General features: G+C 35.6%; 1 protein-coding gene across 1 annotated transcript; it reads right to left on the bottom strand.

Moving 5' to 3' along the window:
• Nucleotides 1–28,743: 28,743 nt before the first annotated feature.
• Nucleotides 28,744–65,370, bottom strand: LOC138713008 (putative odorant receptor 85d). Its single transcript, XM_069844690.1, has 6 exons — nucleotides 65,328–65,370; nucleotides 64,445–64,595; nucleotides 60,038–60,137; nucleotides 52,749–52,847; nucleotides 42,455–42,610; nucleotides 28,744–29,009 (listed from the first exon to the last, which is right to left on the bottom strand). Exons 1-6 carry the CDS (start codon nucleotides 65,368–65,370, stop codon nucleotides 28,953–28,955), a joined length of 606 nt encoding a protein of 201 aa, XP_069700791.1. The 3' UTR covers nucleotides 28,744–28,952.
• Nucleotides 65,371–72,089: the final 6,719 nt, after the last annotated feature.

The raw sequence follows: 72,089 nt of genomic DNA, 5'->3' as shown, positions 1-72,089 counted from the left end.
ATATCTAGGCGCTAAATTAAAACAAACACTAACATTCAATGAAAGCCAAATATTGGAAAAATTAAAGACGCACTTCAAAAAACTAACATCAAGTCATTTTCAGCCACAACAAAAATTGGTCGTCTTAAACCAGTTCATCCGCCCAACTTTAATATATCCATTTCAAACCGCATCTGTGGATCTCATCCCAAAAAAACTCATTAAAGCTGACAACATGATTAAAAGTGCAGTAAAAAAAAATATTACCAAGTGACAATCCTAATAGCATGCTGTAAACAAGTACCAAATATAAATAAGTTTCAGTGATGCGCGCTACATGACAAGTTTATCTGCAGCAATTCAACATCATACCAAGCTAGAAAACCTAAACGACAGCACGTTAATGCTGTACGAGACTACGAAACTATAAGAACCCGTTGCTTGTCGGAATTGCAAGTGAACAGAGATGAGACTACAGGATCCGTGAAGCAATTAAGGCAACATCTTCGGCACCGTGAATTTGAAACCTGGTATGCATACCCCCACAAAGGAAAAGGAGTTGTAATGTTTGAAGAAGTACCTGCAGCCAACCCGTCGATCATCAAGCATAAAGGGTTATTAAGTTCTGATTGGAGAGAAATGTTAAAAATGACTGCGATAGTGGCACCAGTACGTTCTCTTCCTGGTCGCTCTACAGGCACAACCCACTGTAGGCACTACAGTGAGTATGAAACTTTACCACATGTGCTTGAAGTTGCCCACAGGGAGAAGTACTCAGAATAAAACATCACATCATACGTCCTATGATCGGAGATGCACTTTGATCCAAAAATCTAGAAGTTTACAAGGAAGTTCATTGTATTGATGTGGGTGGGAGCAAACGAAGGATCAATATCATATGTATAAATAGAAATAAACAGACAGCAGAAATAACTGATCCTGTGATCAGATTTGAATTTCAACCGTCTGAAGTGAACGAAGAGAAGAAGAAAATCTACAAGTCCACGATTCAGTACGTATCAGCTAACTACAACATTGAAAATATCACAGTTACAGGTCTCTTCTTCGGAGCGAGAGGCACCATTCCGAAAATCTTTCTAACGTGAAGGGAAAAATACAAGCCGAAGAGAGATCTTCAAGCTGCCATCGTCACCACCATCATAAAATTTTTTTGTAGCGATATTTTGCCAGCATTTTTATGGAGTACACTCAATTTAAATTGTACTACGTACTATTTTTATATGTCTTAATCTCTTTTGTTTGAAACCTCCTTACATAATTTTTCATTAAAAATTTTATTGTGAGCTATTCTGTGCCGCAAGGCAAACCCAAAATATTGGATGAGACTAGTAAGTTAAATTAATTGTTGCACCCAATTCAGCAATATTTTTAAGTGTACGATATGTGTAGCTAGTTTTATCAATATAGTAGAAAATAAAATGTCTTAGCTCTAAGAGTTCGTTATTTTATTGCACTTAACACAGAGTGGAGGAAAATGAGCGAACACACATCGCCATCATGCCATTATAAGGCAATATTATAATTTCATATATTAACATATTTCTTACTTTCTTCAGAAATATGGATTTGGAAATGTCGTAGCACTATGACTACACTTTACAGTTGCTAATTTCAGGGTTATAATTCTCCATCTTCTAAATTCGTGACCGCTAATTTTAGACACTCTGTATTATTCTCTTCTTCTTCTTCTTCTCCTCCTCCTCCTGTTGAAGTTATTATTATTATTATTATTATTATTATTATTATTATTATTATTTACTGCTTACTGGTAAAGGAAAGATAATTTGCAGAATTTATTTGTAGTTCTTCAGTCATAATTAAATATTAACACAGTCAAATATTGCAAAGTAATACTTGCAAGAGGAAAGTTAGATATGTCAAATACTGACAAAATTGTGAGAAATATATTCGAGAAGCTGTAATAAACTTGGATATTATTCAAGGAATAAAATGCTCGAATAAGAGAAAAATGAAAAAAATATTGGAATTATAAGAAATAAAGGGAAATATTTCAGTCAGTTATACATAAAATAGATATAATATGAAAGTCGATGACTATGGAACCAGATTATAATAGCCATTCCATTCTTCAGAAATAATGGTCTCTCTTCAAAGCTATGCCCATCAAACAAAATTCGTGCCAGCCCTGATCACGTAAATTATGATATTGGCCATTCCCATATTATGAAATGGCAACGTGTAAAAGAAAACAACCACCAGGATCACCAATGTTGAAAATGAATTTTTTATAACGACCGCTAGATGGAAGTAAGTAGTGCTGCAAGCTATTACTCTATGAAATTCCAACAAGGTTATAACGTGACTTCTTTTACAGTCGCTAGAGGCAACACAGTGAAATTGATAAAAATTGTCTGGATAGTAAATTTGGCTGATCAATCTGTTATATGTGATCAGGAATGCCAGGTTAACACATTACTGTCCATAATGAGAGAAAGGAGAGAGAGAGAGAGAGAGAGGGAGAGAGAGAGAGTACTCTCCCAGAATACATGTAGTCTTCTGCTAACTCTAGATGAAACTGCCTACTGAAGGAAACACTGGAAGGAGAGGTGAAAGGGGAAAAAGTTCGGGAAGAAGGAAATATCAGATGATAGACAACATTGTGATATAGGCCTATGCATCGAAAACAGAGACGAAGAGGAAGGTGGAAAAGAGAGAAGATTGGAGAATGCTGGGTTTGCAGCGAACGAACACACGAACGAGTAAACAAACAAACGAAAGAATGAATGGATTTAAATTGACAACGTAATTTCGAGTCCGATGTCTATACCAACTCCCTGACTTGGAGATCTACAAATTATATTGCGTCATATCTTGTAATCAACAATTCTTTCAAATATCCAAGATAACTGAAGATACATAGGCTAACATATAATGTAAAAGATTTATTATATGGCGTTTATGAAGAGAAAATTATAATTCTTTGTATTTTATTCACAATATAGTGGGCAAATTTGCCTTTTATTCAGATCGCCACAAGTTTCTTTATGTATAATAGCAAATATTCAATATTAACAGTATCAGTAACTAAATTATTTTCATAATATTCCAGAAATAATCGTACTTGACCTGCTTATCAAAAATTCTCTTTTGTTTTCCTTATAAGCAAATCTACTCTGTGTATTTTTAAAGAACTTTGATTATCTAACGAATTCGAGAACCACTCCTGGTAGCAGACCAAAAGGATACACGTCTTTTTCTTGCTTGATAAAGCCCATGCGCGGCTCCGGAAAGGATTAATATTTTAAATCAATGCAGCTGGACAAAAATCCTCTTTAGCTACCACTAATTCACTTATCTCTTACTTTATACAATGTGGAATAAAATAAAAAACTTTAAAGATGGTTTTGATAAATCCCCAATTTGATGATTTAGTATGTAAATTTGGAATGCATATTACTTCTTAGTGAACGTTATTACGTATTTCATTTGCATCGTTCTCCATAAATTCACACTTAAAAATGAAGAATGTTTTTCTATTAGTTTTAGAGACATCGCTGTACTCCTACAACGACACATGGGAGGATGTAATGCCAAAAGACAGACATGCGGATTGTCTTGAACCACTTCTTTGGGCACGAAGAATCTGAATATTTTTTATTACCATGAAAATCTGGATACTGAATCTCATTAAAGTTGCAAAACTGTATCTTTACTGTACATTATGAGGAATGAAAGAAATCTTTCATTCAAGAATTCATTATGAATTACATAGATCTCGTTGTCTGATTTGACATCAGGAGACGGTTTCTGTATCTTCTCTTTGGTCTTCTCAAATATTGCTTTCTTGTGAATCTATAGCTTAATAGAGGGTTTCGGAAATATATTTTCATACATTCTCTGTGTCTGTTATCAGAATTGTAAATTATGTTATTCTATTATTTTCTGTAACGTAAATAGATGCATATCTATATAACATGACGTGGATTTCAGGGTATTTTTGTTTTTATAAATCTTGATTACATAACTTTTAACACTATATCACTTCGGAATATAAAGTATATATATATATATATATATATATATATATATATATATATATATATATATACTGGAACAACTGGATAATACTAGTACACACAGTAGATTATGTCGGTATAGTCGACGTTACTCGCTGACCACTAGTCACCAGGCCGTACCGAGCAGTGTCAAACAAAAGACAATCGAAATGGCGATAGTAAAATTCGCGACTATATCTACACTAATAATAAATCTGTAGCCGAAATTTTTCTGGTAATTTTCGATTTTCCAAAAATAATTGGTCCTAACATATATAATTAACCACCCTGGAACCGAAAATCTCTTTTTTGACATTTTTGTTTGTATGTCTGTTTGTCTGTCAGTCTGTATGTTTGTTACCTTTTCACGCGATAATGGATGAACGGATTTCGATGAAAATTGGAATGTAAATTATGTTCGTTGCAACTTAGATTTTAGGCTATATGGCATTCAAAATACATTTAAAAGGGGGGGGGGGTTATAAGGGGGCCTGAATTAAATAAATCGAAATATCTCGCTTATCATTGATTTTTGTGAAAAATGTTAAATAACAAAAGTTTCTTTAAAACTAATTTTCGATAAGTTTTAGTCCTTGAAAAATTTTGATAGGACTGATATTTAATGAGATAAATGAGTTTTAAAATTAAAATAACTGCCATCTAAGACCGTATAATGAAATAAAAAACAAATGACTTCGTCTATAAGGGGCCTTGGACAGCAACAATCGAAAGCTATGAAAGATAGCCTACAGAGAATGTTTCTGTGTTTGTATGAAGTAATATCGGAAGCTAAATTAACCGATTTGTATAATTAATTATTATTTCACCATTGGATAGTGTAGTTTCTCTAGATGGACATAATGCTATAATGTTATTACAGTAACTTCTGATATAATATAATATAATATAATATAATATAATATAATATAATATAATATAATATAATATAATATAATATAATATAATATAATATAATATAATATAATATATGTAATGTAATATTATATAATATAATTTAAGTTATTTCAAGGGTTCAGAACCATAGTCGGCCAAACGCCATTTACTGAATACATAGAAAACAAGGGTTAAAATTAAGTTATTACCATAATTCAATGGAAACCTATAACAAGTAAAATAAAGTATACACATTAAATCTAAATGATGTCAATGTTCATTAAACTATGGTTGCATGTAATAAAAATTAGAAACGTGTTAAAGGAATTGTCATTGCACCAATGAGTGGTCTCTGGACCAAAATGATCGCATTTTATTTATTCGGATGCAATTTAAATTAAGTAACATATTAAATTATTTATCCTTCTATCAAACACGAATGTTCCCTGGATCAAATGTCCTATTTTAATTATGTAATTACTTTATATTTATTTCTAACGGGTGCAGCGGAGCGCACGGGTACGGCTAGTTATTAAATAAATCACTTCATTAGTCAAGTGCATGCTATATGTAGTACAACGGCGGTGTTTTGAACGCATTAAAAGAAAATGCAGATGTACAACCCGTTTAAGCTCACGTTACCCGCGGCGTCTTCGTGAACCATCCGTTACGTCATACACTGTACAGTCGCGAGAGAATATTAGTCTATCAGTCTAGACTAGAGCAGAGTGAGGGACGTGTCTACAATCCGTTGAAGCATTTTAATACTGCATTAGTGAATTATTTAGTTGTATTATCATTGAATATACTGTGCATTGAATCGAACGGTACGTATTTATATTCCACTGAAGCATTTTAATACTGCATTAGTGATTCATTTAGTTGTAATATCTTTTAATATGCTGTGTATTGAATGAAACGTTCCGCGTTTACATGCCGTTGACGCATTCTAATACTGCATTAGTGATTTATTTAGTTGTAGTATCATTGAATACACTGTGCATTGAATCAAGTTCAGTTTAGGTTTTATATAACCGAATCCATAAGATGGCCTAATGTACTGTGTGGAATTTTCAGGGAAGGATTGCAATTGTGACAAAATATGGAAACTCCTCCAAAGAAGAAACCATCCCTGAAAGTGTACAGTCACAGTCTAATATATACAGTCACGAAGCTTGGGGTGATTTTTTGCATTTCTCGCGATAGTTGCTAGCCGCTTGGAGCGCTGTGAGTACTAGGAACAATAGACTGTGTCACTGCCATCGTGATCTAATACAGGCCGTAAGGCAGACCATGTGACTCGCTTAACCCGATCACGAAGCGCGGCGTTTCAACCGTATAAATTAATTGGAATTCATAAAGAGTAACATATATTTCTCTAAAATGTAGTGTAATTGCATTAATAAAATTTAAAACAATGGTTAGGAGACACTTCAGACATAATTCCTTGCTAGTTAAGGTGTAATATAATTTTTGGTGTGAAAATTACGTTGTTCGTATGTGTAATACCTGCCTTCATTTCGATTAAATATTGCGAAATTCTTGTACATTCATTCATGCAAGATTCAATAATTTTCAGTTCCACCGCACAAATATTTAGATATGCTGAAATTATAGGTTATGTTTACTGTACCAGTTGCCCATTTCTGTCTAATATTTATTGGTCTCCAATGCCCTGCCACTACATATGTATGTTATGTCATGTGGAAATTACAGGTTATGTTTACCATATTTAACTTATATTCCTATATTCGCAATTATACATTATAATTAAACATAATGTCATGTATGACACCCGACACATTCTATTTGTCTGTATTTTAATACTACAATTGAGTAGTGAATTATTGTATTTATCTACTACATAAGAGACGAAGTAACACAATCGTAACTAATTTCATAGGAGTGGTATGGTAAATTTTCTGTCTACAATTAAGGAAAGCAAAATCACAATATAAATTCGTTTTTATTGAACCTCAAAATAGCTTCCATTCTAAACTATGTTGATGCGAACAGATTATGTTAGCACGTAAAATTCTCTTCACATTAAAATAACACAGTTTCGTAATTATTTCTGCAACATATTACGCAACAAGAAGTAAACAGAACTTATGGATACATTACACTAAATAAAACTTAGCAATGATACGCAATAAAGTTATAATATAATATTTCACTGAGCTCCATACACTGAAATAGAAAACGCGAACATACATTACGGCCTGGTCTATAGATCGAAAAGGCTATGACTGTGCCGTATTTCGCTTTGTTGTGAAAAGATGTGTAAACTGTGAAATGTTCGTTGTCTTTTGTAATAACTATAAATGGCTAAAAACACAATAACTTGAATAATAATAAGAGACAATAAGACGTTTGTGGTACTATAACTTGTAAGAAAAAGAGGTCAGAGTTATCCTTCTTGCGAAAGATCCAGGAAGGTGAGCTTATAAAATATAATATATACTTTATGAAAATAATATATAAACCTTATGTATTTCATATTTCAATAGTGGAAGGAAAGTGTTAATTTTTTTCAAAAGAATACGATATCGAAAGTACAATACATTTTATCGTCTGCTGGGGAAAGGGTCTATGATGAGGCGTTACTAGCGATCCTGGTGGTTTGCAACTATCTATGGATGCGTATTTCAACTGTCTATGTTTGCATATTCAGTAAGTATTGAGCTTCGTGACTGTATATACTAGACTGTGGTACAGTTCTCAAAGCAGAAAGATAATTTATAACGTATTGAAATTTTGTAGAGAGGAAAAAAGGGCGGATCTCATTCTACCTTTAGCAAAAGCAGTAGAAAGAGCAGCAAAAGCCGTTGGGGTAAGCGAAAAAACAATAAAAACAATTGGGAAAGAGTGTGAAAGAGCAGAAACACTAGGAATTCAAATATCAACTCCCGGTAAAAACCCAAGACGCACAAAAGTAGTAGAGCTAGATGACTTTGACAAGAGCGCTATTCGGAGAACTTTTCTGGAATATTATGAACAGCATAGAGAAATTCCTACCCTGAAAAACTTCTGTTTTTTCTATAAAAGACAGCATTAAGTTTCGTGGGAGTAAAACCACACTTTGGCGTCTAGTGAAAGAAATGGGATTCAGGTTTAAGAAATGTAAGGATGTCCGGAGTGTACTAATGGAGTGTAAAGTTATTGTCGCTCGTAGGGCAGCTTATCTTAGAGCAGTGCGCAAAAATGAAAGGGAGCAAAATAAACCTGTAGTATATACCGACGAGACATGGGTTCACACTCACTATACTGTCTCTAAATGCTGGCAACACGACGAAATTTCCGGAATGATGGTAAATGATTCTGCTGGACAGAGGCCAATAGTAGTGCATGCTGGTGGAAGAATGGGGTTTATTCCAGGTGCAGAATTAATTTACGACGGAAAGTCCACATCTGGAGATTACCATCACGAGATGAATAGTTCTAATTACAATAAATGGATACAAGAAAAGCTCATTCCAAATCTACCGCCAGAGAGTATTATTGTCATCGTTAATGCTCCGTATCATACGGTTCAAGAAAACAAAGCCCCTACCAGCGCCAACCTCAAGAAAGACATTGTTGCATGGCTGAAAGATGTCAGCGACAATCTATTTGGCGAATCACACACGAAAAACGAACTTCTGCAAGTAGTTAAACGTCACAAACCCACAGCAGTCTACACAGTTGATAGAATTTTGCATGATCACGGATTTACTGTTTTACGATTGCCTCCGTATGGCTGCGACTTAAACCCCATTGAATTAGTTTGGAATGTGATGAAACACAAAATAGCAGAAAAAATGTAAAACCGTGTTCCCTAACGAAACTTAAACAATTAACTAGCGAGTGCATTCACAGTATCGATGTTGAGGACTGGCAAAAGACGTGCGATAAAGTCAAAACGATTGAGGAGGATTATTGGCGACGTGATGCTTTAATGGAACAAGAAATTGAGCAAGTTATAATTAATATAGGTCTGAGCACAAGCGGTGATGAAGGAGACGATAATAATTGTGAGGCCTCATGCAATGAATCTGAAGGTGGCAGCACCGCTGATACAACAGGGAGTTCAACAGACACGGCAAGTGAAGCAGAATAAATGATGGAAGCGTTTTTACAGCATTATCAATAATACAGTAGGTTTCTTTTTAAATGTTACCATATACCATAGACACAAAAACAATATTGTAATTTATAATACAGTACCTTATATTGGCCGAACTTAAATAATTTAAGAACTATTATAATTATTAACTGTATAATATTAACCTAATATAATATTGTTCATTGTCAGGTACTACAGACGTCAAGGAATCCTGTTATACTATGATCACTTCTACTGTTGCATGGTTTGCGAGAACCTACATACTGTCTATAACATTGCAACACGTACTGTACCATGTTTCCTACCCCCGCAACTCCGCTTGCTGCCCGCAGCAGCCATAGTTCTGATGTAAACAGAGACGGTAGCGACATCACTCCGAGTGGTAACGTGAAGTGGAACAGGTAGTAGTAAGATTTTAAAGTAGGTTATTACAACGAAATGAAGAGGGAAAAAGATGTGTTTCAAGGAATATCATTCAAATGACGGAAAGTAAATTTCCGGTTATTGTTCGCCAAAGCATTAAGTACGTAATTATGACCGCGTTTTTATTTGTGGTCTAGAGAAAAATACCTAGCCTTTTACGAAAAAAAAAAATTTGGAGCCATGAAATTATTCACCGCTTTCATTATATCATTGTTTATCAATATTACGAAACAAAAACTGTCATGCATAACCGACTAGAAACATTGTAAGCAGAGACAATTCCATTCGGCCGTGATGAAACAAAAGAAAATGTAACAGATATTTTAGTTCGAAATAAAATGGACACTTTACAAGACACAGTGAAACGTTTCCAGAAGGAAATGACAGAAAGGTACAATTCTTGCGTCGGATCTTCCAACAAAACAACAATAGACAATGAAGGTAAACCGAGCAGAATTTTTTAAATAATATTATTTAGTTATATTCAAATAAACGTCAAATTTCTTCAGGAAGTGGGTATTCTGATAAATTCTGCCAAATGAAAAAATGTGGAAATCAAATGACACTCAACACGAAATGCGATAAGTGGTGATGTCACAAAAAGAACTGCAATACGCAGTTGAGTGCAAGATACGATTCATTGTTCAACAACAGCAACTTAACATATGAAGAAGTCATGTTCCTGCTATATAAAATCCTCAATAATACGTCCGAGAATAACATAAAACACGAGTACAATTTTGATTACCATACCCTTAGTAATTGGAGATTGCTTGCAAGATCTGTCTTAATTTTCTATGTAGAAATGTCTTCCACACAAATTGGTGGTCCAGGAAAAGTCATTGAAATAGATGAGAGTAAATTTGGTAAACAAACATATTACAAAGGTAATTATGTACAGGGACAGTGGGTCTTTGGAGGTGTTGAATGTGGTACCGGACAGAGTTTTTAGTGCCAATAGAGGGCCGTAGTGAACAAACACTCCTAAAACTAATAAAAAAGTGGGTGAAACCAGGAACAACTATTATCTCAGACTGTTGGAAATTGTATAACAACATAAGTGAACATGGTTTTAATCATCAGACAGTAAACCACTCCGAACAATTTGTGAACAAAATATCTGGTGCACACACAAATACGATTGAGTCAACTTGGCGCTATGTGAAAGCTTCGCTTCCCCAATACCACCAGTGCAAAAGCGAATTTATAGGCTACGTAGCGACTTACTGTACATATTCAACAAGGAATGCAGTGCAAAAGAAGAGAGCAGAATACTAAAATTCATCCATCTAGCATTGTGTATCCAGTGGGACTAAAAATAAAGATTGACATTGCAACCACGATCCTGTAAAATTCCACCCAATTACATCTTTCTCTTAAAATTACTGTACATTCCTCGGATTTCAGTCACTTATCTATCCCTCAAGTCGACCTGGTTGGCGAGTTGGTATAGCGCTGGCCTTCTATGCCCAGGGTTGCGGGTTCGATCCCGGGGCAGGTCGATGGTATTTAAGTGTGCTTAAATGCGACAGGCTCATGTCAGTAGATTTACTGGAATGTAAAAGAATTCCTGCGGGACAAAATTCCGGCACATCCGGCGACGCTGATATAACCTCTGCAGTTGCGAGCGTCGTTAAATAAACCATAACATCTATCCCTCAACTAACCCATTCCAACCTCATAGCAGTCCTCGGTCTCCTGTTACGAATCTATTCTCTCATCAAACCCACTCTAACCTTACCACATTATTCGGTCTTCTGTAGCTTTATTATTATACTGCAATTATTCATGAAATGAACCTTATTTTACCTCACACAGGCAAGTTACAGAATTATAATATTTACATTGCATTGTTTAATGAAAAGTTTGTTTAGAGTTGTATATTTTCAAATAAGTAACATGTTATATAATTTAAGTACTACATGGACGAATGAAATAAAATTTTATGTGAAATTTAACAAGTTTCGTCAAATACATATAAATGATAACATTTGTATTACATAATATGTAAATTAACTTCATGTTAAAATCTCCTGTTACTTTGCTATCCCTAAACTAAACCAACCTAACCTAACCTAACATAACCTAACCTTACCTTACCTTCTCCCATTCCTCGACCTCATGTCACTTATCACGTGCGGCTCGCGACAGGATCATCTTGCCAGTCTGTACATGTGCAGACTTGGTTAATAAAAACCTTAACTAACCAAAGCAAACCTTCGTAAATGCAAGGTTTGTAACCGGAGCAAGAAGGGATCTTAATCATTTGATCTGCAATGTACAAGCGAAAATAAATTTAAGTAACGATCACGCTCTCACTGCATGAGAGGTCCGCGCATGCGCTACAGCAAAACTGTTTGTCGCAAGCCTCTTATCTAAGCCACATAATCTACTCGCAATAATTACGAAAATATAGCAAAAATGTTTTGTCTCGGGACTCTCATCTAAGCCACGTAAACTAGTCGCAATATTTACGCAAATACACCTTGTCGCTAACAGTGGTGCTATCTCTCAGTAATGTTCAGAACGAAGGAGGTAGAGAGAAAAAGAAACACATTTCTCCTTCTAACGACGCCACATACCAACGTCATGTTGTTATGCTGGCGACATTGTGTATTTAGTTAAATTTGGTGGTAAACGTAACGGCACGGTTCAAAGATACTGTGCTAATTCTCCAGTTTAACCTATATGCTTTCACTTGTTAATTAACTAGGGTACCTTGTTGACTAGTTTCTCCCTGTGGGTTATCATCAGAACTTTATTAATGTGATGTTCGAAAAAAAAAATGTGACTATAAAACGGAAAGCCGCAGAGAGTATTGGAAAACAGAAAGATCGAACAACTCCGAAGAAATATGTCAAAGAAATAAACTAACGTAGCTACAATCGATAATAATTCGTTCTTCTAGTTGGTCACAAAAAATTGTAACTCAGTTTCCAAAAGTCTTGTATCTATATAATACATCACATCCCTTAGAAAATAAGAACTGTATATTTGAATATTTGAAAGTGAAAGTAGGCCTACTTACCGGCCAGAGGTGAACCGGGCAGGCTGGTATTCCTGAAACAAAGAGCAGACGTTACCAATACAACGTAACAAATAACTGAAAAATACTCCGAAATGTCTTAGCGGAGTTCAAGAAAAGTGAAACGTCAATTTTCTAAAAATGTACTAAGATTTTGTCTCAGTTTTACAGTTTGTAAAATGTTTGATACTGCAAATTTATTAATATTGTTTAATATTGTTACCAATTTACTCGTAGGTTCCTGGAGTGAATATGCATGAGTACAGACTTACTATCGAAGCAGAGATGATGTTAAAAAGAATGAACGTAGGATAAACAAATGAACGTAAGAGAAAAAATTATTGGTTATTAATTGTAGAGCACCGCGTTGCGGCGGATCCGTGTAAACTCACAGAGTGCGTACACTACTAGGCTATCACAGTCTAGTATATGCAGTCACGAAGCTCAATACATAGTAAATATGAATCCATAAACAGTTGCTAACCACTAGGATTGCTACTATCGCCTCATTACAGAAAATGCCTGCACAGTCTATTGTTCCTAGTACCCTCAACAACTAAAGTTTCGTGACTGTATAACTTGACTATGCTATTATTTCTATTCGTCCTGATACAGTGAAGCCTGAGCGTACCGTTGAGTTGGTAGCTTAGTTGCATTCTCAGTGCGATTATTTTATGCTGTCCAAGTCAGAATTTCAACCCAACCGCTGGTTCAAATCTCTTCAAATTGATGTACCTATAATTTTGGGGAGAAAAAAGTGCTTATAGCAGATTTTCGCCGTAGATAACGGAATATTAAAGCGATTTTTTATCTCCTTTAATTTTTCCAAATCACTTTAAACTTCATAACCTTATTAATCACTTATTTGTTTCTCAGATAGCTTCTGAAGAATAAAATCTATTGATAAATTAAACAGAAATTGAGATAAAGGTGACCACCCTGAATAACGTCCGGAAACATTTTCATTCCTATTTTTCATACTTAGGACTGTCTATGGTTAGTATGGTTAAAAGTGTGTCATGTGTATTCTTCTCGTCAATATGTTATAAAATTAGATCTTCTCTTCGTGAAATTAAAATAGAAGATTTTCCTGCTGATAGCCCGCAGGCTGAAACTGGCCAAAAGGTAACCTAAACAGGGTGTTTCAAAAATACGGGGTATAATTTCAGGTATGTATTTCCCACATGTAGACAATCAAAATAGTTCATTACAACATGTGTCCGGAAATGCTTTATTTCCGAGTTATGGCCTTCACAACACTGAACTTCACCGGAACGTTTTTCTTTCCGCAGGTCGTTGCCGTCAAAGGAGACATTAAGAGGGCACTCTGACAGTTCATTCCGAGGCGAAGGTTACATTCAGTGTTGTGTAGGCGTTACACTGTGCGACATGTATTCAAATCAAGAGCTGGCAGAGATACACTTCATGTACGGTAAGGCGGACGGCAATGCTGCGCTGGCTCGTCGTTTCTACCAGAAGAGGTACCCACAGCGACAATGTCCAGATCGGAAGACATTTGTACGTCTCCATTACCGTCTGTGCGAGTATGGGAAATTTAACTCTCCTGGTTTGGGAAGGGGACGACCAAGATCTACAACTCCAGAAGTACAGGAGGAGATTCTGGAGGCTGTGAACATGACTCCTTCTATCAGCACACGAAGGGTAGCGTTGCAAGTCAATGTTCCTCATACGACTGTCTGGAGACTGTTGAAAGAGTATCAATTGTATCCTTATCATTTGCAACGTGAACAGGCCCTGTCACCAGCAGATTACCCTGCACGAGTTAGGTTCTGTCAGTGGTTCTTGCAGCAGTGTGGTGTAAATCCGAACTTTCCTGCCTTAGTATTATTTACAGATGAAGCACAGTTCACACGAGATGGCATAACAAATTTCCACAATCAGCATGTATGGGCGTATGAAAACCCACGTGCAACTTTTCCATCTCATCACCAGGTGCGGCTCTCCCTCAACATGTGGGCCGGTATCATTGGTGATCGATTAGTTGGATCCCATGTACTTGTAAACAGACTTACGGGGCAGGCGTACACAAACTTCGTGGAAAATACCATACCTCATGTTTTAGAAGACACTCCACTGATCAATCGTCAACACATTCACTTCTTGCATGATGGCGCTCCTGTACACTTCAGTCGTACGGCCCGCCGGTACTCGGATCGAAGGTTTCCTGATCGATGGATAGGTAGAGGTGGCCCAATTGCTTGGCCTCCACGCTCACTTGATCTGAACCCTCTCGATTTCTACTTGTGGGGCCATTTAAAATCATTGGTTTATTCGTCTCCGGTGCCTGATTTGGAATCCCTTCGGAATCGAATTGTGGCATGTTCTGAGGACTTACGCAATACTCCTGGAGTTTGGGGTCGTGTTCGCAGGTCAATGAGACATCGATGTGAGGTCTGTATTCAAGCAGGAGGTGGACATTTTGAACATCTTCTGTAATGACAACGACCTGCGGAAAGAAAAACGTTCCGGTGAATTTCAATGTTGTGAAGGCCATAACTCGAAAATGAAATGAAGCATTTCCGGGCACATGTTGTAATGAACTATTTTGATTGTCTACATGTGGGAAATACATACCTGAAATTATGCCCCGTATTTTTAAACACTCTGTATAATCAACACGTTAAAATATATATATATATATATATATATATATATACACAGGCTTACTTTATGTTTTGTTTCATTCAACAAAGTGTTTGGATTTAAATTGTTAAACTGTGCTACTTCCATTTTTCTCTTTTACTTATACTCCTGTTACCAGTAAATGTACCGTAATAAAAAATAGCGTAATAAAATTAACCAGACGGATCATCATCATCAGCGAAGTTCAAGTTCAGGCGGCTGAAGAGCTTAGGTACCTGCCGATTGGAAATTGAGTTAGGGCATGGATTCGATTCTCGCTTGAGCTGATTACCTGATTTGGTTTTTTCGAGATTCTCTTCAACCGTAATGAAAAAAATATCAGGTGTTCTATGTCGAATCCTCGACCTCAACTCGTCACATACCATCTCGCTATTATCAATTCCATCGACGCTGTGTAACTATGTAGTTGATATAGTGTCGTTAAAACCAAGTAAAAGATAAATCACGATTAAGATCATTTGATCTCTTCTGACTTCAAGATAGGATTTGTTCTGTCTCCTGTGAGGTCAACCTGGGTCCCTCTTTGTAGTTCCTTGGTATTCCAGAATTTGTCGGGGTAGTCCCTTATGAGGCATACGCAATGCATAGTGATAGTAGTTGTTTCGACATTGATTGATAATATGTGTAATTAGATTTGTTTACAGCTCATCTCGGATTTTTTTCTCTTTTCGTCGTACAGTGTATTGCCTGGTCAGACTCTGAACAGCCTAATTTCAGGTGCCTCTCATCTTTGTATTTGGGGCGTGTTTAATGTCCAGATATCCGAACAACACAGAAAGATAGATAGAGGGATAATTTGTATTAACAAAAGCAGCCCTAAATAAGGGTTCGATAGATCGCCCTACTAATCAATTCATAAAGAATAATAATTAAAACAATTTTGTGACAATTTGAAAGAAAAAAAAAACATTAAGATAAATGGTACGAAAACATAGGAAATCATTTACAATAAAAGTTTGTTGGATACAAATGATCACTAATTATAGCTAAGGATGATTTTAACACATAAGGCCCTACTGGCATCAATCTTTGCATCAGAAATTTTAGATTGTTTGGGTGCTATGCATAGACATTTCGCTAGCCCGCACTACGAGCGTGCTAAACTAGCCCCGGCTATCGACTGATTACTTGTACAGGATTCATATCATATCTCTAACACTGGTTTATGAATAAGAAAAACGTTAGTTCGCTGATCATCCACTGCAAGTCCGCGCTAAGAATGTCTATGAATATGGCCCTTTAAGTTGATTTAAAGTTTCTCGTGGGATCGTGCCACGGGCACAGAACATGAGCCCAAAAACACTCCAATGTGTGATGTGGCATTGTGCTCCAAGATGCTGACAACAAGACTCATATATGACTTGTTTTTCACGACACACCTCTTGTGGCTGTTGTTTACGCATCTCGAAACGGATTGTGGGATCAAGAATGACATCCTTACCCTTCTTAGCCATAGTCTCTCGTGAAACTTTGTGTCTCATATTATGTACGCAAAAGAAGAAATGGATTTAGTTTTCAAAATAATTTGAAGGAAAGTCCTATAATGGAGTTCTTGTCAGCCTTTTTGATAATGAGGCTTTTCTTTTGCTCATATTGTTCAGAGCGGACTTCTGGTCCAAGGTAGAAAAGCGCTCATCTCGCCTGAACATGTGGATCATCAAGAGCGCTCGTGTGAACAGATCAATAGGTAAGTAAGTAACCCTAAGAATAGAGTTTGTAGATGCTACACCCAATAAGATGACTGGCAGCAACTTGTCCATGGACATTAAATGTTGAGTAATGAAAAATTGGCTCGAATTTATTGCTTTGTTTATGTTCTATAGCACAATAGTGTTGTTGTAAGTCGTAACAACACGTGGGTTATTAATTAACGTCCAGGATAACACAGAGGGTTTGAAATTGAACGGGTTAAATCAGGTGCTTTTTACGCGGATGACGTGAATATTTTAGGAGAAAATCCACAAACGATTAGGGAAAAGAAGTGAATTTTATTTCGTGCAAGTAAAGAGATACATTTGGAAGTAAACTCCGAAAAGACAAAGACTTTGTCCACAAAATAAAAAATTTGAATATAACTTTGTTTTCCCATTAGAAAGATCATCTGCATATTTCAGTATATTCATACCGATAAAAAAAAAGTATGTCCCGTGTATAACGCAATGTAACAATTGTTTTTTTTTTATAATTAGTCCACAAACTGAATACAATCAAACACGACTCTGTCACTTCCAGCAAATCACAGTCGGGTTACCATGGAAACCAACGTTCCAAAATGCATTGCATGTGCTCCATTATAGGTGGTTCAAGCATTATGGTGAGGTAGTATGTTTGCAATATTCAAATAAATGGTTGTTGAGTTAACTGCAAGAAGACGATTTGTACTTCGTAAGTTATACCAACAAGGCATCACTCATGAGTCAATGAAGCCAGGAGAGAATTTGTTAGCATGACCAGTTCCTTTCCCCTTCCGATGCATAATACAACGCTGAATAGTAAATTATTATATTAATCACACTTCACATGTACACAAACTATATTGTTCTTCCCTTGACACAATACGTATATCGACAAATGAGATGTATGGTTATATCTTTACTCCTGGAATGTCTTCATTTGCCATGGAATCCGATTGCACTGTGAGTATAGGGAATGCCAATAAAGAAGCCAGAAAGAAAGGTGAGCGTTTAAATGGAAGAGAAGTTAATAAAATAAGGAAGTACAGTTTGTTTTCTGTATGGTTGTGAAACTTGGACTCTCACTTTGAGAGAGGAACAGAAGTTAAGTGTGTTTGAGAATAAGGTTCTTAGGAAAATATTTGGGACTAAGAGGGATGAAGTTACAGGAGAATGGAGAAAGTTACACAACGCAGAACTGTACGCATTGTATTCTTCACCTGACATAATTAGGAACATTAAACCCAGACGTTTGAGATGGGCAGGGCATGTAGCACGTATGGGCGAATCCAGAAATGCATACAGAGTGTTAGTTGGGAGGCCGGAGGGAAAAAGATCTTTGGGTAGGCCGAGACGTAGATGGGAAGATAATATTAAAATGGATTTGAGAGAGGTGGGATGTGATAGAGATTGGATTAATCTTGCACAGCATAGGGACTGATGGCGGACGTATGTGAGGGCGGCAAGGAACTTGAGGTTTCCTTAAAAGCTATTTGTAAGTAAGTTATAAGTAAATACAATATGATGCACCTATTGAATGTAGAAGTTGAGAGAAAACAGAAGATGTGAGGAAAATTGTAGTCAAACGCTTTGTTGATAATTGGCACTGGTATAAAATGTATTCATCGATTCTATTTCGAATGTCTCAGATGAAGAGAGAAATCCAATGTGTGATGTTTAGGAAACGATTGTGATTTTCACGTTAAAAAAAGACCTGTGAAGGAATATTTTGTCAGTATAGTTTATTGTTTTATTGAGATGAAATTTTGTTTGTTACTATTTGTAAGTCTTCTTTGACTTAGGTCAAGTTGGTTTCAAACCTACTTCATAAAATGACTGCAATAATCTTTTGGCATGCGTCTCCAATCGAAAGGTACCGTACTAATATGTCCAGCATTGTGACAAACAATACCAACAATGTCCAATCTGTTCAATCAAAAGTAACTCTGTGCAAATTTGGCTTTCAGGTAGAAGCTCCCTGTGAAGCAGAAAAATTGTGACAAATTTTCCCTTCAAATTATTGAAGCCTGCTTCGCAGGGAGCTTCTACCTGAAAGCCAGATTTTCATAATATATTCGTTACTGGAGGTATAGTCCGCGTCACCGTTTTTGGCATGTAAAATAAGTAATGGGAACGTTAAGTGCGAGTGTTTTACATTTGCAGCTGTCAGTCTGACAACTGTGTTTGGCAAATGGCTGATGTGACGTGTATAGAAAATGATACCATTCTCAGCTGCACTAGCAACATGCTCACAAACTGGGCATTATATATCAAGGACACACGCCAAAAACGCTGGCGCCAGCCGTTAACAGAAAACCACAATTTAAGACACACAGAATTGTGTGCATGAAAGTTGGGTTTCTGGCGTCTTGTCAGCACATTTGAGTTGTGTGAATATAAAGGGAAAAATTGTGACGGTGTTGTGTATAGTTCCTGGGGTAGCTCAGTCAGTAGAGCATTCTTGCGCTAAGCGAAGGGTTCCGGGATCGATACCCGGCCCCAGAACAATATTTCCCTTGAAATTATAAAAGCAACTCTGTCCAAATTTTACATTAAATTTCTACAATGACAACCAATTGAATTTGATTTGAAAACTTAGTTTCAATACATCCTGAACAGATTGATATTCATAATTAAGTAGTCAATACACAATTGTAACATTGGAAAAATAATAAAATGTATTTTTTGTTCATACCCTAAAATTCGATTTGAAGGACAAAGTCCCTTCTGAATATTTGTTCTTCATTTATATTACCGGTTGTTCTCTTGTGAAACTTGGACTCTCACTTTGAGAGAGGAACCGAGGTTAAGGGTGTATGAGAATAAGGTGCTTAGGAAAATATTTGGGGCTAAGAGGGATGAAATTACAGGAGAATGGAGAAAGTTACATAACGCAGTACTACATACATTGTATTCTTCACCTGACATAATTAGAACATTAAATCGAGATGTTTGAGATGGACAGGACATGTAGCACGTATGGACGAATTCAGAAATGTATATAGAGTGTTAGTTGGAAGGCCGGAGGGAAAAAGATTTTCGGGGTGTCCGATACGTAGATGGGAGGATGATATTAAAATGGATTTGAGGGAGGTGGAATATGATGGTAGGAACTGGGTTAATATTGCTCAGAATACGGATCGATTGCGGGCTTATGTGTGTGCGGCAATGAACGTACGGGTCGTCGAAAAGCCATTTGTAATTAACACAAACAAAATGATCAGCACAGTACCTGGGAACAGTAATAATATTACTCGAATACTGTAGTAACGACGGAGAAAATCTTATTTGAATAACTTTTAACTTTGTAACCTGATTGTTAAGTGAAATTTAATATCTGATTCTGATGTTCTATTAGAGCGACGAGTTAGTACGAACCCAGACACAAAATTTGGACCTTCTTAATTTTTCAAGTTCCAGTTATAACATACTGCACATGTTTCCGAAATCTCCCTTCTTTGATATATTTATATTATTAGATTTCTTAAATTTGATTGTCAGATCACAGTATTTACAAATTTAGAAACAAGTTTGTTGCATTCGTGTACTTATTAATTTATTGCATCTTTATTTTTACTTTACTTAAAATTCTACCAAAAATCTGAATGATTAGTATTTATGACCATAAATGTACAATTTTTATTGTTTTTTAAATGGGTAGGCTACTCAAAGTTGGAATCCGAAGTTTGTACGAACTCTTTCGCTTGGAGTTGTCAAGAATATAATTATTATTGTGTCATACCATGTAATCAATAATACTTTGAAATTTGCAAGAGAATTTATCATACACTATGAAATATACCGCACTAGATCTGTCCTATTAAATCGTTGAAGCCTAGCTTGTTATTTCTATTTTATTCGTAATTAATAATGAAGAAGTCCGTATTGCTGTCTTTAATTTAGATCGCTACAAGATTCATATCTTTCTTCTCTGAACAATAAGAAATACGCAGTGTTAATAATACATCACAAAAAAACCCTTTCGCTAATATTCGATTAATCATCTGTACAACACTCACTTATCAAAACTTCCTTTTTCTGAGAAAGAATCCAGCTTTGTGTATTTTTAAAAAACATGGTCTTACAAGTAAGTACTATGGTTACCTAATACTGTAACTATGGTTGTCATTAGATTTGATGTTCATGAGTTCAACCCCACAAAGAAATGTACTTCCGAGCACAATGGAAAGGTTTGTATGTCTGTACTCAGAAGGGCAAACCAGAACTAAACTTGATAGAGGCTCTTGGTAATAGACGTTAGCGACACATACCCTTTGTCTTGCCTGATAAAGTTGATGTGCAATTTCGAAACCACGATTATTTTGAAATAAATCAAGAATGCATAAATCAACTTTTCGCATCACCAATTCGTGTATCACTTTATGTAGTAGAACATGAAATATAATTAAAAATCTATCAAACCAATTTTAATAAGTAATCATTCTAATGTTTCTCAATTAAATACCTATCATTTTTAATAACTATTAAGGTTAATTCTAGTGCATTATTCTTCAACAATTGTCTCCTAGCTATTTAATATGATCAATAATCTAATATTTTAAGAGAAATCTTTATGCACCGACGGATGGTCATTAAAGACCATTAAAATTTATCAGAACTGAAGTTTCAAATAGGGGAAGTCACGTTACTGGCTAAGATGTTTCCAGAATGAGGCAAAATATTTATCGGTCCAGAAGGTAATCCGCCATTGTCAAAGAATATGAATCAAGTTCACAGTGCTTTCAAAATACAACAATTCAGAGTGACTTAGGTGAAAATATCCGCAACGGACAATAGCCATTTTTTACGAGACGGAACAGAAATGTTCCTGAAACTCACGAACCGGAAAGCCATTGCGGTCCGCCCTGATCCATTTGGAGTCCTACATTCATGATGACGACGTTCCAATGGTGCATGAATGGCTACAAATCTACCAATTGGAACCGAATTTCAAGTGCGACATTTTTTTAAGAAAGAGAAAATACTTGGAGATCCACATCTTAGGTTTACGGCGTATAAAAGAACTTAATCCTTATAGAGGTGTCTATTAAAAATTATCCGCGTTTGCACTGTGGGTCCATAATTGTATTATGCGAAGGCATATCCCACTCTGTAATACATGCCACCAGCATGTGAAGGAGTGGCACATGTCATCAGGTCATCATGAGGATAAAGGACTCGGAAGGAAATCAGGAACACTTCTTAGATACTTCATTTTTTAGGAGTGCACAATGTGTTTATGTGAGACCATTCTAGTGAAGGTGGTGTAGCTCCAGCTAGTTTTTCACATACAATAAAGCGTTTTATTTCGAATGAATCATCTGATTTACATGCAATTTACACGTACATAAAAATAATTTCAATAAATACCACAAAAGTTGAAATATATTAATGTATTCCTTCATGAAATAGTTTAAGAAAATTGCAGAATCAAAGTGAACAATTTAAATAAAAAATTAGATGTAACATCTTGCATTAAATTCTTTTGGATGATGCTCTATGGTCGGTCCCAGGTATTTGTGGAATACCTCCAGGCATATGAGGGCGGAGTCTATCCGTGCCGAAGTATATTGCGGGCAGCGTCAGCTCGAGGCCGTTAAGGGGTAAGATGCTCGTGGTAGAAGATGGAGTAGAGTTCAGATAAAAATGATCCAATCCCTACAAGCGATTGCTAGCTTCGTTCAACCAACACCTCCCCCAGAGCGATCATTGGTCCTAGCCCTCCCACATACCACTTGCGCAGAGGTCTTGTTTCGTCTTTCTACTCCACAGATTTCTTGGACGGACCATAGTTAATATCAAGTTCTTTGGGTCGATTTCACAAAACTTATTCAACTTTAACTGTCACTTATTATCTTTTTAATTGATCCTTAAGGGGACACTCAACTATATTTTGGAACTTTTTTCCTATTTGACCAATCTTTTTCAAATTTGGAGAAAAAGTTTAATATACACATGGAAAGTAACATGCAAAATCTCAGCTCAGTAGATCCAATACTTTTCAAAATAAAAAATATTTCAATGTTTAATCAATCAGTAATTTAATTATCACTTTTAATTATCATTTTTTATTTTTTGGCTTTGTGTATTTGACTGTGACTTCTCAATGAATTGGGGACGAATTCTGCATATTGATTTAGTTCTGTCACGTAAATTAGTGTAGAAATTTAATTTTTCATTTCTATGACGCTTTTTCTCCAATTTTTAAGTTGAGTGTCCCCATAAATGGACAATGCATTTCACCATCACAAATTGGACTTTAAGCTCTCATTAACTATATTTAAGTTAAATGCTCATTATTTGGTCACTTGAATGAGATGGACTTGATATTTGAAGATGATTTCTTGTTTCAGATGATTATTTATTACCAAGACGGGAGAGGATAATTTCCGAAAAAGAAGATTATTTTAATACAATGGAGAAAAAGATTTCCAAATGCGCAAAATGTCAGCAATGTATAGTCAGGATCAGCTTACTTAATTTCCTAAGGGTAAAATCTAACCAGTTTACTCCCATTACTACATATGCTAGTGGATTATGGTTATTTTCTAGTTTGTAAGTTAAATTTTCTCTTGCCAACTTCGTTTCGAATTTTCATACTGAGAAATACTACAACTGGTAGTGATATCCTAACTGTTATGTTGGCAGTAGTGACGGTTGTCGTCGATAGTGCAAATTCTGAAAATTCAAATTGTTCTATATTTCTGATTTACTGAAAGTTAGTGAAATTCGAACATACTAATAATTAATTAATAACGGTATTAACATTAATACATACTAGTTATTTTGTGTTGTGGTTACGATTCAAGATTATAGTCATTTAAGTGTAAATAAATATAGCATACGAAGTGATACATGCACTGGGGTAATGGATACAAATGCCATTTTCATTTTAATATTAACTCTTCTGTTTAAATTTTTATTACAATAATGTCAAAGAGAAGGAATAGCATGTCAGTGACTCCCACAACAAAAAAACCGTGTGGCATTCAAAGTAGCTGAGCTTCAGGACTCTATAGTTCATATGTAAAATGAACTGAAGGAATTATACAGTACGTACGGAGACAGCAATACAACCAGAATAGCAAAATTATTGTGAGTAGTATTTTCAAGCATATATTTCAAAGTGGCATTCGGTTGTCGGAGTTTGTATTAATAATTCCATGTGATCAAACAAAATACATTTTAATATTAGATTATATTTATGGACTAATTACAAACAATGTGCGAGAGTTTCAGGACAAAAATACACTCTTTCCTAAATTAATGAACCGTTCAGAAAATACCTCCTAACATAAAGATGAGATGTGGTAAATAAGTAAATAAGCAAGACATCGTTATTGTTAATGCTATATTATTATTATTATTATTATTATTTTTTTTTTTTTTTTCCGTGGACCGTATTAACTTATCTTTGTCTCCATAGGTCCTCGCTTGATAACCACAGTTTTAATCGATTATTTTCATTTTTCTATCAGAACACAATAATTTTACATTACATTGGTTTGTATTAACATACATAAGTTGAAAAAACTACGAGTATTTGAATGTAGGATGGTATTATAAATCTTTCTTTGCTTTCCTCAATTGAATTAATAAAAGTCTAGTATTTATTTTTTCTTGCTTTAGTTGTTCCTTAAATAGTAACACCCTCATTGCTGCTTCTGCATTTGCATGTATCTTCGCTGGTTCCATCAATTCTATCTAGCTGTCATCAGCCGGTTTGGATCCTCTGACTTCCTTAGCTGTGGCCGTCTTCTGCTTACCTATCTACTACCGGTACTTCTTGTTGGACTACTTACCGATGTAGCTCCATAACTACAGCCTGTGATACTGTGGATACCTTGCAAGTCGGCAGTTTCAGAGCTTGTTGCATGATATTTCCTTACATTTGCTTTCATATTATCCCATTTTGTCTTCAATATTGCTAAAGAACTTGGCATGATGATTTTTTGCATTGAAAACCCTTTCTACTTTCTTTCAATCTTTTTTATTTTCTTCTGAATTCTGCCCATCCTTCTCATTTTAAATTACTGTTATATATTTCGATACTACTTCCAATTACAAATGTTTTTAAATTTCTGGAAAATTATTACTTTTCACTCTCTTTTTTACCTCCATTATTGATGACATTTTATTGTTGTGATATAACAAGTGAAGGCTAGTACCAAGATTATCAAGGCATAATTACATTTTACAATGATTCCAAAGGCCGTGATGACTTAATTAGGAATTAAATTAATTGGTTTTATTTTAAATGCATATTGGTTGAGTGAAATGCAAACAAATTAAATAAGACTTAACGTCCGTATTTAAGACAAATTAAAATGAGTTAAATGTGGATTGGTAACATGTTGGTGGAATCGAACATAGAGTAAAATCCTTATAATATAAATCAAATTTAATGTATTTGTAAGCATTCTTTTCCCTATTTAAAATAATTTTGTTTATAGCTTTATTTTATTAATTCTGTTTGAATGATTATTGTTAATCACATTTTAAATTTATGTTTCTATTTAATTAAGTGTTGAGTTTCAACCTACCAATACAGTATACGTGTGTGTTCGTGCGAGTGTGTGGTGACAGATTATATAGGTAATGCCACTTCCTGTGCTAAGTCCCCAAAGTCGCCTGTTAATTGTGAGATTCCTGTTCTTCAGTTCCCCCAAGGTATCTCCTTGCCGAAAGATGTAGTTATTTTGATCATCTTGTCCCCTCCATTCGTAAGAGGTCACGAAATCATCGGAATCGTTTCAATATTATTTTTGTGAGATATCAATTTATACCGCTTAATACAGTTTCCTTACAAACAATCTATTTCCATATCGTACTCTGGGTTTAACTTTCCTTCTCTCTTAATAAACACATAGTATTTCATTCAAATCTCAAACTACTGAAGGCTCTTCTTATTTCTCTCTAAATCCACAGTACTTGGCTACAGGCACTCTTCCTTATACATTCATAGAACATTACGCTACGTACAAGTTTATTGAGGAAATATGTTAAATATTTTTAAAGGGTGGCAATATAGACTAGTCAGAGTGCAAAAGTTCATATAAACATGTGTGCAATTTTCAATGGCTGTGGCAGTTTGAATGTTACGCACAATAAGCCACACAAGTGGCTAGAAGAAACGAGAGATGACTTAATAATGACAATATTGCTAATTTACATGTTATTAATACATTATTACTCGACCAAGGCGAGTGGAGTCGCGGGCGTAACGTGAACTATCGCGATGCGGTATTACGAACGCAGGAACAGCAGCGCCACGGCTACGGGCTGCAGGACTCCACTGGCCTTGGTCGAGTAATACAAAAGTTCATTGCAATTCCCCACTCTGTTGAGAACGTAAATGTTACACATCTGAAGTTATATTGTTCTGTTATGAGGGAAGAAATATTCATAATGCTTTGTTCTTGTACACTTCGCTTTTCATACACTTCTACAAACATAAATCAATACGAGTAAGTCCTAAGGATCTTAGTGGCCAATGCACGTGAGCACTGTAGCCGATCCAGCGTTCGGGGAATGTGAGAGTTAGGAGATGTTTCACCAGACCTGACAGGGGCTCCATCATGTTGGAAGACCTTCCCCATCTTTGTCGCCAATCGAACGTCCTGCAACAACATTTTCACATGAATTTGCAGAAAGGCTTAGTTGCTGTGCCCTGTAAGACGACTTGGTTTCTCAGAAAGCATAATTATTTGTCATTTTTTGTTCCTTCGTACCATTTATGAAGCTAGATATGCGCAACATTCAAACAGCTGTATTTCCATACCCACTGAAAATAGGATCTGTGTTGTATATCAGCTTTCTGTTTACAAAGACTTTCTAGTTCGTACTATCACCCCCTAAGTATTTAGACTTACTATTACTCCAGAATCACCTGTATGCACCGTGTGTTTCAGGAGCGGCATGTGCTTAACGAATGCCGCTTAAAGTAGGTCTACATGCTGATCTCACTAAGTAGCAAGTCCTTGATTTGACGTCACTGCTGTGAATTGTACGGAAATTAAGCTATCAAGTGCTAAACATTTAACTAATGAACCTACCAACCAAACCTAGTTCAAAACAATTTCACTACCCGAACTAAATGTAGAATTTAATAATTATTGATCTCTTCAGAAGATATATCAAAACCACCGTTTCTGAAATCTCTTTCGTTTTCTTACTTTCCAAACATTTAATAGACCCTAAATTTCTCATGCTGTCTTTCACAGATTTCATGAATTCCTTTTGAAAATTAAACCCAAATATATTTTATAAGCTTGTTATAAAATATCGACTGGTAAAGTGATTCCATATTTAGCAATAATGTGAATAAACTTAAATTAATGAGGTCACGAAAATATTGTAGGTATTTGTTTCGGAGTAATTGATTAGAAACCTGACATCTTATTGAGATAATTTTGTTATTGTGCTATTCTTATTATTAATTCCGAAACAAGAACATTCTCCCGGCAGTTATAATATACAGCCAGTGCCAGTGCTTTTGGCGCGTGTCCTTGAGTAAAAAGCCAGTCAGTGAGCACTTGTTGCCAGTGCAGGTGAGAACGGTGCCACCCAACATGTCACGTCAGTAATCTGCCCACTGCGTCAAAGGCAAGACACTCACACTTCACGTTTCTGGGATGTGTCTTTGGGTACACTGCCCACTGTCCACTTCAGCTGAGAGTGCTGGTACCACCTCCTAAACACATGTGACGTCAGCAATCTGCCAATCACAGCTGTCAGCTTTCTCGCCCACATTTTGTGGCAAAGATAAGATACTCGCTCTCAAGTTCTCATTACTTATTTCACACGCCAGAATCGGAGGCACTAGCTGTAAATATAGTGAACATAAATACCATTGAACAGAAATGGTAGAAACAGTAACACCCATATAAAGAGCAGTGATTATACAAGGGATTAATAAATGTTTCAATATATCAATACAAACATATTGTATGATTTGACTACATATACTACATAAGATATGTTCATAAATTTATATGATGTACTAGGGGCACAAAAAAGTAACCTTTCACCTACCGTGCATTAATAGTCAAGTTACATCCCTCACTTAAATCACTGAGGTATGCAAGGGTAGTAAATAACCCCTTTCCCTTCATTAATTTCCGTCATTTGCAGCCTGTTCAATACTCTTCTCTAACCTTATTGTACCTGCTGGTCTAGTATCTCACAAGTGGTGTCATGTTGTGACGTTCAGACATGTCTTCGGACAGTCGACTAAAACAACATCCTTATTGTGGAGTCCAGAATTAATCCTCTTACACTGTTTCTGTCAATCGCTAAAATATCTGCTCTCTAGCTCTCTAAATGCTTCCATTATCTGAGATTCATTGCATTTCCTCATATATCTCCCACTTTAACTTGAGCAGCAAATTCCAAGAACGTGTCCCAAAGTCTCCGATTCAATACAACCCCGATGTATACTGTCGTGTCCTGGCTCCTCCTTGGGACAGACCTGACAGTTTTAGTGTTACATGACATCTTAATAGCACTCGTCCATTCAAATGTTGATAACTTTGTCTTGTTATTAACCCACAAGTTCGTTTTAGGTTTCCCCATATAAACTTGGACTCATTTGCTCATATGAGCAAGCTGCCATCACGATTGGAAAGACAGAGTTCTCACATCATTTCGCATTCTTCTTCCTGATTTTCATTCAAATTCTCTTCGTTGTATTCTACATTTCAATGAGTTAAAGCTTCCTAAGTGCGCCAATCAGGTCTCGAAATCTTGCAGATATTCAACGTCAAATCTCAACAATTTTTTAATTACAAAATCATTGCATTAGTAAGAATTAGGAAACGTATGCAATAAAGAATAATATTACAAACTAATTTCATAATATACCATTATCTCCTCAGTCTTATTGCTGTTTCTGAAGCAAGCTACACAAGAAGTTTGATTTTGATAGAAAATAGCTTTGGGATACACGTATATCCTTCTGAACCATTCCTTTTAAATGCAGATGTTTACGTAAAATTCACTGAAGCGTTAGCAAAGGTAGCTTTGCATACAATCAAAGCATGTTACCAGCAAAGCGAGCGCATTGAGCATAATACAATGTAGTGTAAAAGCATTACTTTTAGATACATTACAATACACTAAATAAGTAGTGAAATTTGTCCACGACGAAATCTTCATTCGCCCCACATATTACGCAAAATAGTGAAGTAGGCGTATACCTTGTTGAATATCTGAAAGAAATAAGAGAAAGATATGAGTGGAACTGGAAGAAATTTCAAAGCTTTCATTTGTGGACATTCACAAGCAGGATTTAATGGCATGTGACAATTTTTCGTTAAATCGCGGACATTACGAGTGTCTAAGTGGAGTGTTTAGAAAGTAAGTTTCGTTCGGTATTATCAAGTCCTTATTTAGATAACAATGACTTTTAATGTAAACAAAAACAACTTATTAAGTCCAACCTATTCAGTCACTATTTTTGTTCAGACGCATCCCATTTTTGACGTAAATACGTCTATATAATTTAGATTCTGTACTAAGGTGCCATCTCATAAAATGGACAGACACAATTTCAGGAGAATTTTGTCGCGCACATAATTTCTAAGTTACAAGTCATATTCCAATGAAGTAAATGGTGATCGACGAATGAATGAACAATGCTTCCAATGTTGCAGAGTTGGAATGGGTGACAACATCCATCGATACGCGGGAGGGAGCAATTTGGGGCCCGAATTGCAGCCGAGGCAATGTAACTCAGAATTCGAAGCGATATAACGTTCGAAATGGTTTCAAGTTATTCGTATCCAACCAGGCCAATCTCAATTGAACAACAATGAAGGTCAACAAGTTAAATTGGGAAAATTAGCGAGTGAATTTGAGTGAAGAGAAAATGATGAAGCATATGCAGAGCAAAAGGGAGCGATCGTATACGCAACGGGTATACCTTACGGTACATTCATCGTTCCATCTCGAGAGACGTAATCACGCATAAAACTTGTGGTTGCGACTCCGATACAGCTTACGTCGACTTTTTTGCAACTGTTGTTGCTACAGTCTGGCTGTAATGATAAATATGTAATATACAGTACTATTTTTTAAATTTTGATGACTATTGGTTAGTTTTTTGTCCAGAATATTTTGAAGTCGAGAATACAGTTAATAAATTGGAGACAGATTCAGCCCGAAGGGAGTTTGCGCCAGTGTTTTCGTGATATTCAGAGTCTGTGGTGAAGTACTGTTGTAAAGCAAGATAACTAGATGTGAGAGAAGAGTTGGGATTTCTTTTCTAATTGCCCTCCTCACGAGTAAACCTGAAACATTTTATTCTCATGTCTTGCAGAATAATTTTTCATGAAATCCTTTTCAAAAGAATTCCACTTTCCTTGTTTTCCTTGATTACGCAACTAACGTGTAGTCTCCAAATCAAGCAAAAACCCAAAAATTTATCACAATAAAATCTTAATTTTCGACAGATGTTGAATGCTGAAAAAATATAAACCATATGTATTACCAACTTTATTATATAGGGTTAAGATTGAGATATCTCTGAATGAGGTTCTGGCTGATATGTACTGTAGGCCTCATGTATTATCAGACAATAAATCTGAATTGACGATATGTGTCAGAGGAAGAACAATTGTTTGTATGCATCTGAAGACTGATTAGTGTAATATGTAGGTAGTCGGCGATGAATCCAATGGAGGGGGGAAAGGAACTGGCCACCCTATCCCATTATCTCCTGGACTTGTAAGGTTCAGAGCTGTATTCGGACAGGTGACTAAACAACAACAACAAGGTTGAGGATCTTGAAAAGGAGACTAAAATCTGTTAAAATTAATACACGTAAATTGTACTTATATTAAGATCTTGAAACTGTGATTGTCATATTGCATCGTAAAAGAGCTTATGTATTTCTTTAAAAAAACATTTAATCCCTAGCAGATATTTTCATCGTACAAAATAGGTCTAAATTATCCACAGGACATGATAAAATGGATTATAGGAAAACTGGAAAACTGCAAATTATTTCATAAATTTTCTGCCAACAGACGGAAGACAATCGTGTCAACCAATAGGCAGATGACAATCGTAAAAACAAGCACAAACATTTTTGGACAGCTTTTGTGAAGCCACCTAAGGCTACGTAAAGTCTACATTATTTTTAAAGTGAAATTTCATGTATTTGTTTCAACAATGCTTCTGATTCTTGACAAAACAACATATTTACACATTCAATTGCTCTAAGCTACTAAGGTATATAATTTCCGATTGAAATAGTTAGGTTTTGTAACAACTGACATTACCGACTGTAACTAATAAAATTAATAAAAAACACATAGTGGTATTAACGGAAAAGAAAGATAGAGAATAAAATTATCAACTAATCGTACGTGCCGTCTACTCCCTGAAACCAAAATGACCGATGTCAGTAACTTCACAGAAGCCACTGTACGAAATGACTATTATTAAAATTTTATAGTAATTGTAAGTAAACTTATGTAATATTTCCACTTTCCTGAAGTACAAAGTTCATAAACGTCGTTTGTGCCAACTATTACGTCTTCTCTGCATGTACTTATTATTACTGTTATAGATATTACCAGATACAGAAAAGGTCCCTATATAATCTAAATCAGCGGTGACAAACTGGATATTGTGATTATATCGTGTAATCAAAGACATTCATACTAGTAAGAGGAGTTTCCGTACATTACTCTCTGTCTCGCTTACGTACTGAAGGTAAGCAGTGTTAGTACCATGTCGCTCTACAAACCCTCTGTCTCCAGGAGCAGGAACAGAAGGTTTCGTACAGAATGGGAAGAGGACTTTATTCGCTGTTCTGTCGGAGGAAATGTAATATGTTGCTTTGCTCAACGGTTCAATTAGTAGCAGTATACAGGGTGTTTAAAAAATACGGGGCATAATTTCAGGTATGTATTTCCCACATGTAGACAATCAAAATAGTTCATTACAACATGTGTCTGGAAATGCTTCATTTCATTTTCGAGTTATGGCCTTCACAACATTGAAATTCACCGGAACGTTTTTCTTTCCGCAGGTCGTTGTCATTACAGAAGATGTTCAAAATGTCCACCTCCTGCTTGAATACAGACCTCACATCGATGTCTCATTGACCTGCGAACACGAACCCAAACTCCAGGAGTATTGCGTATGTCCTCAGAACATGCCATAATTCGATTCCGAAGGGACTCCAAATCAGGCACCGGAGACGAATAAACCAATGATTTTAAATGGTCCCACAAGTAGAAATCGAGAGGGTTCAGATCAAGTGAGCGTGGAGGCCAAGCAATTGGGCCACATCTACCTATCCATCGATCAGGAAACCTTCGATCCAAGTACCGGCGAGCCGTACGACTGAAGTGTGCAGGAGCGCCATCATGCAAGAAGTGAATGTGTTGACGATTGATCAGTGGAGTGTCTTCTAAAACATGAGGTATGGTTCCGGTGAATTTCAATGTTGTGAAGGCCCTAACTCGGAAATAAATCATTTCCGGACACATGTTGTAATCAACTATTTTGATTGTCTGCATGTGGGAAATACATACCTGAACTTTTGCCACGTATTTTTGAAACACCCTGTATAGAAGCGACATTACAGTGCATTACGCTGAATACACAAGCATAACAGGTGTTGTTGTTATTATTATTATTATTATTATTATTATTAATATTATTATTATTATTATTACTTACTCACTTATTAACTAGCTTTTAAGGAACCCGGAAGTTCATTGCCGCCCTCACATAAGCCCGCCATTGGTCCCTATCCTGAGCAAGATTAATCCAGTCTATATCATCATATCTCACCTCCCTCAAATCCATTTTAATATTATCTTCCTATCCACGTCTCGGCCTCCCTAAAGGTCTTTTTCCCTCCGGTCTCCCAACTAACACTCTATATGCATTTCTGGATTCGCCCATACGTGCTACATGCCCTGCCCATCTCAAACGTCTGGATTTAATGTTCCTAATTATGTCAGGTGAAGAATACACTGCGTGCAGTTCTGCGTAGTGTAACTTTCTCCATTCTCCTGTAACTTCATCCCTCTTAGCCCCAAATATTTTCCTAAGCACCTTATTCTCAAACACCCTTAACCTATGTTCCTCTCTCAAAGTGAGAGTCCAAGTTTCACAACCATACAGAAGAGCCGGTAATATAACTGTTTTATAAATTCTAACTTTCAGATTTTTTGACAGCAGACTGGATGATAAAAATTTCTTAACCGAATAATAACAGGCATTTGCCATATTTATTCTGTGTTTAATTTCTTCCCGAGTATAATTTATATTTGTTACTGTTGCTCCAAGATATTTGAATTTCTCCACTTCTTCAAAAGATAAATTTCCAATTTTTATATTTCCATTTCGTACAATATTCTGATCACGAGACATAATCATATACTTTGTCTTTTCGGGATTTGGTTCCAAACCTATCGCTTTACTTGCATCAAGTAAAATTTCCGTGTTTTCCCTAATCGTTTGTGGATTTTCTCCTAACATATTCAAGTCTTCCGCATAGACAAGCAGCTGATGTAACCCGTTCAATTCCAAACCCTCTCTGTTATCTTGGACTTTCCTAATGGCATACTCTACAGCAAAGTTAAAAAGTAAAGGAGGTAGTGCATCTCCTTGCTTCAGCCCACAGTGAATTGGAAACGCATCTGACAGAAACTGACCTATACGAACTCTGCTGTACGTTTCACTGAGACACATTTTAATTAATCGAACTAGTTTCTTGGGAATACCAAATTCCATAAGAATATCATATAAAACTTCTCTCTTAACCTAGTCATATGCCTTTTTGAAATCTATGAATAACTGATGCACTGTACCCTTATACTCCCATTTTTTCTCCATTATCTGTCGAATACAAAATATCTGGTCAATAGTTGGTCTGTTACGCCTAAAACCACACTGATGATCCCCGATAATTTCATCTACATATGGAGTTACCCTTCTCAAAAGAATATTGGACAAAATTTTGTACGACGTCAACAAAAGTGATATTCCTCGAAAGTTACTACAGTTAGTCTTGTCCCCCTTCTTAAAGATAGGTACGATTATGGACTCCTTCCATTGATCTGGTACAATTTCCTTTTCCCAAATAGCAAGTACAAGCTTATAAATTTCGGTAGATAATGCGCTTCCACCCTCTTGTATTAATTCTGCAGGAATTTGATCGATACCTGGAGACTTATAATTTTTCAAATTTTCTATCGCAATTTCGACTTAAGAAAGAGTGGGTTCGGGTATATATGGCTCAGCAGTTTGTATTTCAATTTCGTCCCGATCATTCCTATTTGGCCTATGTATATTTAGTAGTTGTCCAAAATAGTTTTTCCATCTGTTCAGGATTGAATGAGCGTCTGCAAGCAAGTCACCATTCTCATCCTTGATCACGTTTACCCTTGCCTGATATCCATTCTTGAATTCCTTTATGCCCTTATATAAATCTCTAATATTTTTATTTTTACTATTTGTTTCTACCTCATTCAGTTTTTCCTTCAAGTAATCTCTCTTTTTATTCCTAAGCGTACGATTTGCTTCCCGTATTTTATTGAAATAATTATCTCTATTCGCCTCAACTGGATCCTGTAAGAACTTCAATTTTGCCTGTTTCCTTCTTTCTACTGCTATGCAACAATCATCAAACCACGGTTTCTTTTTCTTAGTTTCATAATAACCTATGCTCTGTTTAGCTCCAATTTTGATATTATCTCGGATATTTTCCCACATGCTATTAACATATACCTCTTCCTCAACTTCGTCGGAACTTGCTAATACGGCAAACCTACTTGAAATTTCGACCTGATAATGTTGCTTAGTTTCCTCGTCCTTTAATTTCGGAATATTGAATCTTCTAATATTAACTTGTTGCTCTACTCGCTTCGCTACTGACAGTCTTTCTCTTAGTTCTCCAATTACCAAATAATGGTCAGAAATACAGTCTGCCCCCCTGAAGGTTCGAATGTCTACTATACTAGTGTGTCTTCTTTTACCTATCAAGATGTGATCTATCTGGTTACGTGTCAATCCATCTGGAGAAGTCCAAGTATATTTATTATTATTATTATTATTATTATTATTATTATTATTATTATTATTATTATTACAGCAAGTGTTACCATAATTCTTAAATACGTGCCTGAATATATAGACCTACATATTCCCTTGAAGAATAAAATAATTACTGGACTACGCTATATCTCCATTTTAATTTTCTTAAATCTTTTGGTGGTTATTATCACTTACTAACTAGTTACTGATTTAATAATAATAATGGTAATACTAATAATACTGATAGCATTACCAGTAGCAGCAGTAATAATAGTAATAGTAATAATAACAATAATAATAATAATATTATTATTATTATTATTATTATTATTGTTATTATTATTATTAATATAGAGAAACTGTTTGAATATAACGTGCTAGTGCAGTAATGAAACGAGCTATTAAATTCCAAGAACTGAAATAAGCCTTAAATCATCATCATGAAGAAAAAGATGACATAACTAAAATTTAAGGAAGCCAGCTATCTAGTGGCGAACTAAATAGCTCGTTCTCTTAAACCCTCCAACAAAGGAGAGTTTTTTAAAGCGTAATGATCAACATTCCTGAAATAATTTGTCCAATGAAAGTTGTTAATTAATTTTGGAAAACTATGCTTTCTCGACTAATATCCAGAAGAGAATTCAAGAGATTTCTGATTGTGTTCATGAGGAATATTTGAAAAAAGCAAGAAAATGTATGTATGTGTATATATATATATTATTGGCTATTGATGACAGTAGTGACATTACTGATACAGCAAAGCTTGCGATTTTTATTAGCGAGTTGATGAAGAACTCAATGTTAGTGCACGAGCAACCACTGATTGTAGTTTTCATGCCATGTACTTCTCCCCCGCCTCTTTACTTCTTAGACTGTCTCTCGCGTGTAATCACTGCCGTTCGAGTTTTGGTCACCGCTGGTCTAAATGCACTACGGTACATTCTGAGACGGTGAAAAATGGGCACTTATAATTCGCGTCTTGTTAGTCACTCAGATCTGTTTATTTGAAACTCTACTGTACATAACTTATTTTGTTCATTTCGGAATCTGAAATATGTCCTCCAGCTAACTTCCGCGTTCATTTCTAACATTAGCCCTCGAGGTTAATATCGGAATGGATTAACACAGCAACACAAACATTCACACACACAGGCTTAGAGCTTACATCTTTTTCAAGTCTGTGTTTAAATCGACGTGTAATTCTATTCTGAGCTTTGATGTCAAGGCAGGCATGTCACGGACGCAGGCAAGTTTACGAAATGTTGCCTATCAGAGTGCACTTTGCGAGTGCTCTGGTTTCAGTAAGAGTAAGAGAAGTCCTCAATCAGGGGTGTACGTTGTACAGGGAATAAATTCCTACAGTAATACATATTTACGAAAAGTTAATATTAGACTGTACATAGCCTTACTAGGATCATTTATTAGGATATTTTATGTTTCGTCAATCATGTTAAATAATATATTTTCTTTGGAGGCATACTTGACAATAATTCTTAATAAATATCATTCCACATGAGTATAACAAGAAAAATTACTATAATGTAAATGAGAGTACACATCCACGAATAAATACGAAGTGGGCTATATTTAGACACATTTTCAAGATTGTTATATATTAACGAATTTTTTAAAAAATTAAATTAAAATAATTCTAATCTCTTTTGTTTTTTTATAAGCAAACATCCGGATTTGTCATTATTGGTGTAAGTTTCAATATTTTAAATTCTTGTGACGTTCTTTAGAAATAATACTTTCAATGTCAGTTTTGCTGGAAACTATCCTCATAATCTACTCTATATGTGAGAGTCTGTCAATCGTGACCTTTGCTTAGTTTTGCTGAGATTCATTTGTGAAAAAATGTACGCATCTATAAGTTAGTGCTTCCAAATATTAACATCACACCTGTTGCAAATTTAGAGCGAAATGGAATTTAACAAATAAATATTAACCACAGTAATGGTTTCAAAATGCTTAAAAACACAGCGATTTAACTTCTAGTTAGGTTTAGTAAAATTTTTATTAATAGTTTGAAATGTTATATACCAGGCCTGCACAAACGGCGCTCGTCGAGCGCTGCCGCTCCTTCGGAGCGGGAGAGCCGTCTAACAGCTCGCCGGAAAGATACGTAAGAATGACGTACGCCTGCTAGAGGTAGAAGATAGTCCACGCAACTATTTGGTATAGTGTGTATTATCAGTACCTATTTCACTTTGCGTATCTATGGCTACATAATGGAAGAATCTAAAAGACGGAAAATTTATCATCAGGCAAATTCTTATAATATTGCATGGGAAAATGCTTATTTTTTCACAGCAATACTCAGTGCCTTATCTCCCACAAAAGTTTGAAAGAAAGAGAAAAACATAATATAATGCGTCATTACTAGTCCACACATACAGATACGATGATTTTGTTAGTGAAGATCGCAGTAAAGAGGTTCAGGGGTTGAAAGTTGCATTATTACATGAGGTAGGTTACGTTAATCTTCAACAATTTAAATATTTCTCTTCAGGGAAAAGGCCAGTTCATTGTTGATATGTTGAATAAATTACGGGATTTCAGTCGTAAACTTAGAGGAAGGTAATATGGCTCACTTTCGAACAATAGAAACTGCTCGTAATGAAGCCATGTTAAATAGTCCAAGATAGTTTTGTAAACACTGAACGGGAATTCATTTTATGAACACTCGTACTAGTACTTCTTTTTGTGTACATTTTGTACGAGATCACCCCTTCTTCTAGTCCACCCTTATACAGAGCGCAGCTAATACCTGCATTCCGCTCATGAACTGTGAGCCGGCTCGGAGAGCGCAAACCTTGTGCAGGCCTGTTATATACCATACAATCATTTTCGTCCTATCATCTTCCTCGATGTTCTTGTATTCATAAGAATTATATACATCGTAATGTCGCTCTACATTAAATTTCTTGAACACTATACATTGTATCTCTCCATCGTGATTGCGGCTTGAAAGTTTGAATTAACAATCATTATGCTAAGATTGAATAGCAGCTAGCCTACTGCTGATTCCTAGAACCAGTAGTGCGATTAGAGTGTTAATTAATAGTCTTCATAATTAAACTGATACCCCTAACGTAATTTAATCTTGTAATTAACAAAAGTGTGTCATCTTCACATAAAGAAAAGTATAAATATAAAAATAGTTAATTAATTCTTCCCATCACTCCTACAAAATAAATTATACACGCTACCCTATTGTTTTTAGTAGACTCTATAAAGCAAGCAACCATATATTTCGTATTACTAGTGTACTTATTCACCCCTGCCAACCCTCTTGCAATGAAATAGGAGAAAAGTGCAGGCGCTCGCGTGCACAAGTGCTTAAACCACGGACGAAGTACACACCGCGAGCTGATTCTGACATGATTGTGTTAAAAATAGCATTTTTATATAGTCATTATTTCCTTTCGACACCATCGTCATCGTCATCGTCATCATCATTATCATGATCATCAATACAGAGCTCTAGATTCTTAGGTTCGAACTTATTCTGTTCATATCTCGTTACACGTGAAATATCACTATTCTTGTCCGTTTTAGGTACCAACGAGTACCATACAGTACGACGTCAATTTTGTGAACCATTGTAAGCGTACTGTGGCTTAGTAAACAATGATGATGCCAGACCAGTTGAGGCACTGGGATCGAACACATCACAGACGGTAGGAGTTGTCTGTCAAGCGCACGTCTTTAAACATGCAATAAAAGTGCAAGTTATTCGATGAATTGAAAATGGCGAAAACTTTAAACGTACGTATTGCAAGTAATTAATACAAAATTAATTCTCCCACGCGATTTATAATGTCGCTGCCTGCTGAGCTAAAATTTCCACTGAAACTCTAAAATCAAGCTGGAATAAATTACTTACATATGAAGTCGAAAGGGCGATTTCTGAATAAAGAATCCTTATGTAAAATGCAGGAGTTATAAGAGTCGTTTGCAAAATACTATTAATTTTTCCTGAAGACCAATGTAAAACTTTACGAGTAAGTTTGTTAGCAACTTTTTCAGTCCTAAAAATATTACGGCTCATAAAAAAAAAAGAAAACCTGTATATTTTAGTGGATAAACTTGGACTGATGCTAATTACAATGCAAATTACTGCTTAAAATCAATAAAAATGGTACGAATTAAATTCACTTGTAATTAATGAAGATAAAACAACAGCTATCCCATTTTCTTTAAAAAATAAAGGTAATAAACCAATTTGATCTATACTAAAAATTAAAATGCATAATTTTTACTGTTCCGATAAAAATTGCAATTGTTCAGTTATTAATGAAGTTAATGAGGTTAAATACTTAGGTATAATTATTGATAATAATTACAAATGGAATATTCATATTCATTAAATTTGTAATAAATTACGTAAAACATTATGTTACTTTTCTTCTAAGAAATATTTCGTCAATTAACTGTTTATGTACAATTTGTATAGCATTATTTCAGTCTATATTTATGTAGGGTATTATAGGTTAGAGTAGAACTTATAAATCCAACCCTTATCCGTTAATTTTACAAAAAAAATGTGTTAAAAATTTGTTTAAAAAAAGCAGAAAGATTACTCAACTGAATTCTTGTTTAAACATTTCAAAGTTTTCAACATTAAACAAATTTATTATTTTATTTTATTAAAATATTTTCACAGAAATTTTAATAACTTTGAAAGATATATACATAAATATAGAGCTAAAAATATTGATTACCTGTGTTTATCTGAACCTAAATGTAAAACCAATGCAGCTTTTTATCATAGCATGAGTCAAAGTCCTAGATTATTAAACAAATTTTATTCTAATATTATTTTAACCACTAATTCTCTCCAAATTATCAAAACATAAATAAAAAAAGAAATGTATTGCATTTATGGTTTGGGTTTAAAGATATTTAACACTTTTCAATTTAATTTATTCACTCTCAATTTCATTTTTGTTTGCATTGGAATCCTCTTCTGATCACGAGTCTTACTCATTCAGGAGTGGGCTAGTTCATATTATATTGTATTAACTTGTATTCATTTGAACTTACTAGCAATAAAATAAATAAATAAATAAATAAATAAATAAATAAATAAATAAATAAATAAATAAATAAATAAATAAATAAACTTGATATATGAAGATGGCGGAACGACTTTCAAACGGTGCCATCGACAATAACAAATAGTAAAATTTGCACGTATTCCGGACAAATTCGGAGCCAATGGTACTGTTAACGACGTGCATAATTGCCGTTCCGGGCGACCTGTAAAGGCTGGTTCACAATAAACTGGGAACGGAAACGACAACGAGAACGAGAACTGAAATATTGTTAAAATAAATGTATTTAAATGTGGGCATTCACAATTAACTATTGTAAATGCTCACTTTTAAATATATTTTTTTACATTATTTCCGTTCTCGTTGCCGTTTCCGTTCCAGGCATATTGTGAACCAGCCTTAACAGCAACTGCAGCTACCTCCGCAGCAGTGTTACAACAATTTACGTTCACCACAGAAGCCTGTGAAACAGTGTGCACGTGAAACCGGAGTTAATCGATCAAGTTTACAGGAAATTTTGAAGACTGGAAAGTGGAAAGTGTACATTCCAAGACTGCTGCATGCAATGACTGAGGACGACCCTGATCGACGAGTTGAGTACTGTGAGTGGTTTGAAAACATGGTGAGCGAGGATGGGGAGTTTGCAGGTAAGAATGTCTGGTCTGACAATTCAAACTGAATGGTACTATAAACCGCCAAAATTGCATGTACTGGGTCCCCGAAAATCCACACATCCATCAGGACAAAGCTGTCAATTTACCGGACTTAATGTGTGGCGTGGTTTGTCCTCCGGGTTTGATTCTGCCTTTCTTCTTTGAGGGCATAGTTACCGGTGTGGCATATCTCGAGATGCTTCAGACGACAATTGTACCTGCCATCCGAGAATTGTATGGGGATGAGAGGTTTTATCTGCAAAAAGATGTCGCCCCAGTCCACTACCATTGAGATGTAAGGGCTTATCTGGATGAAACTCTACCGGACGATGAATGGGTCGAAGAGGTGGTGTCGAGTAACCAACACGATTCCCAGATTTCTCGACAGTGTTTGGGATGCTGATGGTGTTCACTTCGAACACCTACATTAAGCTACAATATCCCCAAAAAGGAGAATTTTATCTCAAATTTTTCCAAAGTTATCTATGAACAAACAGTGTATACATTTTTTGGGCTACTTTGTATATATATCCCCCCTTACTTTCTCTGCATGTTTTAAATTTCGGCATGCAACTTAAACTTGACCGTAGTGGAATACTGGCAGCTTGTTTGTCTCTGGGCTCGAAGTTAGCAGAGTCAAATCTGACGGTGGGTTATAGACTTTTCAGTACGGAGAAATTTTAAGCAGAGATCCTTTATGAGGATCTTTAATCAGGGGATCCCGATTCTGAAATTTCGTGTTCGAACCTCATAATTGCAAGAAAAGACCCTTGGGAAAAATTTAACGGACTGTACAGTTAGTTGCTTACTAGATAATGGACTACCCTCCCCCCCATCATATTGTCGCAGTGTACTAGCTTTAAGTAACATAACATCTACATGGTTCAAAGTATAAGTTAATTAAATGTGTAGTGTACAGATCTAATAATTTAATAAATATACAATATTGTAAACATGATAAAATATTAATATGTATTAATATTGACACACAGTTCCACAAGACACTTCATCATCAACATGTGTATCATCGGACTAGTTTTTAAACTTAAAATATTATGACGAGTATATAACCGTGTCGCAAAAGTATCCACGACAGCTCATCTGGATTGCTAACCAAGCGTATACCTGTGAACCACCCCTGTAAAGGGGTCCTACCCTTTGTCCAACACGGAACAACATGGCATTCATTCATTCATTCATTCATTTTCATGTAGACCTAAATGTGTTGGTTATTAGAATATATTAATAGTATGTATGTTGCTTATATTTAATTTCTCCCTAAAAACTATGAATTCCTAAATAGAAGATTTAAAATCATAAAAATCATAAAACAGGGGTTTAAAAACCTAATTTAATTTTTTTATTTAAAAATCCGGGGCTTGCTCATCATCATAATGTGTTAAGTCGAAACGACATCGCTTAATTTACTGTAAATATTAATACAAAGGAGTAACAACAAAATTTATCGGTGTAGGAGATATATGTAATAAATACTTGACCATACCTCTTAGTACCCTGTTATCATCTGAGCTTTTGACTTTGTACTGTCCGTTTAAGTGTAGGAATTTGTTTCGAAGAGTATTTCAAATTAAACTTTTTTTTAATGTCTTACTTTATTTCGGATTCTTAAAAGGTATTAGTTAATAGCACATTGTATTATATCTAGGTAATCTGTAATGTCGAGGAAGATGTCTATAGTAATGACAATGAAAGCAAACAGTAGGCATTTAAACATCTGATTTTTTTTTCAGAATTGTACTGTACATGAAAATTAAGACCTACAAACGTTAACGAACATATTGGTTAAAGTAGTATGACGACGTCTAGGTTTGGATATGGTTAATGTTCTCGATAATAATAAATAAAGACGAATTACATACTTACGTCGGAAAATGTCTCCAGAGACACTGTGAACAGTTTTGCAGCTGTAAGTCGAACTGGCTTCTGGCTGCGCATTAGACACATCTGCACCATTTTCTTCAGCTTGGGTGAACGATTGTACCAGTGGGAATCATAGATTACCTCGTTGACTGTCAAGCTCTTAAATAAAGGAAAATAATCAGGAATTGACATCATGTGCAAGATGTCTAAATTGATATGTCCTAATGTCATCGTTTTCACTTTATATGAAAATTTTAACTCACATGAAACCTATAACACACAACATTTTAATTAACATGACGTGTGCTGATTTGGTCCAATATACAGAGTGAAATGTAATTAAACCGACAAACTACGGGAGGTTGTATGGGACACCAAAACAAATGGATTCCTCTAATATCAACATTAAACCGGCAGAGGACGTATGCGTTCTTCAGTTCATGACTACTCTACAAATTTACATTTTGTTCTACGTCTTGACCCAGTGCAGTGCTTTGTTAAACCGGCAGAGGACGTATGCGTTCTTCAGTTCATGACTACTCTACAAATTTACATTTTGTTCTACGTCTTGACCCAGTGCAGTGCCTTGTTAAACCGGCAGAGGACGTATGCGTTCTTCAGTTCATGACTACTCTACAAATTTACATTTTGTTCTACGTCTTGATCCAGAGCAGTGCTTTGTTAAACCGGTAGATGGTGTATGCGTTCTTCAGTTCATGACTACCCTACAAATTTACATTTTGTTCTACGTCTTGACCCAGTGCAGTGCTTTGTTAAACCGGTAGATGGCGTATGCGTTCTTCAGTTCATGACTACTCTACAAATTTACATTTTTTTCTACGTCTTAACCCGGTACAGTGCTTTGTTAAACCGGCAGATTGCGTATGCGTTCTTCAGTTAATGAGTACCCTACAAATTTACATTTTGTTCTACGTCTTGACCCAGTGCAGTGCTTTATTAAACCGGCAGATTGCGTATGCGTTCTTCAGTTCATGACTAACCTACAAATTTACATTTTTTTCTACGTCTTAACCAGGTGCAGTGCTTTGTTAAACCGGCAGATTGCGTATGCGTTCTTCAGTTAATGAGTACCCTACAAATTTACATTTTGTTCTACGTCTTGACCCAGTGCAGTGCTTTATTAAACCGGCAGATTGCGTATGCGTTCTTCAGTTAATGAGTACCTTACAAATTTACATTTTGTTCTACGTCTTGACTCGGTGCAGTGCTTTGTTAAACCGGCAGATTGCGTATGCGTTCTTCAGTTCATGACTAACCTACAAATTTACATTTTGTTCTACGTCTTGACCTGGTGCTGTGCTTTGTTAAACCGGTAGATTGCGTATGCGTTCTACAGTTGATGACTACCCTACAAATTTACATTTTGTTCTACGTCTTGACCCAGAGCAGTGCTTTGTTAAAGCGGCAGAGGACGTATGCGTTCTTCTGTTCATGACTACTCTACAAATTTACATTTTGTTCTACGTCTTGACCCGGTGCAGTGCTTTGTTTAAATCGGCAGATGGCGTATGCGTTCTTCAGTTCATGACTACCCTACAAATTTACATTTTGTTCTACGTCTTGACCCAGTGCAGTGCTTTGTTAAAGCGGCAGAGGACGTATGCGTTCTTCAGTTCATGACTACTCTACAAATTTACATTTTGTTCTACGTCTTGACTCGGTGCAGTGCTTTGCTAAACCGGCAGATTGCGTATGCGTTCTTTAGTTCATGACTACCCTACAAATTTACATTTTGTTCTACGTCTTGATCCGGTGCAGTGCTTTGTTAAACCGGTAGATTGCATATGCGTTCTACAGTTGATGACCACCCTACAAATTTACATTTTGTTCTACGTCTTGACCCGGTGCAGTGCTTTGTTAAACCGGCAGATTGCGTATGCTTTCTTCAGTTCATGACTACCCTGCAAATTCAAATCACGTGCGTAACTACTAGAACAATTTCCAGAGAAGTGGATTGGTAGAGGCGGTTCTGTATCTTGGCCTCCTCGATCTCCTGATTAGACACCTCTGCTTTTTGTGTGGGAACAGATGCGTAATCTTGTTTACGCAACCTCAATTGAATCAGAAGATGATTTGGTGACCCAGATTATTTGTTGCAGCAGGGAAAATAAACGATAATCCTGAAGTCTTTCACCGTGTTAGAAAATCCATGTCTTGCCGAAGTAAACTTTGTGTACAGGTCAATGGAGTTATTTTTGAACATCTTTTGAGTGATTTTGATGTGTAAATGTTTTATAAGGGACTCAAGCAATAAAGCATGGCAATGGTTTATGTTACATTAAGAGCTGGTGTCCTAGTGCCCTACAGCATAATATGAAATTAGAGAAAACTGTTTGTTTTGTTGTCTCATACAACCTCCCGGAGTTTGTCCGTTTAATTACTTTTCACCCTGTAGAATATTCAGCATAAAGTCTGATTCGTTTTGTAAAATAATTATGTCAAGAGTGATACAAAAGTTATCTTATATCCATTGTGGTGTTAAAACTTGGGAGTTTTGTATCGTTACTTTAAGAACAAATGAAATAAAGTCATCACTTAGCGATAATATATTAATTATTTATTTATTTAATCTAGCAGACCTAAGGCCAGTAGGCCTTCTCTTCCGCCCAGCCAGACTAATTCTAATTGAATACAATTGCTTACATAGCGATGTCTGAAAAAAAAAATTGCTGTTTACTGCAAGGCAACTAGTGAAATGTAGGTTGTGCTTTACAAAATTTGAAAGTGTAAAAGCGTTATTTTGAGCCTTGAGTACGGGTTCGAAGAGCTTTGAATTACAGTAGTATCGCAAGTTCCAAGAAAGGAGTTTTCCCGAAACCGAAACTGCTGTTAGCGTTGCTATGAATACAAGTCCCAAGTCTTTGACAACTGTTCACAGACATGGCTATGTTCATACACAATTAGTGAACAACATATCAGGCCAGAGTCCTTATGTCGATTACATCTTAACGTTCTTAGGCTTGTATTACATAATCAAAAATATATGTCAAACATCTGTTATATAAATACTTGTATGTAGTCCATTATAAAATATATGATTATATAATTGGTTATATTTAATTAAAATTTCTTTGATGCAAGATCTTTCATAAATGTAAATGCATCTTGTTACGTTTTATAGAAGATATAACTAGCTAATATGGCCGAACATACTAAATATTGATGGATTCTTACTACAACCAGATCCTGATATCAAAATATGAAGCAAATTAAATGTTATAATTAACACAAGACACATAGACAACAAAAACATAAATAATAGACAAGAAGTGTACGTAAATAAAAATAGTAGAGACTATAAAAGCTGTACAGGAAGGATGAATATGTCTGGACGAACTGATAATTATCTTCATCCAATCAACTTAAGTAACTTTTTCAAGATCTCACATTGTAGATCTTTTATATAGTTTTGTTGGACACTTCTTGTTACGTCTTGCAATCCATGGATTAATCAAACCACAGGCGTTTCCTTTTCTGTTCCTTTTTCAGCAAAATGGATATTATAATATAAAGTTATTCAAAAGTAAGTTACATTTTGAAATATATATATATATATATATATATATATATATATATATATATATATATATATATAATTTTAACTGGTAATGGAAATTACGGGAAAACGTCTGAACGGATTTTAATGAATGACCCCTCATTTTGAAGCTTGGAACTCAAAGTTTTTCGGAAAAATAGTAGTTTTCAGTGAAATGTCAATTTTTAAACATAATTTTCCTATTTTCCAAAATCCATCTGTCGTCAGTTTTGAGAACTAGCTAATAGCATTCACGGCCGACTTGATATCCCCTTCGCTTTTTTGTAAAGGAGAAGCGAAGCGAGCATCGAGTCGGCCGTGTTGCATTTCAGAATAAAACAAAACACATACTACAGTAAACAATATTACACGAAGGCCATGATCTGCAAGAATGCTGACATATTTAGAGCTCAAATTAAATTGGTTATTAAAAACTTAACTTACTAAAAATAATTTACAGGTTCGATTCTGTGGTGTGTAAATTTCTGGGTACAGCTGTGTATTGGATATTAAAAACTACAAAACTTGAGGTGGTTTGATGACATTATTACCATTAGAAATGAAATATTACTGTATTGTGGTTAATGCCATGATGTGACTATTTTTCATTAATTATACATATTAATGCTATATTGATGATATGAAAGTGAAACGTTTTGGGGTTATATAAGTAGATGTAGAGAATAACTTAAATTAGATTTTGATTTCTATATTTTACTGAGTGGCGGCTATAAAGTATATATAGTATATGTTACTGAAAGCTATAAAACTTACGTAAGATAATAATATTATTAAAAATCAAATATTTTTATAATTATTAATCAAGTGGGGTTGGGTCTTTTTCATATATTTAATGGCGGTGTGGTGTAGATATTTATATGCGTGGTTCTCTTCAGTATTGGCTCGAGAGAGAGTATCTTTCATTGATATGGAACCAAATAACTTTCCGAATGTCTGGTATTCTTCATTGAAAATAAATCTGAAAAATGTTTATTTGAACGTCTAATGAACTTAGTTTACAGCATTTGCTGCACAAGCCACTAGTAGATATAATATTTTTAAAAATTAACAAATACACAAATTAGTAACACACCTGTATGTATCGAACAATGAGATTTGTTCATTTACCACACTCAATTATTTGGTAAACATGGTAACAGATTTTGCTTATAATGTATCAAAGTAAATCTACTTTTTATTGAATTTTTAAATCACTATCACTGACTGTGATTTAAAATGTTTTGATTTTGCAAGATCGAATTAGTTTTGTTCAGTGTTATTATGAATGTGAAAGAAGTTTAACAAACAGAATACGAAAATTCGGAATAAAACATAATTTACCTAAAACCTGGCAAGCGCGTTCCCTTGATATCAATTCAGGAGAGTTTTGATAGTGGGGTTATTTAAAAGACTTATGAACGGTTTCTCCAAGTATTGTTAGAATATTTAATGAAGTTGAACTCTAAACAGTCCGTTAAATATTATTTCTTCAAGTCTTCAACACTAGTTAGCCTTAACAGATTGTTAAGTGTTTGTTAACTTTAAATGTAGGATTTTAGGCAGTTAACTCACTTGACAGATAGTTCAGCGGTTCCCAAATTGCTCTCCGCGGAGCCCAAGGGCTCCGCGAATGATTATCGGGGGCTCCGTCCGCGGAAATTATGAAGATGGCAAAAATTACTAATTCCAGCTAGTCTCTAGCGGGAGAAACTTCCATCAAGCGAAAAATACTTTCTGAGAAAATAGTTTGCGTTCTTCTTGCTACATGGAAGCATTAATATTAAATCTACTTGTCACTGGAACTATCTCGATCTTTCTTACTTGCCAAGTACTCAATGATTCTTGAAATTTATTTTATTTTTTATATACTGGGCAGGCAGCGTTTTCGTGGTACGTAGAATCTACAATCTAATGACTGTTACGTTACCTCAAAAAATATGTATACTGTATACCTGCATGTTAATTTGATAGCTGATGTGTTAGCTAAAGTTTCGTTGAACCGGAACTGTGGCTTAAGACGGACTCCCTAAGACCTAAGAGTCATTAGCCATCAACCAGTGCTCAATCAAAGGGAGATAACAACAGCTATAACCTTACTTTCAAAGAAGATAGTGCGAATATGTTGAACATGATCCTGTCTCAGAGTCTACAATGCCTAGTGCAGAGGTATTGAAAGTAACAAACGAAATTATTGTGATTTGAATTTGGACATGGGATTCAGTGAGTTTGCTTATGAACGTTCACAGTGTGTGATATGTGACAAAGTTTTTCCCAATAGTTCTATGTTCCCTGCGAAACTTAGACGGCATTTCTAAATTCAAAAATTCACAAATAAAACTGCAGACTACTTCGAAAGAAAAAGTGACGAACTCTATGCAGTTCAGACAAAATTTTACCTCGTGCCAAAACAATCAACGAGAAAGCACTGAAAATGTCGTACTTGGTTAGTCATGACTAGGTTCTTGCTGGTAAACCTCACCCTTGCTGAAACACTTATGAAATCACTATTAGTGAAGGTAGTAAAGTGCATGGTGAACGAGAAAACTGCAAACTTGATTTACAGAATACATGAAAAAACGTAAAAAATATCATGATTTGCCGCATCAGTTAAACGAAATTTTCGTTACAACTTGACAAATCCACAGCCTTTGCCGGATTAGCTATGTTAATGATGTTTGTGCGGTATGAATTTTCAGGTTCTTTCATGAAATATTTTGTTCTGCAGCCACTGTCATCCTCTACAAGCAGTTCTGAAATTTTTTCTTCTTCATTGAAAATTCGATACCTAGGGACAATTGCACTGACGTGTGCACAAGTGGCGCAAAGGTCATGGTAGGTCCTGTTGCTGGCGCTATTGCAAGGATCAAGAAAGTTTTAAAAACTGAACAAGTATTCACTGTGTATTACACCAACACGCCTTCGCAACGAAAAAATGCCAGCTTATTAAAGCAGGTACTAGACAACGCCATCAAAATTATCAACTTTGTTAAGGCACGGCCTTCGCAGTGTAGACTACTTAAAATCCTGTGAGAAGATATGGGTAGCATACACAAGTCATTGTTAGTAATATTACACACGGAAGTGCAATGGTTGTCGCGCGGTAAAGTGTTGTCCCGATTACATGAACTTCGAACGGAAGTTTATTCACTTTTGAATTACCAGAACAGTTTGCTAGCAGATTATTTGAATGATCAAGAATGGTTGTACAAATTATGTCACTTGGCAGACTTTTTCAAAAATGAATTCAGCACACACATACAAGGTAAACGGAAGGCTATATTCGATGCTGATGACGAAATTGTCGCACTGAAAAAAACGATAGCGTTCTACATAGAAAGCGTCGACAATAAGGATATTTACGTTTCAAACTTTATAGAAGAAAATAACATAACAATGATTGTCTCATTCATAGCAATAATAAAAGAACACCTTGACAATTTTCTTCACAATATGAATTCATAATTTCCAAGGGACACTCAGGAATCGATTCTAAAGAAATATGAGTGGATTGTAGATCCATTTCCAGTGATGTCAAAACCAGCAGTCCTCACTGCTTCAGATATGACTTCCTTATAGACATGGTTTCGAACAGCCAATGTCAGGGATAATTTAAAAGCAAACCATTTCCCAAATTTTGGGCTAAGTTAGGGAAGGATCTTTTGATGTTAAGTTCAAAAGCTAAGTTTCTCCCACTGGCTTTTGGTACTATGTACCTCAATGAAACGACCCTTTCGAGTTACATGGCTACAAAAACAAAATATCGAACTTGTTTGGACACAGAAGACGATATACGTCTTCAACTGACTTCTAATGTTATGTTTTATTTAACGACGCTCGCAACTGCAGAGGTTACATCAGCGTCGCCGGATGTGCCAGAATTTTGTCCAGCAGGAGACATGAGCCTGTCGCATTTAAGCACACTTAAATGCCATCAACCTGGCCCGGGATCGAATCCGTAACCCTGAGAGGATAAAAAGAAAGGAGAGAGCACTCCAAGCAAATATGCTTGATATCGGTGCGACGGATATGACGTCAACTACACCTTCTATGCCCCATAATCCTCCGCGAAATACCACCAAACGCCAAATATTCAATCGCTACTATCGGTTTCAGTCATACGTAAACGGTTTAGAATGGATGTAGAGGTAACAGGAGTAGTAGCATATTACTGTATCAATGTAAATTTCACTGTATATTTATTAAAAGCGTTACGGTTGTGACATGGACTGAACATTTCATTTCCACATTCTTTCTTTTATCAAGAAGGATGTTGGCACTCCTTCACATGTTAAAGCATAGGGGAAACATATCAACGGATATATTCTACAGTAGAGCCGAGAAGAATACTAGCATATTTAAAAAAAAAAGTAACACTTGCTGAACTTGACTACACTTTTGAAATATTCACAACACGATACAATTTATAATCGTAACAATATGAACAAAACAGCTGATAAACACACCAGAAAAAGAGATGAACTTTGGGTAATTTGACGGCCATACTAATACACCTTTTTGGTTCCACCGTTTCAAGCTTATGGCCCAGGGTTGCCGCAACCTTGGGCATAGAAGGCCAGCGCTATACCAACTCGCCAACCAGGTCGACACTGACTTCTATGACATCGGACATTGACAAACTCTGTCGCAAGAAACAGGCACATTCTTCACATTAACTTCGGGTGTACATGTAACATTGTAACATTTTTTAAATATCTTAACTACATGTTAAGATCATTTTGTAGATTTAAATAAATTATATCCAGTACTTTTTTACTACTGTTTCCTTTATATGTATGTATGTATGTATATATGTATATATAAACACACATATTCATACTTCCGTTTATGTATCGTGTGAAATATGCTTCATAGAACGTAGACAGATAAAACTAAAAAGTAAACATTTCCTGGGGCTCCACGAGAAACTTTTGCTTCAAAAAGGGCTCCGTGGCTGAAAAAGTTTGGGAACCGCTGAGATAGTTAAATATGGCAGATGACACCACTGCTGTTCAAACAAGTTGTGAAAATGATAGCCTATTTTATGTCTCTCTTTAAAGAATATTTCGTGAATGACTGATAACATAACATTTAAGAGACAATTTTGGAAAGCTAATATAGGGAAGATAATCTTGTAAAGCGAACTGCTTATTTTGATACTGAGCTATTATTGAATATTTAGAAAATGTGGGATCTCAACATGGCAAGGTAACTAGGAATGATGTTTTATATACTATGCATGACACTAAGTTTGTTACAATATAGATTTTTCAAAACAAGTAAGCCTCAAAATTTTACAAGAAATTTAAACCAGACTTGAATATACTACGAACAGAAATAGATCACTTACTCCAATTCAGCATCTGCTATATACTCTTGACTCTATGATAATGGCTCTTTTCAACTAAATATAACCAAGGTCAATAGCATTTCAAAATAAAGAGTGAGTAATATATTAAAAAGGTTTGAGCAAAAATTGCTTCTTTGAGAAGTCATGTTAGCATTAGTACTATAACCACAGTCTAGTACTGTATATACAGTTGTGAGGGTGCTAAGAACAATAGACTATGCAGGTACTATTTCGCATTGTCTGTAATGAGGCGATATTAGCGATCCTAGTGGTTGGCAACTATCTATGGATGCATATTTACTACGTATTGAGCTTCGTGACTGTATATACTAGACTGTGCTATAACCTTACTTTGTAATAATATTATTATTCAATAGTAGTCACCTACAACTTTCATTTGTCTTCTTCTTTATCGATCATGGCCTACTGTTTCAGGTTATGATTACATGCAGTTTTCATGACTTACTCTACAATACAGAATTTATTGAATAATATCAGGCAATAAAAATTGTCTTACATGTGGAAAATCATTACCAGCTGCTATTGAGTGATTAAAATAGTGTTAACTACTGTTACGGTTAAGTGTTGGTTGTTTTAAACAAAATGATGTTGAAGAAATGGAAAATATATTAACAAAACGTTAGAAATAAACAGGTTGTTAATTTAACACTAGTTAAACCAAATTAAACATTTCGTGGAAAAACTGACCATGTTTTTTTTTTAACTAATCCTACGACTACCGACAAACTAAAATATGCAATTTCGCATCAAATTGAAGATATTCCAACAGATCCATTAGTAAATACTGTTCACAACATAGAAGAAAGATTGTTGTTGCCTGTTGAAGAACAAAATGTCGGATACATACTCCACATTTAAACTGAATCCAATAAACCCCACAGCTTTATGGGTATAAGTGTGTTCTCGTTTTCTGTATGTCCTAATTCTTAAAAAGGTCAAAATTTAACTTGTTTTTGAATGACTTTGTATTTTGAACTAAATTGTATTAAACAAGCATAGTACTCTTCTTCATTCATTTTTGCATAGGCCTATATGTGATCAAGAAAGTTATTAATTTATTTTACTGTAAATGGAAACTGATAGTTCTTATTCCCTAATTTTATATTTTCTTTCATACAATATTTTGTATACTGTAATATACTTCAAATTCCACCATTTACCACAGACCTTCGATAACAGATTTCATAATATTCTTTGTAAAATAACTGTGATAGTGTAATATTGCCCTTAGTAAATAATTGGCTAGACACGGATAGAATTGAAACTAAAATTCTGAATACTGTGACCTCAATAAATAGAGATATGTGATACTCATAGTACTGTTATTACACCCGGTATGTGTAAATTGTTAATTAAAAAATTCCATTAGTCACCTGTTCTGTAAGTTGTTCACCGCACCAGCAAATCATCAGAAGATAGATTGCGTCTTTTAGCAAACTGGCGAAAAGTTTCACTTGACCATTACTTTCGTCCTGAAATGAGAAATCAATATTTCTGTACTTCGTCACTATCGTCCTAAAACCTCTTTTCAAATGTTGATTATCGGTACTTCATTACTATTTTCAAGGAATTGCAAATTAATTTATTTCACTATCGTTCTCAAAGTACATATGAAAGTTTCAGTATCCAAGAACTGCTAATTTTAAACCAAAAAGAAAATCACGTACCAAAATCTGAGTATTCCACCAATAACGTAGAAAACACAGTTAAAAATTTGAGTATTATTTCACTCTGATCCTGAAATCTAATTTTAAACCAAAATGAAAATTACGTAGGCTACCAAAATCTGAGTATTCCAACAATAACATCCTAAAACACAGTTCAATATTTGAGTACTATTTCACTCTGCTTCTGAAAGCACAAAAAAATTTCAGGATTTCAATGCCATCTTTCTTGAGGCTCCGTTTCTATTGTCTCAAGAATATACAAATTTAAGTAATCTACATACATTGCTCTAAAGTCAGCAATCAGAATTTGAATGTTCATTACATTTTTTTTTTCTGAAATCACAAACCAAAATTTCGTAATTTGGTTAGTTTTGATATTGAAACTACCAACCAGAATATTAGTACTCTGCCACCAGCATTTTGAAACCACAAAAAAAGTTTCAAAACTCCGTCATTGTCGTCCTCAAACTATTACTCACAATTTCAGTACTCCACGCATCAAAATTTCAGCATTATTAATCAGAATTTCAGTACTCCACTACTCTATACATCAAGATCTCAGCATCAGACACCTGCACAACGGCCCAGTCCATGGGGTGCTTCCGCACTGCACCGCACTGAGCTTCATAGTTTCGCACGGAACAAGCTCGTGACGTCAAAGGCCTGCGTAGCGGTTTTGTGCGGTCAGTTGGTATCAAGGGATCAAGCCCAAGTTCTCCTCTTCTATCATTTACTTATTCATTGAATTAGCCCGGGCTTGTGGTTGCATGTGCGGCTCGATCAAGGATCAGACACTGTTTCAAACGATTTTGTTTCAGTTTTTCAAGATGAGTTGAGATAATGGTGCATCTCAAAGAAAATACAGTTTCTGTGATGGAGGTTTTCCGGGCTGAGATGCCGGGGTCTACTGGTAGGCTGGTAGAATGGTAGACCACGGCATCTCAGCCCGGGAAAACTTCATCACAGACACCGGCCGTGAAAGCACACATTCTAAAATACAGTGTCCCTAGAGAAAAAGTAGTGAAGTATAAAATCGCCGTTAGAGAGTTTAAAACAACAGGGTCGGGTGGGACAATTCTTAAATATATGTTCGACAACAGTGGAAAATAATTAAATTTTTTATGTTATCTGGTATGCGAGGAACTGTATCCTCATGCCACATGCGAAGCGAAATCACAACCAATGCTCGCAAGCAGAAAAGAAATAGAATGCAACCAACTGTTGGGTTCATGTCAGTGAAGTGCTCAGCAGTGCTGTGAGCTACGGTGGGGTTCGAAGTCCAGTGCGATGGGCTAGGAAGCGGCCGCGTCAAGCAATATTGGTCTTGGGTGAGCTGAGCAGCTGACGCTTGCGGACTGGCAGTGCTGAGCTGTGAGCTACTGTGCATTACATTGCTCAGTGTCCCCAGCTCAAAACTATAATTCAGATCAGAGTTAGGCTTTTGGGTATTGCACCATGTCCTGGAAATTGAAATTCTCAACGTTTCGTAACTGCATACAGGGTCCATTATCAGGTCAGATAGATAAGATCAGAGGGGTCGCCTACTCTATTAGACACGTTACGCCAGGCTAATCTGGACCACGGTTACAATTTGGAGAACTTCCAAACCACCGAAAAACAAATTTATATATTTCAAAGAAATGTGCTCGTCACCCCGCAGGCAAAGATAGTTAATAATGCTGTTATTAACACCAATTCTTACTGTATCTCGAAAATGTATAGCATCTTTCAGTACACCCCACTTACAAACTATTATACTGTAAGATCCTACCAAGAAACTAAAAAGAAAAACAATTTTAGTTATAGGACAGTCCAAGTTACCAGACCAAACTATTAAGTTATATTCCATAAATGTTTTCTCTTGGCCTAGTTAGATAAATTCCTGTCGTATATGCTCAAAATTCATGTAGGTGACTCACCACACCATGAAAACAATTCACAACCATTCATAGAGGCTTTGAAGTAGACTAAAACAAACAATATAATGCATTAGTTAGTTTTGATTTTTGTGGGATATTTTACGACAGTTTATTAACTACTGTGGTTAATTAGCGTCCGAATGATATGAAGGTAATAATGCCAGTGAAATAAATCAAGGGTCCAGTGCCGAACCTTACCCAACATTTGCTCTTAATAGGATGAGGGAAAACCCTGGGAAAAACCTCTACCAAGTAACTTGTCTCAACAAGGATTTGAACTCGGGCCCGCTCGTTGCACTGTCAGGTATGTTAACCCTTACTCCACAGCGGTAGTCTGATTTTAGCTCACTATTTACAAAAGTTCTCTTACAAGAAACCATAAAGCTAATGGAAAACACTTACTACCATAATATAATTAAATTATTTCACCTTTTCTTGATATCGTCCCTTTCACTCACTTATGCCTTGGTTTTTAACAACCGCGTAGAACTCAAATACGTGTTTATTTAGGAGGCTGGATTTTAATAGCCACGCGCGGGACTGTTGCACAGCGAATCGACGCAAGACTCTCTGCGTAATGCGACAGTGGGATCCAGACTTCCACTTCGGCGTGACACGCAGTAGTGTGTAATACAATGTGATATAACGATTAGGGTTCGGAATTCAATTATGCACTATAAAGTAGTATTCCTATGTATTATAATTAATAGGCTTCGTATTCCTGCTACCTAAAGACTGAAGTTAAAGACACATTGGGTATATAGTACGCCGAACACAGGTGATACGGATAAGGATATAAACAAACAGGTCGTCGCTGCGTGTTCGTGTATTACAGTTAACTCCCGATATTCTGATACTGGTAAACATATGCTTGAGCCGTGATGTTCATTTTCTTGTGATTTTTGCCGTGAATAGTAACGTGTATTCGTAAGTTACGGAATTTCAACATATGCGGATGTCACTTGAAATGATTTTATATTGCAAGAAATTCTTTCAATAGCAGCACATGACGTTATTGGTACATGATGCAGTAACAGATATTCCTATTGTCTGATATGTTTTCGTGTTTCATTATGATATTGCGTGTCCCTCATCACTGAAAACGCACTAATTTTCTATGTAGGTACTTCTCTAGAATTTCCCTGAAATGCATATTATTCAGTTTATTAATTCGGATGTTGGCACTGAACATCATGGTAAACTACACAAATTCATGCTAAACGTCGAGTTAATATCTTCATAATTTTCAGATTATGATGGTACTGGTTTTTCAGATTACGTTCAACACGCTTTCTGTGCCTTTTGGTATTTCAGCGTCTTTCATTGCACTGTTTTTGTCACTTTTTCCTTTATTTTGCACAATTTATATGTAATGTTGTCTATATTGACAGTGAAAATATTAGATCAAATATTCTCAATAATGCCCTGCAATATTATACTCTTGAGCGTCTTACTTAAAGCATTTTACTCTGCAATGAACTTTCAATCAGCCACAACGATATAGTTATTTACCCTATATAATACGACTAGTAAGAGCAGTGATCGATAAGACTACTCACTATGACTGCGTCCCGGTTTTGACTTTCTAGAAGAAGAGTTCATAGAATGCGTAACTATTTTGTACACGAACATACCTGTATCAGCGCTGTGACGTCACATATACTTCGAATCAGACACCTTCATTCCTGTACATAGGTAGCTGAAATACGAAGCCTAATAATTAATGTAGCCTCCATGCACGTCTGATATGATAAAATGACATCAAGTATATATGGGTAATTATAACGATGCACCGAAGTATATATTATGATATTTCCATGCAGGAATTCTGCGTTACCATATGATGAAGAATCGGTGGAGAGGAGGAAAATTCTCTCGATTCCGGGTATTCAGCTCTACGTGCTGAAGCTTTATCCACTAAGCCAAACCGGATTCCATTCCGATGCCGGATTGAATCCTCTCAGTTTAAGCTTCACCGTTTAGTTTCCCTTTAGTGGCCAACCCTCACGCACTGTGTCACAGATGTGTGACAGTGGCACACTGTCCAACACACTAATGTGCAGAGGTGCACTCATTACGAGTGACAAAGAGGCCGGGATCAGACGGAATGAGCGCCGTCTTAAATCACAAATGATTATATATGCATATCATATTATAGCGATGTACCGAAGTGCATATGATATTTCCATGCAGAAGAATATGTGGAGCGGAGAAAAATTTTCTCCGGCTCCGGGATTCGAACCCGGGTTTTCAGCTCTATGTCTTAACGTTTTATCAACTCCAAAGTGAGACTATAGGTCTTAGCAATCACTACTCCTTTAACCCCTTATAGAAATACAACTCATACTAATATTTTTTCAAACACATCTAATAATATTTTAATTACTTGTAATGTAAAAATAAAATAATTGGTTACATTAAACTATTACACAACCGTTTTAAGTAAAAACACAATTTTTTATACATTGAAACCTTATTTCTTGCACGATCGTGTTGTTTGTTGTATTTAAAGCTATTGTTGTTAGATCTTGGAAGTTAGAATTCCCACACAGAAACTTGTTGCTGAAGAAACCATTCTTCATTACATAAAACTATACTGAAACAGATCCATTACAGTTAACCTATTGTTCATTAGTTACCATTACAGTGCAGTTTTGCGAAGGCTTTGGAATAATATTGGTCTAAATCTTCAATGCAAAATACATTGTATTTGGAATTACTAAAATATGATCGTACAATGCAAGTTTGTGAAATGCATTCCACACTCTCGGAAGCTCGTTTTTTTTTTAACTTTTCTTCTATTTTTTTAAAAATAGCACTTCCAGACCTTGTATCATACGGAGCAGGTAGGTTACATTCACTAATCAGCTGAGTTTCCTTATAGGTATATAACGCTATGAATGGAGGGATTGCAAGGATGGTAGTTCTTTTTTATAAGTTGTGCTCTAAGCAGGTAGCAGTAGGCTAATGGCTGTGTCTATCAAGTAGAATGTTCCAATGCAAACTTCGCCATGCTTAAAGCAAAAGGAATTCATATTCCTTTAGCTAACATATTGAAGTGAAAAATCAACAAATGTGTGTTAATAAACAATAAGTTTAATACAGAACAAAATATTTTATTTATGCATCAATTCGGTGACGTAGAGGAATGCGTAAAGGCGTAGGTTATAATTATACATATCAGCAGCTTAGGTACTCGTAATGATTATGTGAAGGTCAATGGAAGATTTAAAAACATCACTTTTGTCTCTAAGGGCGGATTTTAGGCCAGATAAAAAAAATATTTTATAATGTTATTAGTAAAAATACAATTATTAAAGTAAGGATAATGCACAGTCTGATACAAGAAACGTAATTCTACATATTTTTGTCCTTTTTTTCTTTGGATGTCCTGATTCTATTTATTCACTTTAGCCTTCATGTCGATATAGATAATCTAACTACAACATTTCATCTTCAAAATTATCAATGCCGAATATTTCTGCCAACTTGTGCTCTTTCAAACTAAGTAACTATTGTTAACTAACTTAATTGGCCAATTACATTTATAGCTGACAAGCAAGTTTTTGACAATCCTTATCGTTACTGCGCCGAACTTGTCACTTAACAGGCAGTTAATGGTTGTTAAAATTTAAACAACGTTGATGCACTTGACCATATATCTAATAATAGAAAACATTTAATAATCGTTTCTTTGAAATTTGTCTCATTTCTTACTACCATAATTTATTATGATACTGAATTCAATACTAATAATTTTTTAATAATTTCAAGGAAAAAAATTGTTCCGGGCCCGGGACCATTGACTGAGCGCGCTAATGCTGTACCGACTGAGCTACACACTGATTTTTTAGTCCTGACAGCTCAGCAACGCGAAAGAGGGAAAGTAATAGGAGTAGTGGGGAGAGTTCCGGAGTAGAGATAAGAGAGAACGGTCGGTAAAGGTACGCAGTACAGCTTAACTGTACTGGAAACACAACGCTATTCCGCATGCGTGACATCCGATCGCTCTGACTGCAGGCGACAAAATAACCTGAACATCCCTTGGCGTAACTTAATGGACTCACCTCACACAGGCGCACACGGCTGGCGACTGTCAGGACTAAATAATCGCACTGTACACAGGAACTATACTAGATACCGGCTCAATTTTTCCCTTTATCTACATACCTCAAGTGGGCTGACAATACGTCAAGTCCAACATTGAGTGCACACAAACTCTGTATTTCAGGGGAATCGAAGTCAGCTTCACAGGGAGCTATACCTGAAAGCCATATTTGCATAATAATATTTATATAGATCTACTACCTCGTAATATTCTTCCAATGCGAATACTTCACATACATTCAGGACATCTTCGAAACAGTTAAATGGTTATTCTGATTCTCAAGAAAGAAAAGTTAAATCCATTTAACTCTACAACCATTACAGTTACTTGGTTTTGAAAATGTTAATCATAATAACCTTACAAAAAGTTTTAGTATCCATCATCCTTTCTACGTGCTATTAGGCCCTTCGTCCACCGACGAGATCAAACGCATACTATTAATCGGGCGACTAATCACCCAGGCAATTTTACCAATAAAATCATACCTAGCTCGTCCATCGAAGAGCAACGCTATAAATCGTAAGAAACGAAACGTGTTGGTCGGCAGGTAATCACTTGGATTGTCGTCGTCGTCCAAATCAGGGTGACTCCAAAAACGTTTCTGACTACTTTCACAAGCTTGGAAGTACGATTAGCCACAGTAAGCTACTCATCAAACTACAACATTATCACGATTGAATTAAATTAGGTTTCTTTTACGAAGGAAAAACGGCGAAATTATCGTAAGTGATCTCCCGCCCGCTATTTATTGCGTCGCGTTGGTTTTTCCGGTAGACGAAGGGCCTTATCTTTTCATTAAAATTTCTCCTTTGAAATTCTTGTAACTTATGACTGCCTTGAGAATCTGTAGAATTTACATTCGGTTTAAATGCCCTCATTTTCTACGACTCCAATTATCAGATTTAGAATTTTCAATCCTGTTATCTTCTTGAAGTTTCGTCTGTCCTTAGCAAAGTGCGTATACTCACAATAGTCATCTGAAACGCAGCCACGCATATCATCACCTCGTTCGTCAGGAAACTCGCCAGCATGACGGGGCTCAAAATTTCTTGAATGCTTTCAGATATTCTGTAAACGGAACACATAAATACTGTATATCCTTGCAAATCAGTTGGGTTAATACGCATGTTTTGTAACAGTATTATCAGTCTCTATTGTTGCGAAGAATTTAAGTCCTAAATGCCCTAATGCCGGTGTTAATTTTCGGCTGGATTATTGTAGAAGGCAAGAAAAATGGAGCCAGGACTGAACCGGTTCTGTCTAACGAGTGTTTGATAGTGGTTCTAATAACCTTATCTTCTATGTAAACTCAGTTGACAAATAATTTCGAAGCATTGGTTGTAGGATGAGATGTGGCATAGTGCAAAAAACCCAAAAACAATTAAATACGAGATAGCTATGAATTAATATTTTACATCTGCGAATGTTACTTCGATGATCTGAATGGTCTTGAAATACAGTAAAATGTTCAAACAAACGTGGCGAATAATATGATTAAATAATTGCCTTTATATTCATTTTGAAATAGTACTGATCATTCTTCATATTATTTTATTTTTAACAGAGAAATATATATACTGATGTAGAACCTTCAATGAATCCTTGATTACGCTTAATGTAGTGTCAAGTAACGGAGTGAGAGGAACCTGGAAATCCTTTAAACATACTTACTTACTTACAACTTGCTTACCCGAAGGTTCATTGCCGCCCTCACATAAGCCCGCCATCGGTCCCTATCCTGTGCAAGATTAATCCAGTCTCTATCATCATATCCCACCTCCCTCAAATCCATTTTAATATTTTCCTCCCATCTACGTCTCGGCCTCCCCAAAGGTCTTTTTCCCTCCGGTCTCCCAACTAACACTCTATATGCATTTCTGGATTCGCCCATACGTGCTACATGCCCTGTCCATCTCAAACGTCTGGATTTAATGTTCCTAATTTTGTCAGGTGAAGAATACAATGCGTGCAGTTCTGCTTTGTGTAACTTTCTCCATTCTCCTGTAACTTCATCCCGCTTAGCCCCAAATATTTTCCTAAGCACCTTATTCTCAAACAACCTTTACCTATGTTCCTCTCTCAGAGTGAGAGTCCAAGTTTCACAACCTTACAGAAGAACCGGTAATATAACTGTTTTATAAATTCTAACTTTCAGATTTTTGGACAGCAGACTGGATGATAAGAGCTTCTCAACCGAATAATAACACGCATTTCCCATATTTATTCTGCGTTTAATTTCCTCCCGAGTGTCATTTATATTTGTTACTGTTGCTCCAAGATATTTGAATTTTTCCACCTCTTCGAAGGATAAATCTCCAATTTTTATATTTCCATTTCGTACAATATTCTGGTCACGAGACATAATCATATATTTTGTCTTTTCGGGATTTACTTCCAAACCAATCGCTTTACTTGCTTCAAGTAAAATTTCCATGTTTTCCCTAATCGTTTGTGTATTTTCTCCTAACATATTCACGTCATCCGCATAGACAAGAAGCTGATGTAACCAGTTCTATTCCAAACCCTGCCTGTTATCCTGAACTTTCCTAATGGCATATTCTAAAGCGAAGTTAAAAAGTAAAGGTGATAGTGCATCTCCCTACTTTAGTCCGCAGTGAATCGGAAAAGCATCAGATAGAGACTGACCTATACGGACTCTGCTGTATGTTTCACTGAGACACATTTTAATTAATCAAACTAGTTTCTTGGGAATACCAAATTCAATAAGAATATCATATAATACTTCCCTCTTAACCGAGTCATATGCCTTTTTGAAGTCTATGAATAACTGATGTACTGTACCCTTATACTCCCATTTTTTCTCCATTATCTGTCGAATACAAAAAATCTGATCAACATAGCCATGTTAATTTTAAAACCCCTTCTCTGCTACCAAATAGTAAACTGCTCATAAATTGAATTCTCCTCGTCAACTTCTGTTGCTTGATTTTGAATATCTCTCAAAACGGAATGCCGGTTCAATTGAAAACATGTTTTCTCATAGCGCTTGTTTATTGCAATAGTATCAATTCTTTGAAAGACCAATCTGAAGATTCGCAGGGGATTTATTGGGTCCCTATAATTGCATGAATTGTTTATGCCTTCGATTTGGTGCTATTGTGATATTTTTATTTTTAAAGAATTAGTTCTTATTTATTTGTGATTATGACCGATACTTTTCCTGTTTTATAGAAAACAATTCCATACCGAATTCCTCTACTAATGTAGTGAGCGAAGAACGGGTTGCATTACATGTTTTCAGCAAGTTAGCCGTGGAAGTAGAAATTTCAACCGATCAATTAATATGGGCTATTCCAAAATTAATTAAAAAATGTAAAATTAGTGTGTGTAGTTATTTGTTTAAGGAAGATAGCTAATTACACCTGTTAATAACTACGCCATTTTAACTACTATCGTAATCGAAAAGAATCAAGCCAGTCAGAGCAATACCACGTATTGGTCCCTGACTAGACGCGCCTGTACTTGTCACTCCTTCATAACCCGAGAGCGGAATTTTAGGCCCTAAAAATGACATTTTAGGCGGCTAAAATAGGCTCTTAAACTGCTTTACTTAGGCTGTATAAAATAAAAAATAGGCTTTTTTAAGAATGTCACTAATATAAGATTCAACATTTATTTAATGCAAAATTCTAGGATTAAAAGAAACTTCCACAGATTTCACATTTTACAAGGATACACACGCATACACAGAATTAAGATATTCTGGGTGCTATTCATAGACATTTCGCTGGCCTGCGCTACGAGCGTGCTAAACTAGTCCCAGCTATCGAATGATTACTTGTACAGGATTCATATCATATCATATCATATCATATCGCTAATACAGGTTTATAAATACGAAAAATGTTAGTTCGCTGATCATCCACCGGAAGCCTGCGCTAAGAATAACTATGAATATGGCCCTCTGACTTTAAGTTAGTGTTTTTCATTCACCAATCACATTTCCTTAGTTTGTTTCACAGTAGATGATCAACACCTATTGTGGCTATTGTGTCGCTCACTGCTGTACTTAAAAATGGTGAGAAAAAAGAGGTTGTTATCTATCTTGGAATGTAAGAGAATGCTTATTCGGGTACAACCCAGCGAGTTTGTGTTAAATTACTGACAGACAGATAAAGATATAATAATAATAATAATAATAATAATAAGAATAAGAATAATAATAGGCCTAATAATAATAATTTGTCCCGTAGGAGTTCTTTTACATGCCATTAAATCTACTGGCATAAGCCTGTCGCATTTAAGCACACTTAAAAACCACTGACCTGGATCGGTATCGAACGCACAACCTCGAGCACAGAAGGCCAGAGCTATACCGATTACGCTACCCAGGCCGACTGAAAGTTGGAATTTTTAGATTGAAAAATTGTAAGAATGAGAAGAAGTGGTCCGGAGGTACTTCTCTATTGTGTTGTTCACTGCTAGGAAGGAGTAGTTGTTATCCGTCTTGGAATGTAAACGGCACAGGATGTTAAGAAAACAAGTAAACAGTTATGAAAGAGATGCAACAATTTTAAAAACTTAAAAATAGGCACTAACGTCGAAATAGGCATTTTAGGCACTATAAACCCCTTCATTTATACCCATATATCCATGAAAAATGTAAATATTAAATCTCAAGCCTATATGTATCAAGGAAAAAAAATAGGTTTTTGCCTAAACTCCACTCTCTATTCATAACATCTTGACTACTATAGAGTGTAATTTCTTCATTAATTAATTAACTCCCTTGCATCTATTGTGCTAACTGATGGCGTTACAACTAAAGTATGTGATGGCGAAACTTGTGTTTTGATTTATGCTCAACGACAGTGCTGTAAGTATTTTTTTTAACCATTACTTTATTAATAAATGGCACACTAGTAAACATACCCATATTCATACAAATTTCAAGACTCTAGAATACAGGGAACTCTTCACCTTCAAAAGAAGTGCCCCCTAGAGTCGACTACAGGAGTCAAACCCGGGATATCTAATTCGATAGCCAGCATGCTGACCACCACACTGTTTGCAACTAAGATCAGTCAGGCGTCTTGGTCATCCTTACTCAAGTTCTATTCATGACACATTTACTTTATTAAAAGAGAAATCCTTGGCTGAGGCGCTTGCCTGCGATTTGAAGTTGCGCTCGAGCGTGTGTTCGATTCCCACGGTTGAGTTTTCTCCGAGGTTTTCCTAAACGTAACACGAATTCCAAGTAATTTATGAGGAATCCTTGGCTTCATCTCGCCATATACCATCTCACTATCACCAATTTCGTCAACACCAAATTAAATTACCTAATTTTGATAAAGCGTCGCTAAATAACCAACTTAAAAAAAAATAAACCCAACTCTAAGCCACTTAATACTCACTGCAATATGGCCTGATGATACTTCACACAGGCGACCAGGTATTCTTCCACACTGCCTTCCAAATATTTCACGTCTCTAGTGTTGCCGATGTCTTCCACATTAGAAGCAATATTGCCGGTAACTGATTCTGAAGGTTTTTCAGCTTTCTCTTCTGGGAATATTACATCAATGTCTCTTATCGACGAAATTAATATCTTGAGGTGCGTAGTTGTGTGATATATCAGAGAAAATTTTATCAAGGTCGAAGCTGTGAAATGAGTACCAATCTCATATATGACCAGAGCTTGAAAAAGGTAGTATGTTTCGTAAATTGGAAACTCCAGAGCATTTTCTGGCCGCCAAATAACGAAGCAGAAGTATTTATCAGTGTCTACGGTAGCATTGAACTCTCCAATTAACATCGATGTGTATTTTCTAATGATAGGACACATTCCCCATCCAAAAATCACACCCGATCCCAATGCCAACATTACATACGTGACTTTTTTGGCCCACTTCGTGGCACTTGCGACAATCTGTAGTTTATTGTCAAGTATAAGAACGTCATCCACATTTTCCATTACCGTGTTTTCCAATACGTGAAATAAATTTTTCAAACTATCCTGCTTCGCTGTAAAGTATGCTGAAGATAAATGACAATAGCTCACCGATGCCGTCTGTAATATAATCTGGATTAAGATGCTTATATTTTCCAAGTTCTGGTAGAAAGTAACAGCGAATCCAATGTATAAAACGACGTAAGAAGAGAAACATAAAAAGTACACAAGTACCTGCAACTTATATTGCCATGTATTGCTTTCTGGGTAGATCAGACCAAGATATCTTAGTACTTTTCTTTGGAGACTCAGCAGATCGTAGGTGAAATGGTTTCCCATTTGAGTACCCGATTCTTCCTGGATCTGCAGATTCTTGTCTGTGGTCTGCATTCCTGTTACAAATATCGCCAGATAGAATAATGTAGCCTATTTAGAAATTATTTTTGTGTATTCTTCAGAAAATTAATCCCCTCATAAAAGTACGTAATGAATAGTTTTAGCAGTTTTAACTTGTTTTCTTCCTTGACTAAATATTTTGTTTTTTTCACTACCTGTGATAAAAGAAGCTGCTTACAGGTCTTGTAGTTAACCTTGTCTTGTACGAAGTAAATGGGTAACTGTTGTCGACACAATATGATGCATAGGACTGATCATATCGTTTGCGTGTAATACTCTATTAGCTTAGTAGTAAATAACTAACATGCTATAAATGTTATATACGATAAGTTACGTAGGGTCTTGTCCAAACATCGCAACGTGTCGATTGCAATCATTCGCCAATGAAAGTCTCTTTGTCTTATCCCATATATGCCTCTAGGCCTGGTCCAGTTCTAGAGGGCCATTCCAGAAAGTCGACCGACATATTTTCCGGCGAATTCCTTCGCGCCTCATATTTTCTAAACTACATGATATATTTCAATGAAATAAATGGTGATTGACAGACGAAGCATCAATGTATCCAACGTGACCTTGAGTTCCAGCGAGTGACGTCATCTAGCGATACCCGAAGGGGAAGGCGGGTCGGACGGCAGCGGAGGAAGTACAACTCCAGAATGCGAAGCGATAGAACGTTCACAATATTGTCAAACGATTCGTAATGAACCAGGCTATAATCTAAATTGACCAAACAACAATCAGCAAGATAAATTGGAATAATTCGCGAGTGAATTTCATTAAAGAGAGAAAATTCGAAATGTGGAAACATATGCAGTAGAAATGGAAGCGGGTGTATAAGCAGCGAATACCTTATATTCGTCATGCCATACCGAGAGACGTATTTACATTTAAAACTGGTGGCTATTACTTCGATATAGGGTACCCCGATTTTTGTAAACATTTTATCATTTTTATTCCCAGATATTTCTAACCTGACGGACAAAGTAGAATGTCTGTATTATAGGCTACTTTAATATTCTCGTATGACCTCATGATATGGAAAAGTATAGAATTCCTTATCTACAACAGGTACTGTACAGTAGTGGCAAAAAAAAAAACAGGATCGACCCTTGTAGCTGATTTCAGAGCCTTGTTCACTCTAGAGCACGATAGACTGGTAACTAAGACTTTCGTGGTTCGAATCCTGACTGGGAAGGAAACTTTTTTTTTGTTCCTTATTCAAATTTATTCCCAGTATTTTTCGATTGTTGGTAAAATTCATGTTCTGGGAATAATAAGTTAATTAAGTAGTAAAATATCGCTGCAATCGAAAAGTATTGGGATTAAATTTGAATAAGGAACAAAAAATAGTTTCCTTCCGAGGCAGGATTCGAACCACGAAATTCTTGGTTACCAGTGTATCTTGCTCTGAGTGAACAAGGCTCTGAAATCAGCTACAAGGGTCAGTCCGGTTTTTTTTTTTTTTTTTGCCACTACTGTAAATATCCGTGCGTTGATTTTCAGTTTTAAAATTGCGTCTAAATCGACGAGTAGTGCCTACAGGAAATTCATAAGAGAATAATAGTGTTAAAGACTAAGTGATGCAATGATTTATTCCTGTATGTGATTAAGATCCAGTTTCGGGCAACAGTTAAGCAGACCACAACTAAGGCTGAAGTGCTAGCGCATTGGCTTTCCATCCAAGTGGACAGGGTAAGATCCCCGGCCAGGTAGTAGTAATATAATTTGTTGTGGACAAAGCAGACGTAACAGAGCATTTTCTCGTGATACTCCAACTTCCATCTATCATTCCACCAACACTTTTCACCTCTTCCTCATTCCATAAATCACCTGCAATAGTTAAAAATATGCTGGTTAAGTTTTGGAGATAGTTCAAATTTCCGATCCTATTTATGCTATGTAGAAAGTTGGGGCTGCTGGTCCCTGGGGCTTGTCAGGTTACTCGTCTGCTGATGAGACTTGTCACTATCCGGGTGTGACAGGATGCTCACCTGTCAGCATCGAATTCATTAATTTCACCCAGGTCACCTATCTGACTTAGACAATCATCGCATAGGGCGCACAATAGCTCAAAGCATGACTAAATACAAGGACCCGTTACGTGTTCAGCCCTTGGAAAGCTAAGCCATTATTTTTATTGATTCTCAGGACCTACATTTTCCTTTACTCTGTTCTCCAGCATGAGGAATATATCTTCGAAAACAATTATTAATATAAGATGCCAAAAGACCCTAGTATTCAACCATTATTGTTGTTATTATTATTATTATTATTATTATTATCATCATTGTTTGTTCGTTTGCTATTATTATTATTATTATTATTATTATTATTATTATTATTATTATTATTATACTTATGTTATACTCTACATCAGCGGTGACCAAAGCGGGTGTCGTGATTACATCGTGAAATCACAGACATTCAAACAGGTACGAGGAGTTTCCTGTATATTGCTGTGTGTTTCATTCACGTACTGAAGGCAAGCAGTGGCGGTATCATGTCGCTCTACAAACTGTGTCTCTACAAACAGTAAGAAGTGGTTTCGTAAAGAATGAGAAGGAGAACTTTTTTGTTGTACTGTCGGACAAAATGTAATATGTTTCCTTTACTCAATGGTTCAATTAGGAGTATATAGAAACATTAATTGCCACGCTGAATAATTTATTATTATTATTGTTATTATTACTGTTATTATTATTTATTATTATTATTACTGATCACTACGTAGGCCTATGTGTTTCTATAATTCTTCTCTACCTGCATGAATATTGATATTTTTAGATCTTCTCCCTATAAGGATAAAATTATTAGGTTTTATCTCAATTTTAACCTTCTTAATCTTTATATGAGGTAACTATTTATTAATTATTCATTTAATAGTAATTTTGTAGAAAAAGCCTTTTAATAGAACAGAATTTCTCAAAAGAGTAAAGATTAAAATAGCTTAAATAACTTGCCTATAAGAAGTTTTTAATATTGAAAAACTACGAATTTCTCGACCAAGTATCGATAGAAGAATTTAGAAAATCCCTGATTATATTCAAGAGGAAGGTTAAAAAAAAGAAACAAGAAAAATCGTATATTATTCACTTGCTCTTGATGACTGTAGTGACATTATTGATAGAGCAAAGCTAGAGATTTTTACCCGCGGGAATGATCAAGATGCCAGTACAGAAATACCACTGGTTGTAGTTTTCATGCCAAGTACCTTACCTCCGTCTCCTTACTTCATAGGCTATCTGTCGCATTTAATCACTGCAGTTCGAGTTTTGGTCACCGCTGCTATGCTTCATAAGCTTTAATCTCAGTTACAGTTCTTCAGTTCCATAAGTGGTGTGATTAGGACAAAATTTTGCAGAGAAATTTGTCGACATAAACTTCTGTTTATATCAATTTCATATTGTGGTATGCCGATAAGCTTTTAATGTTTGTCTATAAGTGTTTATTTACTGTGCTACCTTTGCTTATCTTAAAAGTTAATAATTTGCATTAACGTTTTCGATACATGTGTATCATCTTTTGCTAGCCAAGCAAAAATCATAAACGCATACACTAATACTAAAACAAAAATATTGGAAACCAATGCCAATATCTGGTTTAACCAACAATGTCTAATACACAAAGTTACCCCAAAATACGCAAAAATCACTAGAAATAGATTCTACACACAGCCAGCTCAAATAACTAACAACTAATACCAGAAATTACGTATAAAAAACGAAATCAAATTCTTACATAAAAAGAAAGACTACCTGAACAAGAAACTCTATGACCTACATTTACAATTAGCAAAATCTTTAGGCAACCAATGGGATAACATATATCAAAACAGTAAAGAGAAAATAAACAAAGTAGTGAAACGTAAACATGAAACACTGCAGAGAAAACTAAACAATCTAATCACCAACCAGTCACAACAACAACCCAACAATCCCACATTCAACAATAGGATAGTAAACTTAACAACCCTCAAATTAAACACCGAAGAAGCAAATATCCTAAATAACGGATATAAACATAACTATCCACCAAGAAATATTAAAAAAGTAATAGAAAATATAGCAATTGAAACCCAACACATCATACAGAACAGTGAACATGAAAACAAAGAATCCCTACAATACAGCACCGCAAAAATTATAGAAAAGTATATAAAAAACCCAATCACCAAAAAAGAGTTCAAAACAGCTAAAAACCAACACAAAGAATTAAAACAAAAACTAGAAGAAAGCAACATTTTACACATAAAAGCAGACAAAAATGACGCAGTAGTATTGATGAACAAAACAGAATATATAGATAAAACCAATGCATTCTTCAACAGCAACCAGATTACGGAAGTGAAATCAGATCCCACAGAAACATACCAAAAACAAATAAAAACCGCCATAAAAAATGTACCTGATTTTATACCAAAAAATAAAACCCACAACCTTGTTATGAAGAACCCCAAAGTACCCAACTTAAAAATACTTCCCAAAACACATAAAACAGAAATGACAATGAGACCAATAGTGAATTGCAGAGAGGCCCCAAACTACAAAATTAATAAACACTTATACAAATTCTTAAGCAATAACATCATTCAAGACACTCAATACACCATCATCAATACGAAACAAATCACAAAAAAACTTCAAAAACTAAAAACCACGAACAATACCAACATACTTTCACTAGATGTTACAAACTTATACACTAATATACCAATCGATGAAACCATCAATATAATTACCAAAAAACTCAATGAAGCCAATTACTAAAAACATCATTAAAACAAATTATTTCAAATTTGATAATAAAATATACGCCCAATCAACAGGATTAGCCATGGGCGACCCCCTGTCTGGATACCTAGCTAACATATTCCTACAAGACCTAGAAAACAAACACATAAACAATTTAAACAATAGGTTCAACTTCAGCATTTACGCAAGATACGTCGACGACACAATAATAATATACGAAAATACTCAAAACACAAATAATCAAATACTAGATGAGTTTAATAAATGTCGCCAGAACATAAAATTCACATTAGAACAAAGTAACAAGAATAGTCTAAAATTTCTAGATCTAAATATAACAACAGAACCCCCCAACAATAACATTTAACATACATAGGAAACGAACAGCAACTACACATTCCATAAACAAACACTCCATACATCCCACCACACACAAAATCAGCAAATTCCGCTTCCTTATTGACAGATTACTTACAACCCCGCTAAATAAAGATAATTACAATAAAGAACTTAATTACATAAAGCATTTAGCCACATAAAACGGATATGAAAAACAACTAATCAATAACCTAATACAAAAAAGGAAAACAAAATTACATAAAAAAGATTTCACAACACTTCAACCCGAGAAAACACAAAACAAAAAACAATGGCACAGTTTAACGTTTTACGGTAAGATCTCAAACAAACTTAGTAACCTTTTTAAAAAGCAAAACATCAATATAGCCCCCCGTACCAACAACAAATTAAATAACATAATTCCCAATAAAACCAACAATAACGAACCCCTCCTAATCAGTGGCATATACCAATTAAGATGTAAAAATTGTACTAAAACATACATAGGACAGACCCGGCGCAATTTTAAAATAAGATTCCGCGAACATACCTCCGATTTCATTTACAATAGGAACAGATCCAAATTCGCACAACACCTCAGAGACGAGAATCATGAATTAACAAATATAAACGAAACTTTGAAAATACTAAAAATCACAAATGATCTCACAATAGAAACAGCTGAACAATTCCACATCGTAAAAGAATTCAACTCAGGAAAACCCTTCTAAACGAACAAATAGCCAACACAAACAATCCACTTTTCAACTTATTTAAATTATTCCCGCCCAAACAAACACACACAGGTTCCACCAACTCCCCCTCCACTTCCGGTATTAGACGACGTAACCTAAGAAATATTGTGAGCGAGCCCACCAGTTTAATATCAGCCAAGCATCAAGTAGGAGCAGTTCAACACACGTCAAATCGTAAGTTATTCTCTTGCAATAGTTTCCACCAGAAGCAGTTTCAACCAAAATTTAATCAAAACAACACCAGCCAATTTTCAATTCAATTTATTAATATTTACGCATATTGTTACAGACACGCAAGGCTGTATTAAACTCATGGACTCGACAACATCCATCTTGTACCAATAACGTCAAACCACCGACACATAGCAGCATAGCAACATATATCTATGATTTTCACATCAATCTAGTGACCAAAATCGAATGAAATGCTTTAATAATACACATCGTTAATAATTATGTACATGTTAGTGATATAAACAGTACTCCGTTTCAGTTCGTTATTAAAATCAAGATCAACAGAAGCAGCCCCATCTAACGATGTTAAAAACTGGCACACACAGTCAACAAGTGCTTGCAGTGTTTTAAAGTGTCCTACAACGTTTTTTATATTCTTCTGATTATTTATAGTTTTACATCACTTTTAAACAATTTTAAATTTTTTAAATTGTACTATATGGACTGCAAATGATTTTAACTTAATGTAACATGTGTATTATAGACAAAATTAGGTTAAGTTAGAGCAATTCACTTTAGCAAGATCATAATAAGTTCCATACCATAAGGCAAGGTTTTCATCATAAATGTTTATCTAACACTCTACATCTGAAGATGATACACATGTATGGAAAACGTTAATGTAAATTATTAA

Source organism: Periplaneta americana, chromosome 14 (genome assembly GCF_040183065.1).
Source record: "Periplaneta americana isolate PAMFEO1 chromosome 14, P.americana_PAMFEO1_priV1, whole genome shotgun sequence".
In the NCBI taxonomy this organism is placed as follows: Eukaryota; Metazoa; Arthropoda; class Insecta; order Blattodea; family Blattidae; genus Periplaneta; species Periplaneta americana.
Note: the sequence above shows the minus strand (reverse complement) of the source record. Positions and strands in the feature narration are given on the sequence as shown.

Bases quoted from the DNA above. Each gene is read 5' to 3' on its own strand.
- LOC138713008 (XM_069844690.1), bottom strand. From the start codon at position 65,370: ATGCAGACCACAGACAAGAATCTGCAGATCCAGGAAGAATCGG. The intron at 60,138-64,444 runs GTGAGTATTAAG...TTCCGTTTACAG, and splicing joins TATCATCAGGCCATATTGCA to AATATCTGAAAGCATTCAAG. The intron at 42,611-52,748 runs GTGACTAATGGA...CCTTTATTTAAG, and splicing joins GTGAACAACTTACAGAACAG to AGCTTGACAGTCAACGAGGT.